Genomic DNA, 72,089 nt, shown 5'->3' on the forward strand with positions numbered 1-72,089 from the left:
AGATACCTCTCCGACAATCGGAGTGACAAATCCTAATCTCGAAATATGCCAACTCAACAAGTACCTTCGGAGACACCTGTAGAGCACCTTTATAATCACCCAGTTACGTTGTGACGTTTGGTAGCACACAAAGTGTTCCTCCGGTAAACGGGAGTTGCATAATCTCCTAGTCATAGGAACATGTATAAGTCATGAAGAAAGCAATAGCAACATTGAGGGAGTCCTGGATTAGGGGGTGTTCGGGTAGCTGGACTATACCTTCAGCCGGACTCCTGGACTATGAAGATACAAGATTGAATACTTTGTCCCGTGTCCGGATGGGACTTTCCTTGGCGTGCAAGGCAAGCTTGGTGATGCGGATATTCAAGATCCCCTACCATTGTAACCGACTTTATGTAACCCTAACCCTATCCGATGTCTATATAAACCGGAGGGTTGTAGTCCATAGGCAATCAACTCCATACACAACAATCATACCATAGGCTAGCTTCTAGGGTTTAGCCTCCTTGATCTCGTGGTAGATCTACTCTTGTACTACCCATATCATCAATATTAATCAAGCAGGAGTAGGGTATTACCTCCATCGAGAGGGCCCGAACCTGGGTAAAACAAAGTGCTCCCCGCCTCCTGTTCCCATCCGGCCTAGACGCACAGTTCGGGACCCCCTACCCGAGATCCGCCGGTTTTGACACCGACATTGGTGCTTTCATTGAGAGTTCCTCTGTGTCGTCGCCTTTAGGCCCGATGGCTCCTTTGATCATCAACAACGATACGGTCCAGGGTGAGACTTTTCTCCCAGGACAGATCTTCGTCTTCGGCGGCTTCGCTCTGCGGGCCAATTCACTCGGCCACCTGGAGCAGATCGAAAGCTACGCCCCTGGCCATCAGGTCAGGTTTGGAAGCCTAAACTACACGGCTGACATCCACGGGGAATTGATCTTCGACGAATTCGAGCCACAGCCAAGCGCGCCGCACTGTCTCGATGGGCATGATATAGCTCTGCCGCCGAACAGCGCCTTGGAGGCCGCATACGCATCGGTTTCGACCATTGATTTGGAACCTACTGCGTCGATCGAGGATCAGTGGTTGGACGCCGCCTCAGGGGCTGCGATCTCAGAGGCGATCGAGCCGAACGCTAGCCCCGCACTCTGCACTACCTGTGACTCCGAGGATCCGGACTCCTCCCCGGACTCCGAACCCCCCGCGCCCCTGCCAATCGAATCCGATTGGGCGCCGATAATGGAGTTCACCGCTGCAGACATCTTCCAGCATTCGCCTTTTGGCGACATCCTAAATTCTCTTGAGTCTCTCTCCTTATCAGGAGAGCCCTGGCCAGACTACGGTCAGCGAGGGTGGAATAACGGACGATGAGGAAATTCAAAGCCCACCCACCACCCACTTTGTAGCCACTATCGACGATCTAACCGACATGCTTGACTTCAGCTCCGAAGACATCGACGGCATGGACGACGATGTAGGAGACGAACAGGAACCAGCACCTGTAGGGCGCTGGAAGGCCACCCCGTCATATTGTTGGAGAACGTAGCAATAATTCAAAATTTTCCTACGTGTCACCAAGATCAATCTATGGAGTCATCTAGCTACGAGGGAGGAGTGGATCTACATACCCTTGTAGATCGCGCGCGGAAGCGTTCAAGAGAACGGGGTTGATGGAGTCGTACTCGTCGTGATCCAAATCACCGATGATCCTAGCGCCGAATGGACGGCACCTCCGCGTTCAACACACGTACGGAGCAACGACGTCTCCTCCTTCTTGATCCAGCAAGGGGGGAGGAGAGGTTGATGGAGATCCAACAGCACGACGGCATGGTGGTGGAAGTAGCGGGATTCCAACAGGGCTTCGCCAAGCGCTGCGGGAGGAGGGAGATGTGTCATGGGAGGGAGAGGGAGGCTCCAGGGCTTAGGTGTTGCTGCCCTCCCTTCCCCCCACTATATATAGGGCCAAGGGAGAGGGGGGGCGCAGCCTTGGCCCTTCCTCCAAGGAAGGGTGCGGCCAGGGAGGAGTCCATCCTCCCCAAGGCACCTAGGAGGTGCCTTCCCCCTTTAGGACTCTTCCTTTCCCTTATCTCTTGGCGCATGGGCCTCTTGGGGCTGGTGCCCTTGGCCCATATAGGCCAAGGCGCACACCCCTACAGCCCATGTGGCCCCCCGGGGCAGGTGGACCCCCTTGGTGGACCCCTAGACCCCTTTCGGTACTCCCGGTACAATACCGATAATGCGCGAAACTTTTCCGGCGACCAAAACAAGACTTCCCATATGTAAATCTTTACCTCCGGACCATTCTGGAACTCCTCGTGATGTCCGGGATCTCATCCGGGACTCCGAACAACTTTCGGGTTACCGCATACTAATATCTCTATAACCCTAGCGTCACCGAACCTTAAGTGTGTAGACCCTACGGGTTCGGGAACCATGCAGACATGACCGAGACGTTCTCCGGTCAATAACAAACAGCGGGATCTGGATACCCATGTTGGTTCCCACATGTTCCTCGTTGATCTCATCGGATGAACCACGATATCGAGGATTCGATCAATCCCGTATTCAATTCCCTTTGTCTAGCGGTATTGTACTTGCCCGAGATTCGATCGTCGGTATCCGATACCTTGTTCAATCTCATTACCGGCAAGTCTCTTTACTCTTTCCGTAACACATCATCCCGTGATCAACTCCTTTATCACATTGTGCACATTATGATGATGTCCTACCGAGTGGGCCCAGAGATACCTCTCCGTTTACACGGAGTGACAAATCCCAGTCTCGATTCGTGCCAACCCAACAGACACTTTCGGAGATACCTGTAGTGTATCTTTATAGCCACCCAGTTACGTTGTGACGTTTGGCACACCCAAACCACTCCTACGGTATCCGGGAGTTGCACAATCTCATGGTCTAAGGAAACGATACTTGACATTAGAAAAGCTTTAGCATACGAACTACATGATCTTGTGCTAGGCTTAGGATTGGGTCTTGTCCATCACATCATTCTCCTAATGATGTGATCCCGTTATCGATGACATCCAATGTCCATGGTCAGGAAACCGTAACCATCTATTGATCAATGAGCTAGTCAACTAGAGGCTTACTAGGGACATGGTGTTGTCTATGTATCCACACATGTATCTGAGTTTCCTATTAATACAATTCTAGCATGGATAATAAACGATTATCATGAACAAGGAAATATAATAATAACTAATTTATTATTGCCTCTAGGGCATATTTCCAACAGTCTCCCACTTGCACTAGAGTCAATAATCCAGTTCACATCGATATGTGATTAACACTCAAGGTCACATCCCCATGTGACTAACACCCAAAGAGTTTACTAGAGTCAATAATCTAGTTCACATTACCATGTGATTAACACTCGATGAGTTCTGGGTTTGATCATGTTATGCTTGTGAGAGATGTTATAGTCAACGGGTCTGAATCTTTCAGATCCGTATGTACTTCGCAAATCTCTATGTCATCTTGTAGATGCAACTACTACGCTACATTTGGAGCTATTCCAAATAACTGTTCTACTATACGAATCGAGTTTACTACTCAAAATAATCTGGATTAGTGTCAAAGTTTGCATCGGCGTAACCCTTTACGACGAACTCTTTTACCACCTCCATAATCGAGAAAATTCCTTAGTCCACTAGTTACTAAGGATAAATTTGACCGCTGTCCTGTGTTCCATTCTTAGATCACTCTTGTACCCCTTGACTGACTCATGGCAAGGCACATTTCAGGTGCGGTACACAGGATAGCATACTGTAGAGCCTATGTCTTAAGCATAGGGGACGACCTTCGTCCTTTCTCTCTATTCTGCCGTGGTCGAGCTTTAAGTCTTAACTTCATACCTTACAACTCAGGCAAGAACTCCTTCTTTGACTGATCCATCTTGAACACCTTCAAGATTATGTCAAGGTATGTGCTCATTTGGAAGTACCATTAAGCGTTTTTATCTATCCTTATAGATCTTGATGCTCAATGTTCAAGTAGCTTAATCCAGGCTTTCCATTGAAAAACACTTTTCAAATAACCCTACATGCTTTCCAGAAATTCTACGTTATTTCCGATCATCAATATGTTAACAACATATACTCATCAAAAATTCTATAGTGCTCCCACTCACTTCTTTGGAAATACAAGTTTCTCATAAACTTTGTATACACCCAAAATCTTTGATCATCTCATCAAACCATACATTCCAACTCTGAGATGCTCACTCCAGTCCTTAGAAGGATTGTTGGAGCTTTGCATACTTATTAGCATCTTTCAGGATTGACAAAACCTTCCGGTTGTATCACATACAACCTTTCCTCAAGAAAAACGTCGAGGAAACAATGTTTTGATATCCTATCTGCAAGATTTCATAAATAATGCAGTAATCGCTAATATAATTCCAACAGACTCCCAGCATCGCTACGAGTGAGAAAGTCTCATCGTAGTCAACTCCTTGAACTTGTCGGAAAACATCTTAACGACAAGTCGAGCTTTCTTAATGGTGATACTTACCATCATTGTCCGTCTTCCTTTTAAAATCCATATGTACCTAACAGCCTTACGACCATCAAGTAGTTCTTCCAAAGTCTACACTTTGTTTTCATACATGGATCCTCTCTCGGATTTTATGGCCTCGAGCCATTTATCAGAATCCGGGCCCACCATTGCTTCTCCATAGCTCGTAGGTTCATTGTTGTCTAGCAACATGACTTCCAAGACAGGATTACGTACCACTCTGAAGTAGTACGCATCCTTGTCATCCCACGAGGTTTGGTAGTGACTTGATCTGAAGTTTCATGATCACTATCATAAGCTTCCACTTCAATTGGTGTAGGTGCCACAGGAACAACTTCCTGTGCCCTGCCACACACTAGTTGAAGAGAAGGTTCAATAACCTCATCAAGTCTCCACCATCCTCCCACTCAATTCTTTCGAGAGAAACTTTTCCTCGAGAAAGGACCCGATTCCAGAAACAATCCCTTATTGCTTTCGGATCTGAGACAGGAGGTATACCCAACTGTTTTCGGGTGTCCTATGAATATGCATTTATCCGCTTTGGGTTCGAGCTTATCAGCCTGAAACTTTTTCACATAAGCGTCGTAGCCCCAAACTTTTAAGAAATGACAGCTTAGGTTTCTCTAAACCATAGTTCATACGGTGTCATCTCATCGGAATTACGTGGTGCCCCTTTTAAAGTGAATGTGGTTGTCTCTAATTCCTAACCCATAAACTACCATGGTAATTTGATAATAGACATCATGGTATGCATCATATCCAATAGGGTGCAGTTATGATGTTCGGACACACCATCACACTATGGTGTTCCAGGTTGTATTAGTTGTGAAACAATTTCCACAATGTCTTAATTCTGTGCCAAATTCGTAATTCAGATATTCATCTCTATGATCATATCATAGATATTTTATCCTCTTGTCACGACGATCTTTCAACTTCACCCTGAAATTACTTGAACCTTTCAATAATTCAGACTCATGACTCATCAAGTAAATATACTCAACATCTACTCAAATCATCTGTGAAGCAAGAACATAACGATATCCACTACATGCCTCAGCACTCATTGGACTGCACACATCAAAATGTATTACTTCCAACAAGTTGCTTTCTAGTTCCATTTTATTGAAAAACGAGGCTTTCAGTCATCTTGCCCATGTGGTATGATTTGCATGTCTCAAGTGATTCAAAATCAAGTGAGTCCAAACGATCCATCTTCATGGAGTTTCTTCATGCATATATGCCAATAGACATGGTTCGCATGTCTCAATCCTTTCAAAAATGAGTGAGTCCAAAGATCCATCAACATGGAGCTTCTTCATGCGTTTTACACCGATATGACTTAAGTGGCAGTGCCACAAGTAGGTGGTACTATCATTACTATCCTATATCTTTTGGCATGAACATGCGTATCACTACGATCGAGATTCAATGAACCATTCATTTTAGGTGCAAGACCATTGAAGGTATTATTCAAATAAACAGAGTAACCATTATTCTCCTTAAATGAATAACCGTATTGCGATAGACATGATTCTATCATGTCTATGCTCAACGCAAACACCAATCTCGATGGTAGAGGGAGCGTGTGATGCTTGATTACATCAAGCTTGGAAAAAACTTCCAACACATATTGCCAGCTCACCTTTAGCTAGTCTCCGTTTACTCCGCAGCCTTTTATTTCGAGTTTACTAACATTTAGCAACCGAACCGGTATCTAATACCATGGTGCTACTAGGAGTACTAGTAAAGTACACATTAACACAATGTATATCCAATATACTTCTATCGACTTTGCCAGCCTTCTCATCTACCAAGTATCTAGGGTAAATCTGCTTCAGTGGCTGTTCCTCTTATTACAGAAGCACTTAGTCTCGGGTTTGGGTTTAACCTTGGGTTTCTTCACTAGAGCAGCAGCTGAATTGCCGTTTCATGAAGTATCCCTTCGTGCCCTTGCCCTTCTTGAAACTAGTGGTTTCACCAACCATCAACAATTGATGCTCCTTCTTGATTTCTACTTTTGTGGTGTCAAACATCGCGAATATCTCAAGGATCATCATATATGTCCCTGATATATTATAGTTCATCACGAAGCTCTAGCAGCTTGGTGGTAATGACTTCGGAGAAACATCACTTTCTCATCTGGAAGATCAACTCCCACTCGATTCAAATGATTGTTGTACTCAGACAATCTGAGCACAAGCTCAACAATTGAGCTTTTCTCCCTTAGTTTGCAGGCTAAGAAAATCGTCGGAGGTCTTATACCTCTTGACGTGGGCACGAGCCTGAAATCCTAATTTCAGCCCTCGAAACATCTCATATGTTTCGCGACATTTCAAAACGTCTTCGGTGCCTCAACTCTAAACCATTTAACTGAACTATCATGTAGTTATCAAAATGTGTATGTCAGATGTTCGCAACATCCACAGACAATGTTTGAGGTTCAGCACACTGAGCGGTGCATTAAGGACATAAGCCTTCTATGAAGCAATGAGGACAAACCTTAGTTTACGGACCTAGTCCGCATAATTGCTACTATCAACTTTCAACTAAATTTTCTCTAGGAACATAACTAAACAATAGAACTGAAGCGCGAGCTACGACATAATTTGCGAAGACCTTTTGACTATGTTCAGGATAAATAAGTTCATCTTATGAACTCCCACTCAGATAGACATCCCTCTAGTCATCTAAGTGATTACATGATCCGAGTCAACTAGGCCGTGTCCGATCATCATGTGAGACGGACTAGTCAACATCAGTGAACATCTTCATGTTGATCGTATCTTCTATACGACTCATGCTCGACCTTTCGGTCTCTTGTGTTCCGAGGCCATGTCTGTACATGCTAGGCTCGTCAAGTTAACCTAAGTGTTTCACATGTGTTCCGAGGCCATGTCTGTACATGCTAGGCTCGTCAACACCCGTTGTATTCGAACGTAAGAATCTATCACACCCGATCATCACGTGGTCCTTTGAAACGACGAACTTTCGCAACGGTGCACAGTTAGGGGGAACACCTTCTTGAAATTTTAGTGAGGGATCATCTTATTTACTACCGTCGTTCTAAGCAAATAAGATGTATAAACATGATAAACATCACATGCAATCAAATAGTGACATGATATGGCCAATATCACTTTGCTCCTTTTGATCTCCATCTTCGGGGCTCCATGATCATCATCGTCACCGGCATGACACCATGATCTCCATCATCATGATCTCCATCATCGTGTCTTCATGAAGTTGTCTCGCCAACTATTACTTCTACTACTACAGCTAACGGTTAGCAATAAAGTAAAGTAATTACATGGCGTTTTTTAATGACACACAGGTCATACAATAAATAAAGACAACTCCTATGGCTCCTGCCGGTTGTCATACTCATCAACATGCAAGTCGTGATTCCTATTACAAGAACATGATCAATCTCATACATCACATATCATTCATCACATTCTTCTTGGCCATATCACATCACATAGCATACCCTGCAAAAACAAGTTAGACGTCCTCTAATTGTTGTTTGCATGTTTTACGTGGCTGCTATGGGTTTCTAGCAAGAACGTTTCTTCCCTACGCAAAAACCACAACGTGATATGCCAATTGCTATTTACCCTTCATAAGGACCCTTTTCATCAAATCCGATCCGACTAAAGTGGGAGAGACAGACACCCGCTAGCCACCTTATGCAACTAGTGCATGTCAGACGGTGGAACCAGTCTCACGTAAGAGTACGTGTAAGGTCGGTCCGGGCCGCTTCATCCCACAATGCCACCGAATCAAGATTGGACTAGTAACGGTAAGCATATTGAACAATATCAACGCCCACAACTACTTTGTGTTCTACTCGTGCATAGAAACTACGCATAGACCTAGCTCATGATGCCACTGTTGGAGAACGTAGCAATAATTCAAAATTTTCCTACGTGTCACCAAGATCAATCTATGGAGTCATCTAGCTACGAGGGAGGAGTGGATCTACATACCCATGTAGATCACGCGCGGAAGCGTTCAAGAGAACGGGGTTGATGGAGTCGTACTCGTCGTGATCCAAATCACCGATGATCCTAGCGCCAAACGGACGGCACCTCCGCGTTCAACACACGTACGGAGCAGCGATGTCTCCTCCTTCTTGATCCAGCAAGGGGGGAGGAGAGGTTGATGGATATCCAACAGCACGACGGCGTGGTGGTGGAAGTAGCGGGATTCCAACAGGGCTTCGCCAAGCGCTGCGGGAGGAGGGAGATGTGTCATGGGAGGGAGAGGGAGGCGCCAGGGCTTAGGTGTTGCTGCCCTCCCTTCCCCCCACTATATATAGGGCCAAGGGAGAGGGGGGGCGCAGCCTTGGCCCTTCCTCCAAGGAAGGGTGCGGCCAGGGAGGAGTCCATCCTCCCCAAGGCACCTAGGAGGTGCCTTCCCCCTTTAGGACTCTTCCTTTCCCTTATCTCTTGGCGCATGGGCCTCTTGGGGCTGGTGCCATTGGCCCATATAGGCCAAGGCGCACACCCCTACAGCCCATGTGGCCCCCCGGGGCAGGTGGACCCCCTTGGTGGACCCCTAGACCCCTTTCGGTACTCCCGGTACAATACCGATAATGCGTGAAACTTTTCCGGCGACCAAAAAAAGACTTCCCATATATAAATCTTTACCTCCGGACCATTCCGGAACTCCTTGTGACGTCCGGGATCTCATCCGGGACTCCGAACAACTTTCGGGTTACCGCATACTAATATCTCTATAACCCTAGCGTCACCGAACCTTAAGTGTGTAGACCCTACGGGTTCGGGAACCATGCAGACATGACCGAGACGTTCTCCGGTCAATAACAAACAGCGGGATCTGGATACCCATGTTGGTTCCCACATGTTCCTCGATGATCTCATCGGATGAACCACGATGTCGAGGATTCGATCAATCCCGTATTCAATTCCCTTTGTCTAGCGGTATTGTACTTGCCCTAGATTCGATCGTCGGTATCCGATACCTTGTTCAATCTCATTACCGGCAAGTCTCTTTACTCGTTCTGTAACACATCATCCCATGATCAACTCCTTGATCACATTGTGCACATTATGATGATGTCCTACCGAGTGGGCCCAGAGATACCTCTCCGTTTACACGGAGTGACAAATCCCAGTCTTGATTCGTGCCAACCCAACAGACACTTTCGGAGATACCTGTAGTGTATCTTTATAGCCACCCAGTTACGTTGTGACGTTTGGCACACCCAAAGCACTCCTACGGTATCCAGGAGTTGCACAATCTCATGGTCTAAGGAAACGATACTTGACATTAGAAAAGCTTTAGCATACGAACTACATGATCTTGTGCTAGGCTTAGGATTGGGTCTTGTCCATCACATCATTCTCCTAATGATGTGATCCCGTTATCAATGACATCCAATGTCCATGGTCAGGAAACCGTAACCATCTATTGATCAACGAGCTAGTCAACTAGAGGCTTACTAGGGACATGGTGTTGTCTATGTATCCACACATGTATCTGAGTTTCCTATCAGTACAATTCTAGCATGGATAATAAACGATTATCATGAACAAGGAAATATAATAATAACTAATTTATTATTGCCTCTAGGGCATATTTCCAACACATATGACATATATATGGTGGATACTCCAAAAGATGGAGATGGTGATGGAACAGTGGGGGATAACGCCCCCAAGAAACAGCCAAAGCGCCGGCGTCAGCGGCGCCGCTCTAAATCCCGCCAAAGTAAAAAACGGTGATTCCGGCACGGGAGACATTACTACCCCGGATAGCGCTGAAGAACACCCACCTCAGCAAGATTCGGTGCAGGAAGATGGAGAAGCTAGCCCTCATGAGAGAGCGGAAAACCGAGAGGTCGAGGATGATAACTATACACCTCCCTCCGAAGACGAGGCAAGCCTCGATGATGACAAATTCGTCATACCATCAGACCCCGCCGAACAAGAGCATTTGAAACGCGGGCTTTTAGCCACGGCAAGCAGCCTCAAGAAAAAGCAGCAACAGCTTAAAGCTGCCCAAGATTTGCTAGCTGATAGATGGACTGAAGTCCTTGCAGCCGAAGAGTATGAACTCGAACGCCCCTCCAAGAGTTACCCGAAGCGCAGGCCGCTATCCCGATCAGAGGAGGAAGCACCTACATCACCAGTGCATGACATGGCAGACCGGCCACCTCGTGGCCGCAACAAAGAGGCCTCTCGGCCCTCCACCCAAGCCATGCCCCGACGCCGCTCAACTAAGGCACGGGAAAGTGCGCCCGACCTGCGAGACATACTGGAGGATAAGGGAAGACAAACAAGATCGATCTACGGATCACGCAGGCGCCCTACAGCATGTGATAATGATCTTCATGCCGGATACAACAAATCCGGCCGGGCCGAACACAACAGACAAAGCTCTTCCGAGCTACGTCGTGATATAGCCCTGTACAGAGGCGCCGCACACCCGCTATGCTTCACGACTGAAGTAATGGATCATAAAATCCCAGAGGGTTTCAAACCCGTAAACATCGAATCATACGATGGCATAACAGACCCGGCGGTATGGATCGAGGATTATCTCCTTCACATCCACATGGCACGCGGCGATGATCTACACGCCATCAAATACCTCCCGCTCAAACTTAAAGGACCGGCCCGGGATTGGCTTAACAGCTTGCCAGCAGACTCAATCGATTCTTGGGAGGACCTGGAAGCCGCATTCCTCGACAACTTCCAGGGCACTTACGTGCGACCGCCGGATGCCGACGACTTAAGCCACATAATTCAGCAGCCAGAAGAATCGGCCAGACAATTCTGGACACGGTTCCTAACAAAGAAAAACCAGATAGTCGACTGTCCGGACGCAGAGGCCCTAGCAGCCTTCAAGCATAACATCCGCGACGAGTGGCTTGCCCGGCACCTGGGACAGGAAAAGCCGAAATCCATGGCAGCCCTCACGACACTCATGACCCGCTTTTGCGCGGGAGAAGACAGCTGGCTAGCTCGCAGTAACAACTTATCAAAGAACCCTGGTAATTCGGATACCAAGGACAAAAGTGGCAGGACACGTCGGAATAAGCAAAAATGCCGCGTTAACAGCGACAACAATGAAGACACGGCAGTCAATGCCGGATTCAAAGGCTATAAATCCAGTCAACGGAAAAAGCCATTCAAAAAGAATACTCAGGGCCCGTCTAGTTTGGACCAAATACTCGATCGCTTGTGCCAGATACATGGCACCCCCGAAAGTCCAGCCAATCACACTAACAGGGATTGTTGGGTGTTCAAGCAGGCAGGCAAGTTAAGGGCCGAAAACAGAGACAAGGGGCTGCACAGCGACGACGAGGAGCCCAAGCCGCCGAACAACAATGGACAGAAGGGCTTTCCCCCACAAGTGCGGACGGTGAACATGATATACGCAACCCACATTCCCAGGCGGGAGCGGAAGCGTGCACTACGGGACGTATACGCGATAGAGCCAGTCGCCCCAAAGTTCAACCCATGGTCCTCCTACCCGATCACTTTTGATCGAAGGGACCATCCCACTAGCATCCGTCATGGCGGCTTTGCCGCATTGGTTCTCGACCCAATCATCGACGGATTTCATCTCACAAGAGTCCTCATGGACGGCGGCAGTAGCCTGAACCTGCTTTATCAGGATACAGTGCGAAAAATGGGCATAGATCCCTCAAGGATTAAGCCCACAAGAACGACCTTTAAAGGCGTTATACCAGGTGTAGAAGCCAACTGTACAGGCTCAGTAACACTTGACATGGTCTTCGGATCCCCGGACAATTTTCGAAGCGAAGAGTTAATCTTCGATATAGTCCCGTTTCGCAGTGGCTATCACGCCCTGCTCGGACGAACCGCATTCGCAAAGTTTAATGCGGGGCCGCACTACGCATATCCCAAGCTCAAGATGTCAGGCCCTCGAGGAGTAATTACGGTCAACGGAAACACCGAATGCTCCCTCTGTACGGAGGAGCATACGGTGGCTCTCGCAGCGGAGGTACATAGTAGCTTTCTCAGGCAATTCTCCAGTCCGGCCATTAAAAAGTCATACACTGCCAAGCACGCCTGGAGTAACCCACAGCAGAACAGCCTGGCACATCCAGAGCAAGCGTAGCAATGCGGCCCCAACCCCAGCTTTCGCGACATAGCGAAACCAGTACCTCGCGTACATAACTATGCCCTTGAAATACCATGGGCACAGGGGAAGGGGCACAATAACGGCACGCCCAAAATACGGCTTAAAACGTACTAGGGGCTGCCGGATTCTTTTTTTTCATTTTTTTTCTTACTTTCAGGACTCCATACTTCGGACGACCTGTTCGGCAATTCGATTGCCGCACAAACGATGCAAGATCCAGGGAGGCAGACAAGCCATGCCGCATTATGGAACTCCCAGGTGGTCTCTGTTACGAGCGGTATACCTGTTTTAAATACAATTCCGCGGCCTGCCCCTGGTCAGGACATACTGAATAGTCCAAATATCTTTTTGCTTATCGCACTCCTTGTATCGTTCGGCTTTGATAAATAGCCTCTCTATAAACAATGCATAGCTTTTGTCTATTTTCTGCATTACTCTCTTTTATATATGTTCATTAATGACATGTTGCACCCATACACTGTGGTACGGCAAATACGCCAGGGGCTTTAGTACCCTTTAATATGGTGTGAGAAGTCCGTACACATTCACAAGTGCGGCACCCCGAACTTATAGCACTATATGCATCGGCTCCGAATCATGATTTGGGTCAATAGTTGGGTTTGCCCGGCTCCTATGTTTTGGTGCCTTACGTTCCGCTCTATCGGCTAAGGTAGCACTAGGAGAACCACTGCGATTGTGCCCCGGTTGAGCTGGGTTAAGCACCTCAGTGGAGAAAGCTAAAACTGACTGTCATGATGAGGCGAGAGACCGGTCGCTGTTCGAGAGGTTTTTCGAGTCCCTAAAGACTTATGCCGCTTCAAGCGAGGAGCCGGATTTGTCCGGCCAAGGCGTGGATAGCGCCCCAAACTCGGTCTTCCGAACTAGGGGCTTCGCCGAAATTTAAAATTATAAAGTTCTATGGCTAAGTGAGAGTGTTCAAGCATTATAGTCGCATTACCTGGTTCGTCACGCTGAGCGCCTCCCTCGAAGGACCCAAACATGGGAAAAAGAGCGCTCAAGTTTATCACCGAACACCCCAGCACTAGTGGCATGGGGGCAGAAGCCGACGACAGGCCATCTCTCAATTTTTGATAAACGACCGCACAGAAAATAATATTTTAAATTCAATAAGCATTGCTTAGCGCATATGAACAAGTTTTCAGCGCACAGGATAAAAATGAGCGAGTTTATTCAAAAATTACATCCTTGGTACATTCATCCGCCACAAGGCGGGCACCTGCAAGAACATCCTGGTAATAGTTCTCGGGCTTGCGATGCTCCTTCCCCGGCGGCGGCCCGTCCCTCACAAGCTTTTCACCATCTAGCTTACCCCAGTGCACCTTTGCATGGGCAAGGGCCCTACGGGCACCTTCGATGCAGATGGAGCGCTTGATGACCTCGAGCCTTGGACAGGCCTCCACCAGCCGCCGCGCCAGCCCGAAGTAGCTCCCAGGCAGGGCCTCTCCGGGCCACAGCCGAACTATGAAGCCTTTCATGGCCTGTTCGGCCGCCTTGTGGAGCTCGACCAGCTGTTTCAGCTGGTCGCTCAAGGGCACAGGGTGTCCGGCCCCAGCATACTGAGACCAGAACACCTTCTTTGTCGAGCTGCCCTCTTCAGCTCGGTAGAATGCAGGGGCGTCGGATACGCTGCGGGGAAGATCTGCGAATGCCCCTGGAGAACTCCGGATTCGGGTAAGTAATAGGTAGTTTACTTTTATATTTCTGCTTTGCATAAAGAATGCCTTACCCGCTGCTATCTTCTTCATATCCTCCAACTCTTGGAGGGCCTTTTGGGCTTCGGCCTTGGCAGACTTGGCAGTCTCAAGGGCCGCGAGCTCAGACGCGTGGGCCTTTGACTCAAGCTCCAAACTCTCATGTTTTTTCATGAGAGCATGAAGCTCTTGCCGCACCTCCCTGACCTGAGCCCCAAGTTTCTCTCGCTCGGTGCGCTCCGCGGCCGTTTTCTTTTCGGCCTCGGACAGCACCTGCTTGAGGGTCGCCACCTCAGTCGTGGCCCCTATAATAAGCAGTGCAATCCTGTTATTTTTTGCAATCGCGCCTCTCTATAGGCACTTTTTCTGTAAGGTATTTTCTTACCTTATTTCTCCTCGAGCTGCCGTTTGGCAAGGCCGAGCTCTTGCTCGGTCTGCTCGAGGCCCTGTTTCAGGGCACCCACCTCCGCAGTCAGTGCAGCGGTGGCTAGTAGCGAAGCCTGCATACGCATATTAACTCTTTTTGTTAGACTCCTGCGAAATTTAATAGATCCTCTATTCGGCTTTTCTTTTCGAGCACCAAACAGAGCATCAGGGGCTACTGTCTATGCGGTTATATTTTTACATTTTTTACTTACCTCGAAGCCTATTAGGAGGCTAGCGCAAGCTTCAGTCAATCCGCTCTTGGCGGACTGAACCTTCTGGATCACCGTACTCATAATAGTACGGTGCTCCTCGTCGATGGAGGCGCCGTCAAGCACCTCCAGCGGATTGTCCAGCACCTCCGGTTGGACGGAGGCCGCCGGCTCAGAAGGCTTGCTCCTCTTAGAAGGAGTTTGCCTACCGCAGTCCGGAACTGTTGACGATTCCGGCGCGGTGTCCGGCATAAAGCCGGACTTGGAGCCCTGGGGGGTCTTGTCCCCTTTACTCCTGGAGTCCGGGAAGTCGCCTTGCGGCTCCTCCAGGACCACCTCCTCCTGCCCCGGAGCTCGTTGCGACGCCACTTCGGCGTCGTCCGTAGTGCGGGGGAGACAGCGGGCGGAACTGAGTTCATGTTCGATGAATCCAGGGAGCCGCTCGACGACTCGTTGAGTTCGGCCTGGGGCGGGCTGCATGATTATATTCAACATTAGGGAAAGTTGTGCAACAAAAGGAATATCATGAGTTACTCTGGTATCCGAACACTTACGATTTCGCCGGATGCCTGGTCCTGTCCGGCCACACCTCTTCGTCCTCGTTGGCATCGGGGGCGTAGTCCGGCGGAGGGGTTTTCCTCTTCTTAGACCCATCGGCCTCCCCCGTTGGGGCGGCCTTCCTCTCCTCTCTTCCCCCTGCTGGGGGGAGAGAGGTTTCTTCTTCCTCCTCCTCGTCTTCACGGGGGGAGTGTGTCTCGGACTCGTCGGACGACGAGTCCGACACCACCATATGCCGGGAACTCTTTCGAGTCCCCGTGGCCTTCTTCTTCTTGGCCTTCTTCTCCGGCACCACATAAGGTGCCGGAACCAGCAGCTCCGCTAGTAGAGCGGGGGCTGGGTCTTTGGGCAAGGGAGCCGGACAGTTAATCAATCCGGACTTCACCCGCCAAGCCTGTCAAAGGTGAGGGAGTTTAGATCCTGCATAGAGTCAAACTATGAAAAAACCTAACATCCTATAAAAGGTGAAAATAGCCTACCTCGCTAGCGTGACGCTGCGAGCTGTATTCACGGTCCTCGGAAGCGGATGTGGGAGCCTCGGCGCCTTTGGTTAGCACCCTCCAGACGTCTTCATACGTCGTGTCGAAGAGACTGTTAAGGGTTCGGTGCTGCGTCGGGTCGAACTCCCATAGATTAAAGTCCCGTTGTTGACAGGGGAGGATCCGGCGGACGAGCATAACCTGGACTACATTGACGAGCTTGATCGGCTTGCTCACCAGGGACTGGATGCACGTCTGCAGTCCAGTCAGCTCTTTTTCGTCGCCCCATGATAGGCCCGTCTCTTTCCAGGACATAAGCCGCGTGGGGGGTCTGGATCGGAACTCAGGGGCTGCGGTCCATTTCGGATCGCGCGGCTCGGTGATGTAAAACCACCACGATTGCCACCCCTTCGGGGTATCCACGAAGGAGCCCTCGAGCCATAGGACGTTGGCCATCTTGCCCGCCATGGCGCCTCCGCACTCCGCCTGGCTGTCGCGCACCACCTTGGGCTTGACGTTGAAGGTCTTGAGCTAGAGGCCGAAATGGGGGCGGATGCGGAGGAAAGCCTCGCACACGACGATAAACGTCGAGATGTTGAGGACGAAGTTCGGGGCCAGATCGTGGAAATCCAGGCCATAGTAAAACATGAGCCCCCGGACAAATGGGCGGAGTGGAAAACCTAGTCCGCGGAGAAAGTGGGGAAGGAATACTACCCTCTCATGGGGCCTTGGGGTGGGGAGAAGTTGCCCCTCCTCGGGAAGCCGGTGCGCGATGTCTTTGGACAAGTATCCGGCCTTCCTTAGCCTTTTGACATGGCCCTCCGTCACGGAGGAGACCATCCACTTGCCTCCCGCTCCGGACATTGCTGGAGAAGGTTGAGGTGGGAAGTGCAGGCTTGGGCGCTGGAGCTCGAGTGCGCAGGAGATGGATAGGCAAAAGAGGAAGAAGGCGTAGGTAAAAGGGTGGATCCTTATCCCCTTATATGGGTGGATGCGGTTGTGCGTCCCCACCAGCCTAGTAAAACTCGCTTGCCTCCCAAGCGTCGTGATAAATGGCGCGGTTGGGTTATCCACGTCCGTATTGATGAGAATCCCGTAAAGGGGGTACACGATCTCTGCTTTGACAAGACGTGCCAAGGAAACCGCCTCGCGAAACATGCTGAGGCGAAAAAGTAAAAACGATTCAAGTAAAGGACTTGGCCGTAGTGTGATGATGCACTGTGGAATACGTCGGCAGATTGGATTTGTGTCAATGTTATTCTCTCTATGGCAATATGTGGAAACTTATTTTACAGAACCAGACACTACTCTTGGTGTTTGCAATCTTCTATGAAGGACTTGGAGGAGGAACCCACCTTGCAATGCCGAAGACAATTTGCGCGCCGGACTCGTCGTCATTGAAGCCTGGTTCAGGGGCTACTGAGGGAGTCCTGGATTAGGGGGTGTTCGGGTAGCCGGACTATACCTTCAGCCGGACTCCTGGACTATGAAGATACAAGATTGAAGACTTCATCCCGTGTCCGGATGGGACTTTCCTTGGCGTGGAAGGCAAGCTTGGCGATGTGGATATTCAAGATCTCCTACCATTGTAACCGACTTTATGTAACCCTAACCCTATCCGATGTCTATATAAACCGGAGGGTTGTAGTCCGTAGGCAATCAACTCCATACACAACAATCATACCATAGGCTAGCTTCTAGGGTTTAGCCTCCTTGATCTCGTGGTATATCTACTCTTGTACTACCCATATCATCAATATTAATCAAGCAGGAGTAGGGTATTACCTCCATCGAGAGGGCCCAAACCTGGGTAAAACAAAGTGATCCCTGCCTCCTGTTACCATCCGGCCTAGACGCACAGTTCGGGACCCCCTACCCGAGATCCGCCGATTTTGACACCGACAAACATACTAAACGATCAAGTGCTAAGCTAACAGAATGGGTCAAGTAAATCACATCATTCTCCTAATGATGTGATCCCGTTAATCAAATGACAACTCATGTCTATGGCTAGGAAACATAACCATCTTTGATCAACGAGCTAGTCAAGTAGAGGCATACTAGTGACACTCTGTTTGTCTATGTATTCACACATGTATCATGTTTCCGGTTAATACAATTCTAGCATGAATAATAAACATTTATCATGATATAAGGAAATAAATAATAACTTTATTATTGCCTCTAGGGCATATTTCCTTCAGTCTCCCACTTGCACTAGAGTCAATAATCTAGTTCACATCGTCATGTGATTTAACACCAATAGTTCACATCTTTATGTGATTAGTTCACATCTCCATGTGACTAACACCCAAAGGGCTTACTAGAGTCAATAATCTAGTTCACATCGCTATGTGATTAACACCCAAAGAGTGATCATGTTTTGCTTGTGAGAGAAATTTAGTCAACGGATCTGCCACATTCAGAGCCGTATGTATTTTGCAAATTTCTATGTCTACAATGCTCTGCACGTAGCTATTCTAGCTAATTGCTCCCACTTTCAATATGTATCCAGATCGAGACTTAGAGTCATCTAGATCGATGTAAAAAGCTTGCATCGACGTAACTCTTTACGACGAACTCTTTTTATCACCTCTGAGGGAGTCCTGGATTAGGGGGTGTCCGAATGGCCGGACTATACCTTCAGGCGGACTCCTGGACTATGAAGATACAAGATTGAAGACTCCGTCCCGTGTCCGGAAGGGACTTTCCTTGGCGTGCAAGGCAAGCTTGGCGATACGGATATGTAGATCTCCTACCATTGTAACCGACTTTGTGTAACCCTAACCCTCTCTGGTGTCTATATAAACCGGAGGGTTTTAGTCCATAGGACAACATACGCAACAACAATCATACCATAGGCTAGCTTCTAGGGTTTAGCCTCTCTGATCTCATGGTAGATCTACTCTTGTACTACCCATATCATCAATATTAATCAAGCAGGACGTAGGGTTTTACCTCCATCGAGAGGGCCCGAACCTGGGTAAAACTTCGTGTCCCTTGCCTCCTGTTACCATCCGGCCTAGACGCACAGTTCGGGACCCCCTACCCGAGATCCGCCGGTTTTGAAACCGACATTTGTGCTTTCATTAAGAGTTCCTCTGTGTCGTCGCCATCAGGAAGGATGCCTCGCCCCGTCTTTAAAGACGGCACCATTGCTAAGGGAGCTTTGGCTGTCGGCCAAACCCTCTGGCTAGGTGGTTTTCTTATGACCGCCTGTTCGGCTTCTGCGTCGACGATGACCTCTCGAGCCATCAGAAACAATCTTCATGTCAGCTCGGAACTCGCCGAGCAGTTAGATCCAATGGAGCTCTCCTCCATAAACGAGCTCTTGGATCGCTTCGCTGCCCCGGGAGTCGCTACGGATTACGACCAGATTGGGCCTAAACCCGATCTGAGAGAGATTAACTCTCCCCAAGTCACCCATCATGTTGCCGTGGTAGAGGGACAGTGCAGCGACCCTTCATCTATCTTAAGGACTCGCTACGTCCGTATTCCCGATCCCTCCAAGCCGGATACCCGCGGAGGGGAGGATATCACTCGAGACCTGAACTTAGAGTAAGGCGACGGGCTGGATTCATTGGACAACATCCAGGAATCCAAATTTTCGAGTTCGGAAATTCCTCGGCCTCTGAGCCTTAGATGGGGTGAGGCTTCGGATTTAATTCCACCCACCCACCCCAACATAAGCGATCTATCCAAAATCAGGCAAGAGCCCGATGAAACAGTACATCATTACTGGGCCAGATTCCTCCTGGTTAAGAACAGGCTAAGGGACTGCCACGAGGAAGACACAATCTCAATCTTCTACAATAATTACACGGACAAGGGAATACTCAACGCCATAAGTCGTCGTGATATTACACACTTCCTGACTTGGCGTCCATTGTACGAAAGTACTGTGTGATGGAAAGCGCCTGGAAAACCGAAATCAAATTTTTGGGACAATCCGGCCCTGAATACAAACCCAGTCCGAAATAAAAGGGTGCATCATCACCAGACACCCGGGTCAAGCACTAAAAAGCAAAAACCCTCTACAAGGCATGGAACCATACTGGAAGGATGGCTCAATGGACCCTGTAAAATTCAAAGTACAGAGGACGCCACACCAACTCACAGCCTCAGAGCATGTTGGATACTCCAGCAGGTGGCCAAAATTGGCGAAAATCTCCTAATTCCGGAGGCCACAGAAAGCCACCCCAGAGACAACAATACGGTATTAACAGTCTTCGAGACTTTCGCATCAAATAATATGCGAAAAAGGACACTCCGCAGCCTTGCCGAAGTCTACCAAGTAGCAACAATAAACCCATGGAGTGACATGGGTATTACCTTTAACGCCAGTGATGAACCTAAATTCCGAACAGCCCGAGCACCAGCCGCATTGGTCCTCAGTCCAATAGTGGATGGCTTTCATCTTACCAAGTTACTCATGGACGGCGGCAGCGGATTGAACCTCATTTATGAGGAAACCCTTCAAAAAATGGAAATAGACTGGAACCGCATTGAGCGAAGCAGCACAACCTTTAGAGGAATAATCCCCAGTCGGGAAGCGCGCTGTACAGGAAAAATCACACTAGATGTGGTGTTCGGCACGCCGGATAATTACAGGTCTGAAGAGGTCACGTTCCATGTGGCTCCATTCAGCAGTGGTTATCACACTCTGCTAGGGCGGGAAACGTTTACAATCTTCCAAGCAATACCCCATTACGGGTACATGAAGCTCAAGATGCCCGGGCCTAACGGGATCATCACTCTCGCTAGTGATCCGGACATAGCACTCCGCGCCGAAAACAAGACAGCCGCACTAGCCCTCGAGGCACTATCCGAAGCCCTAGCGGCTGAGGAACTGACTGCGCTGCGCTCTACGGTGAATAGGGACGATGTGGCACTCGACAAAAGATCCAAGTCCACCTCCTTTAAACCGGCAGACGAAATAGTCAAATTCCAAGTCCACCCAACGGACCCCAATAAAACAGCTTCCATCGGGGCACAGTTAAACCCTGATGTAGACGTCGCACTGCGAGAGTTCCTACGAGAGAACTGGGACATTTTCGCCTGGCACCCTTCAGACATGCCAGGAATCCCACGCAGGCTGGCCGAGCATAGCTTAAATATCCAAACAGGACTCAAACCTATCAAACAGGCTCTTCGGTGTTTTTCCGAACCTAAGAGACAAGCCATGGGAGAGGAGCTAGCAAAGCTATTGGAGGCCGGATTCATCAGAGATATAAAACATCCGGACTGGCTAGCAAACCTGGTGATGGTACCAAAGAAGGAAAAATCCTGGCGCCTGTGTGTTGATTTTAAAGACCTTAATAAGGCTTGCCCAAAGGATCCCTTCCCCCTCCCCCGCATCGATCAAATTATCGACGCTACCGCAGGACACGATTCGTTGTGTTTCCTCGACGCATATTCCGGCTACCATCAAATCAAGATGGTAGAACCAAACCAAGCCGCAATGGCATTTATCACACCATACGGCCCATTCTGCTTCAACACGATGCCCTTCGGGCTAAAAAACACCGGCGCAACATATTAGCGCATGATTCAGACATGTCTGGCAAGACAGATCGGCAAAATAGTGGAGGCATATGTAGATGATGTGGTCGTCAAAACAAGACATGTTGAATCTCTAGTAGACGACTTGAGGCTCACATTTGATAACCTCCGAACATACGACATCAAGCTCAACCCGGAAAATGCGTTTTCGGCATTCCAGCCAGAAAGCTCTTGGGCTTCATTGTATCCGATAGAGGAATTGAAGCAAATCCAGCCAAGATCCGAGCTCTGTTGCAACTGGATATCCCAAAGGACCTCAAACAAATACAAAAGTTAACCGGATGCATGGCGGCTCTAAGCCGCTTTATCTCCCGCTTGGGAGAAAAGGCCCTACCCCTTTACCGCCTCCTTCGGCGCACCGAACACTTCAAATGGACGGATGCAACCACGGCCGGACTCGACGAAATAAAATCCATACTGGCAACAAACCCAGTCCTGGCCGCGCCAAACATTGGCGAACCAATGCTATTATACATTGCAGCAACACATCAGGTTGTAAGCGCAGTGCTCGTCGTCGAACGACAAGCGGACGGACACAAATTCCCCCTTCAAAAGCCGGTCTATTATGTGTCCACTATCCTCACTCCCTGCAAATCACGGTACCCGCATTATCAAAAGATTGCGTACGCGGTATTCATGGCATCCCGGAAGCTACGACACTACTTTCAAGAGTGTTCAATAACAGTAGCCTCGGAAGTACCACTTAACGATATTATAAACAACCGTGACGCAACAGGTCGGATTGCAAAATGGGCCATTGAGCTCCTCCCGTTCGACATAACTTATAAGACACGGTGAGCCATCAAGTCGCAAGTCTTGGCCGACTTCGTTGCAGAATGGACGGAGGCCGAACTCCCTAAAGAGTACAGCACATATTCAAATTGGATCATGCATTTCGACGGCTCCAAGATGTTGGCTGGACTAGGGGCCAGCGTCGTTTTGACATCCCCCATAGGAGACACAGTTCAATACGTACTCCAGATTATGTACACGGACTCCAACAATGCAGTCGAATATGAGGCCCTTTTACATGGTCTCCGAATGGCAGTATCCATGGGCATTCAACGCCTAGAGGTGCGCGGGGACTCGAACCTCGCAATATCCCAAATAAATGGAGACTTCGATGCCAAGGATCCAAAAATGGCAGCTTACCGCAACGCCGTCCTAAAAATGTCAGCTCGGTTTGAGGGGCTTGAATTTCACCATATAGCCCGGGAAAATAATCAGGCGGCAGATGTCCTGGCACGCATCGGCGCAAAACGCGATGTAGTCCCCCCCCCAACATCTTCTTGGAAAGGTTGTTCAAGCCATCCGTAGTATGGGAAGGGGATCCGAACAATAACAGCCCGGACCCAATCGCACTGCCCGACACCAAACATCCTGACACAATCGGAGGCTCTGCCAATGAAATAACACCTTCAGCCCACGTAATAATGGTCGTCATCGCCCCGTGGACAGAACCATTCCTCGCCTACCTTACTAGGCAGGAACTCCCCGAGGACCAAAATGAGGCACGCTGCATAGTGCGCCGATCCAAAGCCTACAGAGTCCACGAGGGAGAGCTTTATAAGAAAAGCACTACCGGAGTCCTTCAAAGGTGCATCTCCGAAGAGGAGGGGCGGAACCTCCTGGCTGAAATTCATGCCGGACTCGGCGGTCATCATGCTGCAGCTCGGTCCCTTGTAAGCAAGGCCTTCCGTATAGGCTTTTATTGGCCGACGGCCCGGGCAGACGCTCAGGACTTAGTCCAACGATGCACCGGTTGCCAGCTCTTTGCAAATCAAAGCCATATGCCACCCATCGCCCTCCAAACTATCCCCATTACTTGGCCCTTTGCGGTCTGGGGGCTTGACATGGTTGGACCCCTTAAAGGCGGAACCCACAAGCAAAAATACTTACTGGTCATGGTGGATAAGTTCACCAAATGGATAGAAGCCAAGCCTGTTAAGACGGCCGAATCCAGACCGGTGATAGACTTTATATCCGGGGTTGTACACCATTATGGTGTCCCCCACAGCATCATCACTCATAATGGCACGAACTTCACGGCCGACAAGGTAAAACTCTGGTGCAAAAACATGGGCATCAAGCTCGATTATGCTTCCGTCTATCACCCACAAACTAACGGCCAGGTCGAACGTGCAAATGGTCTTATCATGAGCGGCATCAAACCTAGATTAGTGCGGTCCCTCAAGGAATCTAACACGCACTGGGTAGAGGAGCTCGACTCCGTACTCTGGGGGCTGTGGACCATGCCGAATCGCACCACCGGATACACACCATTCTTTATGGTGTACGGCGCAGAGGCAGTTTTTCCTTGCGACATAATTCATGACTCACCTCGAGTGCGCATGTACGAAGAAAGAGAAGCCGAGCTCAATCGGCAGGACAGCTTGGACGCATTGGAGGAGGAGCGTGACGTGGCAAAAGCCCGTTCCGCATTCTATCAACAGCAGGCTCGAAGATACCAAAGCAGAGAAGTACGGGCCAAAAATTACAACGTTGGCGAATTAGTTCTACGACTACCGGACAAGAAAAAGGACAAACTCAAGCCCAAGTGGGAAGGTCCCTTCATAATTGACCAAGTCCTGACTGGTGGAGCGTACCGCCTGCGGGATGCCTCGGATAACCGACTCGAGCCGAACTCATGGAATGCAGCCCGTCTCCGAAGATTCTATGCCTAGCGCCGGACTCTGTGTTCGTCTCCTTCCTCTGTCCATTTTTTATATATTTTTTGTCTTACATTTATCTTCTTCTCTCCCTCTCTCTCTTATAGCCTTTAAAGGCTCATAAAGTGACGCGCTATCCGCGCTCATTAAACCTGGGGGCTTCTTTAAACAGAAGTTTATTCATACGGGCTTCATGCCCAACACATGTGTCACACTTCCGCATGTACCTTTTATTCACCATTATATGCATCGATACGAGTTAAGTTTTGGCCAAGCTGGGTTGCCTGGCTCCTGTGCTTACCCCTACGTTCCCGATTGTTCGGCTAGGTGGTAAAGCGAGCACCTCTACGATTGTTACTGCCGGGTTAGCCGGACGTGTACCCCAGACTGGGTGAAGCCGAAAGCTAGCGTTCTTAAGGGAATATTCGGTCGGTGAACTAAAGATGATCTTTTTTATTTTTATCTATACGCCCCCAGATGTTTTTCCTGCGTTTCTTTTCGCAGCATGGACATGCACCTTAGGGCATGCCTCCCAGGGAAAGGAACCCCTAACGGAACTATTCTCCCTGGAAGATGTTTCTTACTAACCATGTAATATAACATAACTAGTCGGTCACTTGTCTGTTCACGCACTAATGACCCCTACGCCTGGTCTCCATGCATTCCCCGATTCCTATATAACCGCATGGGAATTCGGACACACTCCGGACCGTCAGGTCCCGAGGCTGAAGCAAAAAGGTCGGCCATGACAAATGATCTACAATCTGGCTAGAAGGCATTATAAATGTCAATTAAATTACATAGTCATTTTGACTGATTGTATTCCTCTTCAATACCATCTAACAGGCTGTCTAATTTACAGTCCTGCTGGGAATACTTTGCAGCCAACTCTACTTGGTCGTATACTAAGCTTACAGGGATCTCCTTCCCATCGGGCCCTACAGGACCGACCTCGGCCATGTGGTTGGGGTCAGCCTTTGTGTACCGCGTCTTCACCATGGCCCAGGCCTCCCTAGCGCCTTGACGGCAGGCCGATATCTTCCACAATCGGAAGCGCCGCTGTGCTCCCTTTAGCTTCTCCGCAAGCTCTCCAAGACCTTCGGGCATGGAGATGGATGGCCACAGGGCCTGGGCGACGCCTTGCATCGCCTGCCGAACTCGATCGAGCAATTGCGAGAGCTCGGGAAGAAGGTCACCCGTAGAACCGGGCATCTCCTCTGCAGGACGACCTGTTAGCACACCTACAGACATTGCTCTGTTAGTCGACTTCCCCACCAAACTTTCTTTCAAAGGTTCATTCAAGCACTTACTAAATATGCCGCGCCGAAGCCGCTGATTCTCCTTCACGGAGTCTGACAGCTGGGCACGAACATCTTTCATCTCGACGCCTAGCTTGGTGTTGGCATCCTGGAGATCGTTCTTCTCCCGCCTCACCTTTGTCAGCACCTTCTCATCAGCCTTTAGCTGGCGTAGGAGGTGTTGCCTTTCCAGATTCAATCTGGCGCCATCTGCAATTTCATTTGTCAGATTCGCACCCATGCCGTGCTTCGCAAAATACTTATCTTTCGAAGTGTATATTACCAGAGGGGGTCTCCTTGGGCTCCCCTGCCGCGGCTAGTGCGGCCTCAAGTTGGGCTTTGCACTCTTCCAGCTCCTTGGACAGTATGGAATTCTTTTCTGTAAGAACCTGCATAACAAATGTTCCTTAAATCAGTTATTCTAACTGTTTCAAGTCTCGGGGGCTACTGGTATATATATATAATTACCAAAATTTTCTTACCCGTATGTCTTTTACATATTGCTCCGTGGCTCTGGCTAGACCATTTTGAGCGGCACGAAGGTACGCATCTCCCGAGTTGAAGGCATCTAACGCCCCTTGGGAGAAACAAGCGTCGCGAAGAATTGTCCGGCGACGCCTATGGTTCATGGCACTCTCCACCTCAGAGTTGGTGGCAGACAACCCGTCCACATCCTCCATCGGAGGAGCGTCTGGCGCGCGCCTTGCGTTCGCCTCCGCCTCCGGACCAGGCTTTGGAGCCTGGCTGGTGGAGGCGCAATTGGCAGCCTCTCCGGATATAGTCCGGCGAGGTATCTTTGTCCTGAAGAGAGCACGAGTGTCAATGTGCCTCGAAGGTATAACACCTAGGATAAGGGGGCGCGCCATACCTTTGCGCTGACGCCTCGGTCCGGATTGCACTTCTTTTCTGCCCACGGGGCCCTGCGGCCCCTCCTTGGCTTGTTGCCGCATGTTCGGCCTTCCGCCTTAAAAACCTCCCCTGCAAAGTTCGGTTGTAATCAGGAAACTGAAAACACGAGAGGGCGGACACCTATTCAGGGTACTGGGACTTCGATCTCAGTTACCTGGGAGGTGGGATTAGCCCTGGGTAATTGGCCGTAATGGCCACCAAGGCGTTGTCCTTGCTCAATTGATGGAACACTCCATCAATCAGCTCCACAGATATGTCCGGATCCTCTTGAGAGGCCGGGTCGAGGGACCGTCCTGGGTCCTCGGGTTGTGGAGGAGGGCTGCTTATTTCCTTAATAGCCCGGCGCAGTTCCTGCGTTGAAGTTGTCAGACTGAATATTTAACAATGGGAATACAAAACGGATGGGCAAGAATACGATCACTTACCCAGCTTGGGGGATTGTGCATAGAGAATCCACCATGTGGGTTGACGCGGAGAAATTCCTCCTCTTCTCCCTTATACAAAGTGGACAAGATCTTTAGTAGAGCGGCAGCTGAATCCGGCCCCTTACGGCCGTAGCGGGTGGCGTCGTCCTCCCCGTTGAAGTCCCACATGGGGTGGCTTCTATACTGAAGCGGTTGCACCCCCCGCATAATGCATTCGGCCATAACCCCGATCATGGTTAGTCCGGAATGGGCTAACAATCTTATTCGGCCCGTCAGGTAAATGATGTCCCTGTCACTTTCCCTCTGAGGGCTCCATGGACGCCAGCTTAGGCTCTTCTTTAAGGGAGCACTGTCGAATTCAGGGAGGCCGATCCGGATAGGATCCAGCAGCGGGACGTCTTCTATATAAAACCATTCCGAGGGCCAGTCTTCGGACGCCTTCTTTGGGGTTCCGGACAGATATCCGGTCCCGGCGATGCGCCACACTTTGGCTCCGCCCACTTGATACATTGACCCCTCCTTAGAGCGGGGCACAAGGCATAATAACCTTTTCCATACCCGAAATGAGCCTCGATACCCAAAAACTGCTCGCAGAGGGCTACGAAGCCCGCGATATGCAATACGGAGGCAGGCGTGAGATTGTGTAGCTGGAGGCCATAGAACTCCAGGAGCCCCCGGAGAAATGGATGGATTGGAAATCCGAGCCCCCTTATTAAATAAGGGACGAGGCACACCCGCTCTCCTTTGGAGGGATTAGGGGCACTCTCCACTTGCTCTCCTCCATTATAGATGGCAAGGCCGGCTCGAACCGGGACCATATAGGCCGGGGGGAGAAATCCCTTGGTCTGGAGCATCACTAGCTCGCTATGCGGGATGGAGCATCTCTCCCAATATCCAGGCTGAGGGATGGAAGGGCGAGAGGAGGAGTCGCGACGGCTGGCCATGGTGGAATGGACCTTTGTCGGATGCGCTCTGATGAACACTCGCGAAGGGGGGAAGATGTGGTTTGGATCTAAATCCTCGTCCCCTTAAATAGGTCAGATCATTTACATGGCTAGGGGTGTGAATGTAAAAACACTCAGACTTTTCATATTCGTTTGACACATGGGAAGCGGCCATTATTGGGCGTAGAAGCCAAGGAGCGCAACATCTACAAGAAACCGGACTTTATTCAACAGGTACACGGAATTTGGAGGAGAACCCGCCTTACAATGCTGAAGACAATCTGCGCGCCGGACTCATCGTCATTGAAGCCTGGTTCGGGGGCTACTGAGAGAGTGCTGGATTAGGGGGTGTCCGGATGGCCCGACTATACCTTCAGCCGGACTCCTGGACTATGAAGATACAAGATTGAAGACTCCGTCCCGTGTCCGGAAGGGACTTTCCTTGGCGTGGAAGGCAAGCTTGGCGATACGTATATGTAGATCTCCTACCATTGTAACCAACTTTGTGTAACCCTAACCCTCTCCGGTGTCTATATAAACCGGAGGGTTTTAGTCCGTAGGACAACATACTCAACAACAATCATACCATAGGCTAGCTTCTAGGGTTTAGCCTCTCTGATCTCGTGGTACATCTACTCTTGTACTACCCATATCATCAATATTAATCAAGCAGGACGTAGGGTTTTACCTCCATCGAGAGGGCCTGAACCTGGGTAAAACTTCATGTCCCTTGCCTCCTGTTACCATCCGGCCTAGACGCACAGTTCGGGACCCCCTACCCGAGATCCGCCGGTTTTGACACCGACAACCTCCATAACCGAGAAATATTTCCTTAGTCCTCTAAGGATAATTTTGACCGTTGTCCAGTGATCTACTCCTAGATCACTATTGTACTCCCTTGCCAAAATCATGCTAAGGTATACAATAGGACTAGTAAACAACATAGCATACTTTATAGAACCTATGACTGAGGCATAGGGAATGACTTTTCATTCTCTTTCTATTTTCTGTTGTGTTGGGTTTTTGAGTCTTTACTCAACTTCACACCTTGCAACACAGGAAAGAACTACTTATTTGACTGTTCCATTTTGAATTACTTCAAAATCTTGTCAAGGTATGTACTCACTGAAAAAACTTACCAAGCGTCTTGATCTATCTCTATAGATCTTGATGCTCAATGTATAAGCAGCTTCATCGAGGTCTTTCTTTGAAAAAAACTCTTTTCAAACACTCCTTTATGCTTTCAGAAAATTCTACATTATTTTCGATCAACAATATGTCATTCACATATACTTATCAGAAATGTTGTAGTGCTCCCACTCACTTTCTTGTAAATACAAGCTTCACCGCAAGTCTGTATAAAACCATATGATTTGATCACTTTATCAAATTATATACTCCAACTCCGAGATAATTGCACCAGTCCATAGATGGATCGCTGGAGCTTGCATACTTTGTTGGCACCTTTAGGATTGCCAAAACCTTCTGGTTGCATCATATACAAGTCTTCTTTTAAGAAATCCATGAAGGAATATAGTTTTGACATCCATTTGCCAGATTTCATAAAATGCGGCAACTGCTAACATGATTCGGGCAGACTTTTAAGCATCGACACGAGTGAGAAAATCTCATCGTAGTCAACACCTTGAACTTGTCGAAAACATTTTTGTGACAATTCGAGCTTTGTAGATAGTAACACTACTATCATCGTCCGTCTTCCTCTTGAAGATCCATTTATTCTTACTGACCCACCGATCATCAGGCAAGTCAATCAAAGTCCATACTTTGTTCTTATACATGGATCCCATCTCAGATTTCATGGTCTCAAACCATTTCGCGGAATCTGGGCTCATCATCGCTTCCTCATAGTTCGTACGTTCGTCATGGTCAAGTAACATGTCATCCAGAACAGGATTACCGTACCACTCTGGTGCGGATCTCACTCTGGTTTACCTACGAGGTTCGATAGTAACTTGATCTGAAGTTACATGATCATCATCATCAGCTTCCTCACTAATTGGTGTAGGAGTCACAGGAACAGATTTCTGTGATGAACTACTTTCCAATAAGGGAGCAGGTACAGTTACCTCATCAAGTTCTACTTTCCTCCCACTCACTTCTTTCGAGAGAAACTCCTTCTCTAGAAAGGATCCATTCTTAGCAACAAATGTCTTGCCTTCGGATATGTGATAGAAGGTGTACCCAACTGTCTCCTTTGGGTATCCTATGAAGACACTTTTCTCCGATCTGGGTTTGAGCTCAGGATGAAGCTTTTTCACATAAGCATCGCAACCCCAAACTTTAAGAAACGACAACTTTGGTTTCTTGCCAAACGACAGTTCATATGGCGTCGTCTCAACGGATTTAGATGGTGCCCTATTTAACGTGAATGCACTGTCTCTAATGCATAACCCCAAAACGATAGTGGTAAATCGGTAAGAGACATCATAGATTGCACCATATCTAATATAGTACGGTTATGACGTTCGGACACACCATTACGCTGTGGTGTTCCAGGTGGCGTGAGTTGCGAAACTATTTCGCACTGTTTCAAATGAAGACCAAACTCATAACTCAAATATTCTCCTCCACGATCAGATCGCGGAAACTTTATTTTCTTGTTACGATGATTTTCCACTTCGCTCTGAAATTCTTTGAACTTTTCAAATGTTTTAGACTTATGTTTCATCAAGTAGATATACCCATATCTGCTCAAATCATCTGTGAAGGTCAGAAAATAACGATACTCACCGCGAGCCTTAACACTCATTGGACCGCATACATCAGTATGTATTATTTCCAATAAGTCATTTGCTCGCTCCATTGTTCTGGAGAATGGAGTCTTAGTCATCTTGCCCATGAGGCATGGTTTGCAAGCATCAACTGATTCATAATCAAGTGATTCCAAAAACCCATCAGCATGGATTTTCTTCATGTGCTTTACACCAGTATGACCTAAACGACAGTGCCATAAATAAGTTGCACTATCATTATTAACTTTGCATATTTTGGCTTCAATATTATGAATATGTGTATCACTGCAATCGAGATTCAATAAACCATTCACCTTGGGTGTATGACCATTGAAGGTTGTATTCATGCAGACAGAACAACAATTATTCTCTGACTTTAAATGAATAACTGTATTGCAATAAACATGATCAAATCATATTCATGCTTAACGCAAACACCAAATAACATTTATTTAGGTTCAACACTAATCCCAAAAGTATAGGGGGTGTGCGATGATGATCATATCAATTTTGGAACCACTTCCAACACACATCATCACTTCACCCTTAACTAGTCTATGTTCATTCTGCAACTCCCATTTCGAGTTACTAATCTTAGCAACTGAACTAGTATCAAATACTGAGGGGTTGCTATAAACACTAGTAAAGTACACATCAATAACATGTATATCAAATATACATTTGTTCACTTTGCCATCCTTCTTATCCGCCAAATACTTGGGGCAGTTCTGCTTCTAGTGACCAGTCCCTTTGTAGTAGAAGCACTTAGTCTTAGGCTTAGGTCTAGACTTGGGCTTCTTCACTTGAGCAGCAACATGCTTGTCGTTCTTCTTGAAGTTCCCCTTCTTCCCTTTGCCCTTTTCTTGAAACTAGTGGTCTTGTCAACCATCAACACTTGATGCTTTTCTTGATTTCTACCTTCGTCGATTTCAGCATCACGAAGAGCTTGGGAATCGTTTCCGTTACCCCTTGCATATTATAGTTCATCACGAAGTTCTAGTAACTTGGTGATAGTGACTAGAGAATTCTGTCAATCACTATCTAATCTGGAATATTAACTCCCACTTGATTCAAGTGATTGTAGTACTCAGACATTCTGAGCACATGCTCACTAGCTGAGCTATTCTCCTCCATTTTGTAGCCAAAGTACTGTTAGAGGTCTCCTACCTCTCGACACGGGCATGAGTATGAAATACTAATTTCAACTCTTCGAACATCTGATATGCTCCGTGGTGTTCAAAACATTTTTGGAGTCCCGGTTCTAAGCCGTAAAGCATGGTGCACTAAACTATCAAGTAGTCATCATACCGAGCTTTGCCAAACGTTCATAACATCTGCATATGCTCCTGCAATAGGTCCGTCACCTAGCGGTGCATCAAGGACATAATTCTTCTGTGCAGCAATAAGGATAATCCTCAGATCACGGATCCAATCCGCATCATTGCTACTAACATCTGTCAATTTATTTTTCTCTAGGAACATATCAAAAATAAATGGGGAAGCTATGTGTGAGTTATTGATCTACAACATAGATATGCAAATACTATCAGGACTAAGTTCATGATAAATTAAAGTTCAATTAATCATATTACTTAAGAACTCCCACTTAGATAGACATCCCTCTAATCATCTAAGTGATCATGTGATCCATATCAACTAAACCATGTCCGATCATCACGTGAGAAGGAGTAGTTTTCAATGGTGAACATCACTATGTTGATCATATCTACTATATGATTCACGCTCGACCTTTCGGTCTCAGTGTTCCGAGGCCATATCTGTATATGCTAGGCTCGTCAAGTTTAACCCGAGTATTCTGTGTGTGCCAAACTGTCTTACACCCATTGTAGATGAACGTTGAGCTTATCACACCCAATCATCACGTGGTGTCTCGGCACGACGAACTTTGGCAACGGTGCATACTGAGGGAGAACACTTTTACCTTGAAATTTAGTGAGAGATCATCTTATAAAGCTACTGTCGAACTAAGAAAAATAAGATGAATAAAATATAAACATCACATGCAATCAAAATATGTGACATGATATGGCCATCATCATCTTGTGCTTCTGATCTCCATCTCCAAAGTATTGTCATGATCTCCATTGTTACCGGCATGACACCATGATCTCCATCATCTTGATCTTTTATCAACGTGTCATCACATGGTCGTCTCGCCAACTATTGCTCTTGCAACTATTGCTATCGCATAGCGATAAAGTAAAGCAATTGTTTGGCACTTGCATCTTATGCAATAAAGAGACAACCATAAGGCTTCTGCCAGTTGCCGCTAATTTCAACAAAACATGATCATCTCATACAAGAACTTATATCTCATCACGTCTTGACCATATCACATCACAACATGCCCTGCAAAAACAAGTTAGACGTCCTCTACTTTGTTGTTGCAAGTTTTACGTGGCTGCTACGGGCTGAGCAAGAACCGTTCTTACCTACGCATCAAAACCACAACGATAGTTTGTCAAGTTAGTGATGTTTTAACCTTCTCAAGGACCGGGCGTAGCCACACTTAGTTCAACTAAAGTTGGAGAAACTGACACCCGCCAGCTGTTGGAAATATGCCCTAGAGGCAATAATAAAATTATTATTATATTTCCTTGTTCATGATAATTGTCTATTATTCATGCTGTAATTGTATTATCCGGAAATCGTAATACATGTGTGTATACATAGACCACAATGTGTCCCTAGTGAGCCTCTCGTTGACTAGCTCGTTGATCAACAGATAGTCATGGTTTCCTGGCTATGGACATGGGGATGTCATTGATAACAGGATCACATCATTAGGAGAATGATGTGATGGACAAGACCCAATCCTAAGCTTAGCTCAAAGATCGTGTAGTTCGTTTGCTGTAGCTTTTCTGAATGTCAAGTATCATTTCCTTAGACCATGAGATTGTGCAACTCCCGGATACCATAGGAGTGCTTTGGGTGTGCCAAACGTCACAACGTAACTGGGTGACTATAAAGGTACATTACAGGTGTCTCCGAAAGTGTCTGTTGGGTTGGCACGAATCGAGACTGGGATTTGTCACTCTGTATGATGGAGAGGTATCTCTGGGCCCACTCAGTAACGCATCATCATAATGAGCTCAATGTGATCAAGTGGTTGATCACGGGATCATGCATTACGGTACGAGTAAAGTGACTTTCCGGTAACGAGACTGAACAAGGTATTGGGATACCGACGATCGAGTCTCGGGCAAGTAACGTACCGATTGACAAAGGGAATTGAATACGGGATTGATTAAGTCCTCGACATCGTGGTTCATCCGATGAGATCATCGAGGAGCATGTGGGAGCCAACATGGGTATCCAGATCCCACTGTTGGTTATTGGCCGGAGAGCCATCTCGGTCATGTCTACGTGCCTCCCGAACCCGTAGGGTCTACACACTTAAGGTTCGGTGACGCTAGGGTTGTAGAGATATGAGTATGCAGTAATCCGAAAGTTGTTCGGAGTCCCGGATGATATCCTGGACGTCACGAGGAGTTCCGGAATGGTCCGGAGGTGAAGAATTATATATAGGAAGTGTAGTTTCGGCCATCAGGAAAGATTCGGGGTCACCGGTATTGTACCGGGACCACCGGATGGGTCCCTGGGGTCCACCTGGTGGGGCCACCCATCCCGGAGGGCCCCATGGGCTGAAGTGGGGAGGGGAACCAGCCCATAGTGGGCTGGTGCGCCCCCCCCCCCCTTGGGCCCTCTTGTGCCTAGGGTTGGAAACCCTAGGGTGGGGGCGCCTCCACTTGCCTTGGGGGGCACTCCACCCCCCTTGGCCACCGCCCCCCTTGGGAGATCCCATCTCCAGGGCCGGCGCCCCCCCCCCCAGGGGGCCTATATAAAGGGGGGAGGGAGGGCAGCCGGAACTCAAGTCTTGGCGCCTCCCTCTCCCCTGCTACACCTCTCCCTCTCGCAGAAGCTCGGCGAAGCCCTGCTGCGATCACTGCTGCATCCACCACCATGCCATCATGCTGATGGATCTTCATCAACCTCTCCTTCCCCCTTGCTGGATCAAGAAGGAGGAGACGTCATCCGCTCCGTACGTGTGTTTAATGTGGAGGTGTCGTCCGCTCGGCATTTGGTCATCGGTGATTTGGATCACGGCGAGTACGACTCCATCATCCACGTTCTCTTGAACGCTTCCGCTCGTGATCTACAAGGGTATGTAGATGCACTCTCCTCTCGTTGCTAGTTGACTCCATAGATTGATCTTGGTGAAACGTAGGAAAAAAATTTGTTTTCTGCAACGTTCCCCAACAGTGGCATCAGAGCTAGGTCTATGCGTAGTTACTATGCACGAGTAGAACACAAAGTAGTTGTGGGCATCGATATTGTCAATTTGCTTGCCGTTACTAGTCTTATCTTGATTCGGCGGCATCGTGGGATGAAGCGGCCCGGACCAACCTTACACGTACGCTTACGTGAGACCGGTTCCACCGACTGACATGCACTAGTTGCATAAGGTGGCTGGCGGTTGTCTGTCTCTCCCACTTTAGTCGGATCAGATTCGATGAACAGGGTCCTTATGAAGGGTAAATAGAAATTGGCAATTCACGTTGTGGTTTTGGCGTAGGTAAGAAACGTTCTTGCTAGAAACCTATAGCAGCCACGTAAAAACTTGCAACAACAATTAGAGGACGTCTAACTTGTTTTTGCAGCAAGTGTTTTGTGATGTGATATGGCCAAAGGTTGTGATGAATGATGAATGATATATGTGATGTATGAGATTGATCATGTTCTTGTAATAGGAATCACGACTTGCATGTCGATGAGTATGACAACCGGCAGGAGCCATAGGAGTTGTCTTTATTTTTTTTATGACCTGCGTGTCATTGAGAAACGCCATGTAAATTACTTTACTTTATTGCTAAACGTGTTAGCCATAGTAGTAGAAGTAATAGCTGGCGAGCAACTTCATGGAGACACGATGATGGAGATCATGGTGTCATGCCGGTGACAAGATGATCATGGAGCCCCAAGATGGAGATCAAAGGAGCTATATGATATTGGCCATATCATGTCACTATTATTTGATTACATGTGATGTTTATCATGTTTTTGCATCTTGTTTACTTAGAACGACGGTAGTAAATAAGATGACCCCTCATAATAATTTCAAGAAAGTGTTCCCCCTAACTGTGCGCCGTTGCGACAGTTCATTGTTTCGAAGCACCACGTGATGATCGGGTGTGATAGATTCCAACGTTCACATACAACGGGTGTAAGACAGATTTACACACGCAATACACTTAGGTTGACTTGACGAGCCTAGCATGTACAGACATGGCCTCGGAACACAGAAGACCGAAAGGTCGAGCATGAGTTGTATAGAAGATACGATCAACATGAAGATGTTCACCGATGTTGACTAGTCCGTCTCACGTGATGATCGGACACGGCCTAGTCAACTCGGATCATGTTATACTTAGATGACTGGAGGGATGTCTATCTAAGTGGGAGTTCATTGAATAATTTGATTAGATGAACTTAATTATCATGATCTTAGTCTAAAATCTTTACAATATGTCTTATAGATCAAATGGCCAACGTTGTCCTCAACTTCAACGCGTTCCTAGAGAAAACCAAGCTGAAAGACGATGGCAGCAACTATACAGACTGGGTCCGGAACCTGAGGATCATCCTCATAGCTGCCAAGAAAGATTATGTCCTAGAAGCACCGCTAGGTGACGCACCCGTCCCACAGAACCAAGACGTTATGAACGCTTGGTAGACACGTGCTGATGATTACTCCCTCGTTCAGTGCGGCATGCTTTACATCTTAGAACCGGGGCTCCAAAAGCGTTTTGAGCGACACGGAGCATATGAGATGTTCGAAGAGCTGAAAATGGTTTTCCAAGCTCATGCCTGGGTCGAGAGATATGAAGTCTCTGACAAGTTCTTCAGCTGTAAGATGGAGGAAAATAGTTCTGTCAGTGAGCACATACTCAAAATGTCTGGGTTGCATAACCGCTTGACTCAGCTGGGAGTTAATCTCCCGGATGATGCGGTCATTGACAGAATCCTTCAGTCGCTTCCATCGAGCTACAAGAGTTTTGTGATGAACTTCAATATGCGGGGGATGGAAAAGACCATTCCTGAAGTATTTGCAATGCTGAAATCAGCAGAGGTAGAAGTCAAAAAGGAACATCAAGTGTTGATGGTGAATAAAACCACTAAGTTCAAGAAAGGCAAGGGTAATAAGAACTTCAAGAAGGATGGCAAGGGAGTTGCCGCGCCCGGTAAGCAAGCTGCTGGGAAGAAGCCAAAGAATGGACCCAAGCCTGAGACTGAGTGTTTTTATTGCAAGGGAAGTGGTCACTGGAAGCGGAACTGCCCCAAATACTTAGCGGACAAGAAGGCCGGCATCACGAAAGGTATATGTGATATACATGTAATTGATGTGTACCTTACCAGTACTCGTAGTAGCAACTGGGTATTTGATACCGGTGCGGTTGCTCACATTTGTAACTAAAAGCAGGAGCTGCAGAATAAACGGAGACTAGCGAAGGACGAGGTGATGATGCGCGTCGGGAATGCTTCCAAGGTCGATGTGATCGCCGTCGGCACGCTACCTCTACATTTACCTACGGGATTAGTTTTAAACCTCAATAATTGTTATTTAGTGCCAGCTTTGAGCATGAACATTGTATCAGGATCTCATTTAATACGAGATGGCTACTCATTTAAATCCGAGAATAATGGTTGTTCTATTTATATGAGAGATATGTTTTATGGTCATGCTCCGATGGTGAATGGTTTATTCTTAATGAATCTCGAGCGTAATGCTACACATATTCATAGTGTGAATACCAAAAGATGTAAGGTTGATAATGATAGTCCCACATACTTGTGGCACTGCCGCCTTGGTCACATAGGTGTCAAACACATGAAGAAGCTCCATGCAGATGGACTTTTAGAGTCTCTTGATTACGAATCATTTGACACGTGCGAACCATGCCTCATGGGTAAGATGACCAAGACTCTGTTCTCAGGAACAATGGAGCGAGCAACCAACTTATTGGAAATCATACATACTGATGTGTGTGGTCCAATGAGTGTTGAGGCTCGCGGTGGCTATCGTTATGTTCTCACCCTCACTGATGACTTGAGTAGATATGGGTATGTCTACTTAATGAAACACAAATCTGAGACCTTTGAAAAGTTCAAGGAATTTCAGAGTGAGGTTGAGAATCAACGTGACAGGAAAATCAAGTTCTTGCGATCAGATCGTGGGGGAGAATACTTGAGTCACGAATTTGGCACACACTTAAGAAAATGTGGAATAGTTTCACAACTCACGCCGCCTGGAACACCTCAGCGTAATGGTGTGTCCGAACGTCGTAATCGCACTCTATTAGATATGGTGCGATCTATGATGTCTCTTACCGATTTACCGCTATCATTTTGGGGCTATGCTTTAGAGACTGCCGCATTCACTTTAAATAGGGCTCCGTCGAAATCCGTTGAGACGATACCGTATGAATTATGGTTTGGGAAGAAACCTAAGCTGTCGTTTCTAAAAGTTTGGGGATGCGATGCTTATGTCAAGAAACTTCAACCTGAAAAGCTCAAACCCAAGTCGGAAAAATGCGTCTTCATAGGATACCCTAAAGAAACTGTTGGGTATACCTTCTACCTCAGATCCGAAGGCAAGATCTTTGTTGCCAAGAATGGGTCATTTCTAGAGAAAGAGTTTCTCTCGAAATAAATAAGTGGGAGGAAGGTAGAACTTGATGAAGTATTACCTCTTGAACCGGTAAGTGGCGCAGCTCAAGAAAATGTTCCTGAGGTGCCTGCACCGACTAGAGAGGAAGTTGATGATGATGATCATGAAACTTCAGATCAAGTTGCTACTGAACTTTGTAGGTCCACAAGGACACGTTCCGCACCAGAGTGGTACGGCAACCCTATCTTGGAAATCATGTTGTTAGACAACGGTGAACCTTCGAACTATGAAGAAGCGATGGCGGGCCCGGATTCCGACAAATGGCTGGAAGCCATGAAATTCGAGATAGGATCCATGTATGAAAACAAAGTATGGACTTTGACTGACTTGCCCGTTGATCGGCGAGCCATAGAAAATAAATGGATCTTTAAGAAGAAGACAGACGCGGATGGTAATGTGACCATCTATAAAGCTCGGCTTGTCGCTAAGGGTTATCGACAAGTTCAAGGGGTTGACTACGATGAGACTTTCTCACCCGTAGCGAAGCTGAAGTCCGTCCGAATCATGTTAGCAATTGCCGCATTCTATGATTATGAGATATGGCAAATGGACGTCAAAACGGCATTCCTTAATGGTTTCCTTAAGGAAGAATTGTATATGATGCAGCCGGAAGGTTTTGTCGATCCTAAGAATGCTGACAAGGTGTGCAAGCTTCAACGCTCGATTTATGGGCTGGTGCAAGCATCTCGGAGTTGGAACATTAGCTTTGATGAGATGATCAAAGCGTTTGGGTTTATGCAGACTTATGGAGAAGCCTGCATTTACAAGAAAGTGAGTGGGAGCTCTATAGCATTTCTCATATTGTATGTTGATGACATACTATTGATGGGAAATGATATAGAATTCTTGGAAAGCATAAAGGCCTATTTGAACAAGTGTTTTTCAATGAAGGACCTTGGAGAAGCTGCTTATATATTAGGCATCAAGATCTATAGAGATAGATCGAGACGCCTCATTGGTCTTTCACAGAGTACGTACCTTGACAAGATATTGAAGAAGTTCAAAATGGATCAGTCAAAGAAAGGGTTCTTGCCTGTATTGCAAGGTACGAGATTGAGGATGGCTCAATGCCCGACCACGGCAGAAGATGGAGAAAAGATGAGTGTCGTCCCCTATGCCTCGGCCATAGGGTCTATCATGTATGCTATGCTGTGTACCAGACCTGATGTAAACCTTGCCGTGAGTTTGGTAGGAAGGTACCAAAGTAATCCCGGCATGGAACACTGGACAGCGGTCAAGAATATCCTGAAGTACCTGAAAAGGACCAAGGAAATGTTTCTCATTTATGGAGGTGACGAAGAGCTCGTCGTAAAGGGTTACGTCGATGCTAGCTTTGACACAAATCTGGATGACTCTAAGTCACAAAACGGATACGTGTATATTTTGAATGGTGGGGCAGTAAGCTGGTGCAGTTGCAAGCAAAGCATTATGGCGGGATCTACATGTGAAGCGGAGTACATGGCAGCCTCGGAGGCAGCACACGAAGCAGTCTGGGTGAAGGAGTTCATTACCGACCTAGGAGTCATACCCAATGCGTCGGGGCCGATGACTCTCTTCTGTGACAACACTGGAGCTATTGCCCTTGCCAAGGAGCCCAGGTTTCACAGGAAGACCAGGCATATCAAGCGTCGCTTCAACTCCATTCGTGAAAGTGTTCAAAATGGAGACATAGAAATTTGTAAAGTACATACGGACCTGAATGTAGCAGATCCGTTGACTAAACCTCTCCCTAGAGCAAAACATGATCAACACCAGAATTCCATGGGTGTTCGATTCATCACAATGTAACTAGATGATTGACTCTAGTGCAAGTGGGAGACTGTTGGAAATATGCCCTAGAGGCAATAATAAAATGATTATTATATTTCCTTGTTCATGATAATTGTCTATTATTCATGTTGTAATTGTATTATCCGGAAATCGTAATACATGTGTGAATACATAGACCACAATGTGTCCCTAGTGAGCCTCTAGTTGACTAGCTCGTTGATCAACAGATAGTCATGGTTTCCTGGCTATGGACATGGGGATGTCATTGATAACGGGATCACATCATTAGGAGAATGATGTGATGGACAAGACCCAATCCTAAGCTTAGCTCAAAGATCGTGTAGTTCGTTTGCTGTAGCTTTTCTGAATGTCAAGTATCATTTCCTTAGACCATGAGATTGTGCAACTCCCGGATACCGTAGGAGTCCTTTGGGTGTGCCAAACGTCACAACGTAACTGGGTGACTATAAAGGTACATTACAGGTGTCTCCGAAAGTGTCTGTTGGGTTGGCATGAATCGAGACTGGGATTTGTCACTCCGTATGACGGAGAGGTATCTCTGGGCCCACTCGGTAATGCATCATCATAATGAGCTCAATGTGATCAAGTGGTTGATCACGGGATCATGCATTACGGTACGAGTAAAGTGACTTGCCGGTAACGAGACTGAACAAGGTATTGGGATACCGACGATCGAGTCTCGGGCAAGTAACGTACCGATTGACAAAGGGAATTGAATACGGGATTGATTAAGTCCTCGACATCGTGGTTCATCCAATGAGATCATCGAGGAGCATGTGGAAGCCAACATGGGTATCCAGATCCCGCTGTTGGTTATTGGCCGGAGAGCCGTCTCGGTCATGTCTACGTGTCTCCTGAACCCATAGGGTCTACACACTTAAGGTTCGGTGACACTAGGGTTGTAGAGATATGAGTATGCAGTAATCCAAAAGTTGTTCGGAGTCCCGGATGAGATCCTAGACGTCACGAGGAGTTCCGGAATGGTCCGGAGGTGAAGAATTATATATAGGAAGTGTAGTTTCGGCCATCGGGAAAGATTCGGGGTCACCGGTATTGTACCGGGACCACCGGATGGGTCCCGGGGGTCCACCGGGTGGGGCCACCCATCCCGGAGGGCCCCATGGGCTGAAGTGGGGAGGGGAACCAGCCCATAGTGGGCTGGTGCGCCCCCCCCCCCTTGGGCCCCCCTGCACCTAGGGTTGGAAACCCTAGGGTGGGGGCGCCTCCACTTGCCTTGGGGGGCACTCCACCACCCTTGTCCGCCGCCCCCCTTGGGAGATCCCATCTCCAGGGCCGGCGCCCCCCCCCCCCAGGGGGCCTATATAAAGGGGGGAGGGAGGGCAGCCGGACCTCAAGTCTTGGCGCCTCCCTCTCCCCTGCTACACCTCTCCCTCTCGCAGAAGCTCGACGAAGCCCTGCTGCGATCACTGCTGCATCCACCACCACGCCGTCGTGCTGCTGGATCTTCATCAACCTCTCCTTCCCCTTTGCTGGATCAAGAAGGAGGAGACGTCATCCGCTCCGTACGTGTGTTGAACGCGGAGGTGCCGTCCGTTCGGCACTTGGTCATCGGTGATTTGGATCACGGCGAGTACGACTCCATCATCCACGTTCTCTTGAACGCTTCCGCTCGTGATCTACAAGGGTATGTAGATGCACTCTCCTCTCGTTGCTAGTTGACTCCATAGATTGATCTTGGTGAAACGTAGGAAAAAAATTTGTTTTCTGCAACGTTCCCCAACACCAGCCACCTGTGTGTAGAGCACGTCGGTAGAACCACTCTCGCGTAAGCGTACGCGTAATGTCGGTCCGGGCCGCTTCATCCCACAATACCGCTGAGGGAGTCCTGGATTAGGGGGTATCCGGACAGCCGAATTATATCCTTTGGTCGGACTGTTGGGCTATGAAGATACAATATTGAAGACTTCGTCCCATGTCCGGATGGGACTCTACTTGGCGTGGAAGGCAAGCTAGGCAATACGGATATGTATATCTCCTCCTTTGTAGCCGACCTTGTGTAACCCTAGCCCCCTCCGTTGTCTATATAAACCAGAGGGTTTTAGTCCGTACGACAACATACATTCATACCATAGGCTAGCTTCTAGGGTTTAACCTCTCTGATCTTGTGGTAGATCAACTCTTGTACTACTCATATTATCAAGAATAATCAAGCAGGACGTAGGGTTTTACCTCCATCAAGAGGGCCCGAACCTGGGTAAAACATCGTGTCCCCTGCATCCTGTTACCATCCGCCTTAGACGCACAGTTCGGGACCCCCTACCCGAGATCCGCCGGTTTTAACACCGACATTGGTCCTTTCATTGAGAGTTCCTCTGTGTCGTCACCGTTAGGCATGATGGCTCCTTCGATCATCGATAGTGATGCGGTCCAGGGTGAGACTTTTCTCCCCGGACAGATCTTTGTATTCGGCGGCTTCGCACTACGGGCCAACTCGCTTGGCCATCTGGAGCAGATCGAGAGTTACGCCCCTGGCCACCAGGTCAGGTTTGGAATCTTAAACTACACGGCCGACATCCGCGGCGACTTGATCTTCGACGGATTCGAGCCCCTGCCGAGTGCGCCGCACGGTCACGATGAGCATGATTTAGCTCTACCATCGGATAGTGTTCAGGAGACCGCACCGGCGACCGCTCCGACCCTCAATTCGGAGCCAATTGCACCATCCATGGACGGGTGGATAGACCCCGCCATGGAGGCCGTATTCTCAGCGGCGATCGAGCCGAATATTGACCTTACCCTTACGGGAGCCGTGACGCCGAACTACCGGATTCTTCTACGGCCATGGACTCCGAACCGCCTGCGCCCGTGCCTATCGAATCTGACTGGGCGCCGACCATGGAGTTCACCTCCGCGGATATCTTTCAGCACTCGCCCTTCGGAGACATACTAAACTCATTAAGGTCTCTCTCCCTATCAGGAGAGTCCTGGCTGAACTATGTTCGGCAGGATTGGGATGCGGATGACGAAGAAATTCGCCGCCCACCCACCACCCACTTAGTAGCCACTGTCGACAATTTGACCGACATGCTCGACTTCGACTCCGAAGACATCGACGGTATGGACGACGATGCGGGAGACGAAGAGGAACCACTGCCCACAGGGCACTAGACAGCCACCTCATCATATGATATATACATGGTGGACACACCCAAAGAAGGCAATGGCGACGAGGCAGCGGAGGATGACCCCTCCAAGAAACAACCCAAGCGCCGACGTCAGCAGCGCCGCTCTAAGTCTCGTCAAAGCAAAAGCGGTGACACCGGCACAGGAGATAATAGCACTCCAGACAGTGCAGAAGACGACAACAATTCCCTCCAGCAAGATTTAGAGCATGAGGATGGAGAAGCCAACCCTCCCGAGAGAGTGGCAGATGGAGAGGCGGAGGATGATAATTACATGCCTCCCTCCAAAGACGAGGCAAGCCTCGACGATGACGAATTTGTCGTGCCTGAGGATCCCATCGAGCAAGAGCGCTTCAAGCGCCGGCTTATAGCCACGGCAAATAGCCTTAAGAAAAAGCAGCAGCAGCTTCAAGCTGATCAAGATTTGCTAGCTGATAGATGGACTGATGTCCTTGCGGCCGAGGAATATGAACTCGAACGCCCCTCCAAGAGTTACCCAAAGCGCAGGTTGCTACCCCGACTGGAGGAGGAAGCATTAAAACCTACATCTCCAGCGTATGACGCGGCTGATCGGCCACCTCGTGGCCGCGACAGAGAGGCATTTCAGCCAAAAGCTCAGCCCGCACCCCGACGCCACTCAAATAAAAATGTCAAGGCATGGGGAAACACGCTAGACCTGCGAGACGTATTGGAGGACAAAGCAAAACACACAAGATCGATCTACGGATCACGAGGGCGCGCCACCACGCGGGACGATAACCGTCACACCGGATACAGTAAAAGTAAATCCGGCCGGGCCGAACACAGCGGACAAGACTCATTTGAGCTGCGTCGCGACATAGCCCAGTACAGAGGCGCCGCACACCCCCTATGCTTCACAGACGAAGTAATGGATCACCAAATCCCAGAGGGTTTCAAACCCGTAAATATAGAATCATACGATGGCACAACAGATCCTGCGGTATGGATCGAGGACTTCCTCCTGCACATCCACATGGCCCGCGGTGATGATCTACATGCCATCAAATACCTCCCACTTAAACTCAAAGGACCAGCTCGGTATTGGCTCAATAGCCTGCCAGCAGAATCAATTGGCTGTTGGGAAGATCTGGAAGCCGCATTCCTCAACAACTTCCAGGGCACTTATGTGCGACCACCAGATGCCGATGACTTGAGCCACATAATTCAGCAGTCAGAGGAATCGGCCAGGCAATTCTGGACACAGTTCCTGACAAAGAAAAATCAAATCGTTGACTGTCCGGATGCAGAGGCCCTAGCAGCTTTTAAGCACAACATTCGCGATGAGTGGCTCGCCCGGCACTTTGGCCAGGAAAAGCCGAAATCCATGGCAGCCCTCACAACACTCATGGCCCGCTTTTGCGCGGGAGAAGACAGCTGGCTGGCTCGTAGCAATAACATATCAAAGAACCGCGGTACTTCAGATACCAAGGATAGCAATGGCAGGTCACGTCACAACAAACATAAGTGCCGCGTCAATAGCGACAATACCGAGGATACGGCAGTCAATGCCGGATTCAGAGGCTATAAACCCGGTCAGCGGAAAAAGCCATTCAAAAGAAGCACTCCGGGCCCGTCCAGTTTGGACCGTATACTCGATCGCTCGTGCCAAATACATGGCACCCCCGACAAGCCAGCCAACCACACCAACAGGGAATGTTGGGTGTTCAAGCAGGCCGGCAAGTTAAGCGCCGAAGACAAAGATAAGGGGCTACATAGAGATGACGAGGAGGAGCCCCGGCAGCCGAACACCGGAGGGCAGAAGAGGTTCCCCCCACAAGTGCGGATGGTGAACATGATATACACAACCCACATCCCCAAGAGGGAGCGGAAGCGTGCGTTAAGGGATGTATACGCGTTGGAGCCAGTCGCCCCAAAGTTCAACCCATGGTCCTCTTGTCCGATCACCTTCGATCGCAGGGACCATCCCACTAGTATCCGTCATGGCGGATTTGCCGCACTGGTCCTAGACCCAATCATCGATGGATTTCACCTCACTCGAGTCCTCATGGACAGCGGCAACAGCCTGAACCTGCTTTATCAGGACACAGTGCGCAAAATGGGTATAGACCCCTCAAGGATCAAACCCACAAAAACGACCTTCAAAGGCGTCATACCAGGTGTAGAGGCCCATTGCACAGGCTTAGTCACACTGGAAGTGGTCTTCGGATCCCCGGATAACTTCCGAAGGGAGGAGTTAATCTTAGATATAGTCCCGCTCCGCAGCGGCTATCATGCACTGCTCGGGCGAACCGCATTTGCGAGATTCAACGCGGTACCGCACTATGCATATCTCAAGCTCAAGATGCCAGGATCTCGGGGGGTCATCATAGTCAATGGAAACACAGAGCGCTCTATCTGCACGGAGGAGCACACTGCGGCCCTCGCAGCAGAAGCGCAAAGCAGCCTCTCAAGGCAATCCACCAGTTCGGCGATTAAAGACCCGGACACCTTCAAGCGCGCTCGGAGTAATCGGCAACAAGACCGCCTGGCACGTTCCAAGCTCGCATAGCAATGCGGCCCCCACCCCAGTCCTAGCCAAACGGTGAAATCCGTGCCACGCGTACATAATTACGCATTGGAAATACCATGGGCATAGGTGGGGAGGGGGCACGACTACGGCACGCCCCAAGACGCGGCTCAACCGCACTAGGGGCTTCCCGCTTTATTACTTTTCTCTCTTTCAGGACTTTAATCTCTGGAAACCCTGTCCGACAGTACGATTGCCGGACACATGATGCAACAACCAAGGAGGCAAAAAGCCACGTCGCACCACGGAACTCCCAGGTGGTCTCCGATAACGAGTGAAATACTTACTTTAAATACCATTCCTCAGCTTGCCCTTGGAGGGGACATGTCAAATAGTCCTATTTTTTTCTTATCGCACTACTTGTATCATTCTGCTTCGACGCACCTTTTTGAATAAACAATGCATAGCACTAGACTATTACCGCATTCTCTATTCTTTCTTTATATATATATATATATATATATGTTCATTCATGACATTCAGCACCCATACACTCTGGTACGGCCAATACGCCAGGGGCTTAAGCATACCCCATAATACGGCGTGAGAAGTACGAACACTTTCGACAGTGCGGCACCCCGAACTTATAGCATTATATGCATCAGCTCCGAATCATGTCTTGGGTCAATAGTTGGGTTTGCCCGGCTCCCATGTTTTGGTACCTTACGTTCCACTATATCGGCTAAGGTAGCATTGGGAGAACTACTGCGATTGTGCCCCGGTTCATCTGGGCTAAGCACCTCCGTAGAGAAAGCTAAAACTGACTGTCATGATAAGGCAAGACCTCGTCGCTGTTTGAGAGGTCTCGAGTCCCTAAAGACTTATGCCGCTTAGAGCGAGGAGTCGGCTTAGTCCGGCTTAAGGCGTGTATAGCGCCCCGAATTCGGCCTTCCGAATACTAGGGGCTTCGCCAAAATTTAAAATTGTAGACTTCTATGGCTAAGTGAGAGTGATAAAGCATTATAGTCCGATTGCCTTGTTCGTTGTGCTGAGCACCTCCCTCGACGGACCCAACAATGGGAAAAAGAGTGCTCAGATTTATCCCGAACACCCCGGCACTCGTGGCATGGGGGCAGAAGCCGACGACTCGCCATCTCTCAGATTTAACAAACAGCCGCACAGAAGGTAATATTTTAAATTCAAACAAGTGTTGCATAGCGCATATGAACAAGTTTTCATAATACAGGATCACACGAGCAAGTTCATTCAAAAATTACATCCTTCGCACACTCGTCCGCCACAAGACGGGCACCCTTCAGGACACCCTCATAATACATTTCGGGGTGGCGATGCTCCTTGCCCTGCGGCAGCCCCTCCTTCACCAGCTTCTTGGTGTCCATCTTGGCCCAGTGCACCTTCACACGGGCAAAAGCCCGGCGTGCACCTTCGATGCAGACGGACCGCTTAATGACTTCCAGCCGTGGGTAGGCATCCACAAGCCGCCTCACCAGGCCGAAGTAGTTGTTGGGAAGGGAATCGCCAGGCCATATCCGGACTATAAGACCCCTCATGGCCTGTTCAGCCGCCTTGTGCAGCTCGACCAGTTGCTTCAGCTGGTCGCTCACAGGCACCAGGTGTTCGGTCCTAGTATACTGAGACCAGAACAACTTCTCCGTCGAGCTTCCCTCCTCGGCCTGGTAATACTTCACGGCATCCGACACACAGTGGGGCAAATCTGTGAATGCTCCTGGAGAGCTCCGGACTCGGGTAAGTAACAAGTAATTTACTTTCACATGCTTGCTTTGCATATTGAAGGCCTTACCCGCCGCTATCTTCCTCATCGCCTCAAGTTCCTGAAGGGACTTTTGGGCTTCAGCCTTGGCATGCTTTGTGCTCTCGAAGGTCGCGGCAAGCTCGGACTCTCGCGTCTTCGAGTCAAGCTCCAAAGCCTCATGCTTCTTCACGAGAGCCTGGAGCTCTTGCTGCACCTCGCCCACCCGTGCCTCTTGTTTCTCCCGCTCGGTGCGCTCCTTGGCCGCTTTGTTTTCGGCCTCGGACAACAATTGCTTCAGGGTCGCCACTTCGGTCGTGGCCCCTGGCACATTCATGATGATCCTGTTAGTTCGCAACCAAATTTTCTTTTTTTCTTATATAGACAAGGTATTACTTACCTTTGTTCTCCTCGAGCTGCCTCTTGGCAAGGTCGAGCTATTTATCGGACCGCTCGAGGTCCTGCTTCAGTGCGGCGACCTCCGCAGTCAGTGCGGCAGAGGTCAGCAGCGAAGCCTGCATACGCATACAGACATACTTATATTAGTCTCCTGCAGATATTATTGATCCTCTATTCGGCTTTTCTTTGTGAACACCAAACAGAGCATCAGGGGCTACTGTCTATGCGGTAATATTTTTCCTATATTTTAAATACTTACCTCAAAGCCTGTTAGAAGGCTGGCATAGGCTTCAGTCAGTCCGCTCTTGGCGGACTGAACCTTCTTGATCACCGCACTCATAATAGTGCAGTGCTCCTCATCGATGGAAGCGCCGCGAAGCGCTCCCAGCAGGTCGTCTGGTGCCTCTGGTTGGACAGAGGTCACCAGCACGGACGGCTTGCCCCTCTTGAAAGGGGGCCGCCTGCCCGAGTCCGGAACCACTGGAGGTTCCGGCGCGGTGTTCGGCTGAGGGCCGAACTTGGAGTCCTGGGGAGCCTTGCTCCCTTTGCTCCTGGAGTCCGGAAGGTCGCCTTGAGGCGCCTCCGGGACTACCTCCCCTCGGGTCGGTACCCCTTGAGACAATACTTCGGCATTGTCCGTAGGGCAAGGGGAGGAGGCGGATGGAAGCGGATCGCTATCCATATCCGACGAGTCCAAGGAACCGTCCGACGAAGATACGTCAATACGGGCTCGGGGCGGACTGCATAATCATATTCGACATTAGGAGAGGCAGTGCAACAAAAGTATGCTATGAGTTACTCTGGTATCCGAATACTTACGACTTCGCCAGGGGCTTGGCCCTGAGCAGCCACTCGTCTTCGCCGTCGGCGGCAGTAGTGGAGCAGTCTGGAAGGAGAATCCTTCCCTTCTTGGACCCTTCGGCCTCCCCGGTTGGGGCGGCCTTCCTTTTCTTGTCTCCCCCGGCTAGAGGGGGAGAATCTTCATCTTCCTTCTCCTTGTTTTCACGGGAGGAGTGCATCTCGGAGTTATCGGACATTGAGTCCGATACCACCTGGCGCCGGGAACTCTTTCGGGTTCCCTTGGCCTTCTTCTTGGTCTTCTCCGGCACCTCATAAGGAGCCGGATTCCGCATCTCCGTCAGGAGAGCGTCCGCAGGGTCTTCGGGAAGAGGGGCCGGACAGTTAATCTGCTCCGATGTCTCCACCCAGTCCTGTCAAAGGCATGGGAGCTCAGACCCCGCACATGGTTAAGCTATGGGAAATAAATACCCTACCAGATGTATAGTACTTACTGGATTTGCAGGGCGCTTCGCGCTTAGCCCGCGGTCCTCGGTAAGAGAAGGAGGGACCTCGGCGCCCTTTAACAGCACCTTCCAGACGTCCTTATGCGTCGTGTCGAAGAGCTCGCGTAGAGTCTGGTGCTGGGCCGGGTCGAACTCCCATAAGTTGAAAGCCCGTTGTTGACACGAGAGGATCCGGCGGAAGAGCATGACCTGGACTATGTTGACAAGCTTAAGTTTCTTGCTTGTCATGTTCCGGATACACTTCTGGAGTCCGTCCAGCTCCACCGAAGAGCCCCAAGACAGGCCCTTCTCCTTCCAGGAAGTGAGCCGCGTGGGGATTCCGGATCGAAACTCGGGGGCCGCCACCCAGTTGGTGTCGCGCGGCTTGGTGATGTAGAACCACCCTGATTGCCACCCCTTTACGGTCTCCACGAAGGAGCCCTCAAGCCATGTAACGTTGGGCATTTTGCCCACCATGGCTCCGCCGCATTCCGCTTGTTGGCCGCCTACTACCTTCGGCTTGATGTTGAAGGTCTTCAGCCATAGGCCAAAGTGGGGCCGGATGCGGAGGAAAGCCTCGCACACGACGATGAACGCCGAGATGTTGAGGATGAAATTCGGGGCCAGATCATGAAAGTCCAGCCCGTAATAGAACATGAGGCCGCGGACGAATGGATGGAGGGGAAACCCCAATCTATGGATGAAATGGGGGAGGAAAACCACCCTTTCATGAGGTTCCGGGGTAGGGACGACCTGCCCCGCGGCTGGCAGCCGGTGCGCGATATCCGCGGCTAAGTATCCGGCTCCACGTATGTCGTGGTTTTGTCACGGTAGATGTCCTAGAGAAAGGACTTAGTCGTGGAGCCATCGCGACGGGTTAGCTTGAAGGGGTTAAAGCGGACACAAGGACGCAAGAGAGTTTATACTAGTTTGGCCCCTTCAAGGAAGGTAAAAGCCTACGTCTAGTTGTGATGGAATTGATGGGGTTTCAATGACTAGGGAGCAAACAAGCTTCGCCTATGTCTCGAGTTGTTGTCTGTCGTGCCCGAACCGCCGCCAGGTCGCCCCCTTATATACACGGGTGACGCTCGCCGGTTCAGAGAGTCCCAACACCGGTTCATACTCGTATCCGGGTTGGTCCCTCCTTGTTCCTAACTTATAGTACAAGTATATGCACAAACGTCGATGTATGGCTACAGGTTGTAAACCGACTACGGGCCCTGGGCCTTTATCTGCTTCTTTAGGCTTTAACACATTTGATCTACTGATGAAGTTAATCCGGCCCAGGTAGGCCGGTTTATGCCCAGTAGTAATATCCCCAACATTAGGCCCTAGATTGATTTGAATAGGTTCATGTCAATCCTTAGCAAAAATCTCCGTTTTCAACATCTTCTTGTAGTTGTTGAACCGCCGTGACGTCATCTGTCATAAAGAAAACATCCATGATATCCTCTTGTTTAATAGATTTGCAATGACCGAGGTGACCGCCCCACTTCCAAAATCTGCGGTCCCTTGATTCCCGCGCCTAACACATGTCCCTTGCCTTATAAATAGGCCCGAAGGGTCATTTCTTTTCTTCCCTTCGTGCCCTTCTTCTTCGTCTTCCTCGCGTCGCCAGTCTCAGAGCTCCGCCGCCACCGTTGTCTTCTGCATCACCCTTGGCCGCTGCATCAACTTGAACGCACCAGAAAGCCACGGTGACCTTTCGCGTCTTCCTCAGCTCTGGTAGGTCTTCTATTCTTCTCAACATAGATCTGATCTAGGGCTTCGTGTTCTTGCGGTGTTCATCATTTGTTCATACTCATGTACTAGCTCCTGGATGCACATGTGAACCCTTGCTTTGTGTAGCGGTAACTTTTAGTATCCGCCGCTAGTTTCCTGCCCAAAACCATAGATCTCACATATACTTCTGCTCATTGATTCAATACTGTTCTGCTTTGATCTTCGACTATTTTTCTTATTTTCTGAACTTGCTTCAGATCCAACACCGTAATAAGATCTTGTGAAACCTGTTTCTGCATACTTAATCATCCGCAATCTCAATTGCTTCAATGTTTAGGTCAGGCGGTTTAACCTTATAGAAAATTTTCCAAACCGGTATATGCCATTAGTCCCCTTGTTGAACCGCCAGATGTAGGTTGCTTCATGAAACTCCGGTTTAGATAGGGCTGTTTCCGGTTTAACACTGTACATACCAGTGCATTTTAATCAATGCATTTTTGAACCGGGATCTTTTACCTTGTAGATTCCATCATGGCCAAGCAAGTGTATGAGTGCAATTGGGTTCCTTCTCGCGTCACAGAGGCTGAACTGGATGATTTAGTCCTGATTGGTGCTTTAGGCAGTAAGGATACAATCCATTGGAGGGTTCCTGGCAAAGAATGCCCTCCCACACCTCGAGAAGGAGAGGTTGTTGTTTTTGTAGATCACTTAGCCCGGGGCTTTAAGCCGCCCGGTTCTAAATTTTACCGGGATGTCTTAGCCAATTTCCAGCTCCATCCACAAGATACTGGCCCCAACTCTGTTACAAATATGTGTCACTTCCAAGTGCTCTGTGAAGTGTTCTTTCAAGAGGAGCCCACAGTGGAACTGTTCAGAGACCTATTCCATCTAAACCATCGTACTGAATTTACTGACGGCTCCAATACGGAGTTGGGTGGCATGGTGATTCAGAAAAGGAAAGAGGTCACATACCCTCACGCAAAACTGCATAGCCACCCCAAAGAATGGAATCAGACATGGTTCTACTGCAAAGACACCTCCCCTGCTGGTGAAAATCCCTTGCCTGGCTTTCGACCGGGGCGGCTCAGCAACACACACCCTTCTCCACAAAGATTCACTGCACAGGAGAGAAGTAAATATGCTCCTCAGCTATCAAAGCTCTGAGCTTTTATGGCCAACGGTTTAACAGGGGTTGACCTTGCTCGCTGTTGGATATCATGGAGCATACTGCCTCTTAGTCTGCGCTCTGGTTTGATGTGCCAGTATACTGACCGTGTTGATGACCCACTGCGACACTCAAGACTCCAGCTCTCTGGTGAAGAAATCACAGAGGTTGTGCGTAAGATACTGAATGAACCGAAACACATCTGCGCGAGAACCGGCTTGCTTCCCTTCTGTGCCACCAACAAACCGCCAGCTGTAAGACTTTGACTTTTCCCTTTACTGAATTTGTTATTGATATGTCTGGTCATTGTTTTTAATATCAGTGTCTGCATAATCAGGGCGATGATCCGTTTTGGAGCAAAAAACTGCCGCGGGAGAAGCTAGAAAAACCAGACAAACCGGAAAGAGCAACCCGGCAAAAGACTAAAGCTGTGAAGAAGACTGCCCATAGGAAAAGAACCACTGCCTCTTCTAATCCGGCTCCTGACGATGAGGTTGATAACCCGGACTTTGAGGTAGAGCTTGACTCACTTGGTTTATTTTTCATGCGTCTTATTGATGATGATATTTGTCAGGATGATGTCGAAGCCAGCCACGCGGATGTTGCCGAGGTAATTATTCTCTCTTCCGATTCAGAAACTTTGCCTTCACAAAAAATCCGTCAGGCAAACCGGAAAGTTAAATTTTCTCATCCTCTTGCTTATTTGGATCCTAAACTTCTTATGAAGACCCAACAACACGAAGCTCGCCGCATCACCCGGCACAGCGGTCAGGTAGTTACCTCCGCCGGTTTACCGAAAAGTTTGGTTCGGAAATGCCATTCCAAGGTCTCTAATTTGCTTGTCAGTGCTTGTCCTAAAGCGGGCTGCTTTCGTCAACCTCTTACTCCGTCTGACTCCAATTATTAGGTTACTTCCCACTCATCTTCTGGCGAGTCATCGGCTACTCAGCTCCCACCGCTCAAAACGGTGTTTGGGTAAGCTATACTTATTGTGATGTTTGCAGTACATTGCCTTAGAACATATTCTGTATTTGATTTTGTTATCCTTCTCAAGGCCAAACCTAGGCCAAGCAAGAAGGCCCGCCTGGACAAAGCGGCCGAAGAGGATGTCGTTCTTGAAGCGGACAAGACACCCAATGCTGAAACGGCTATTCCTGAGGATATTCCCAACGATCCACCGCAGCAATATGATGATCTTATTGCAGAAGAGAGACCTACTGACACCTTAGGTCCTACCCATCAGCCTACAGGTTCCATCCGGATTGAAAGCTCCACCGGTCCAGCAAAGCCTACTGATAAGCCAACAGCTCCAATGCAAACCGGCGGTACCAAAGATGATGAGGTTGTCATTACTGGTACTGGCCATACTGAGCCAAACAATCATGTCGCTTTATCCAAACATTCTGCCAAGGAAAAACTTGCTGCCTTTGGTAAAGGCAAGTGGAATGCTGATCTGATGACTTACGCTGCTCTGAACGCCCAAGATATCCATTCCGGCTATCTGAACCGGCTGTATACCAGCCGTGACTATGAAGCCGGTCTAGTCAACATGATGAAAGACAAATATGAGGTAATTTCCATATGCTCCTTCCTGCTTGTATGCTTCCATTCCTGACTCTTCTAGCCCCCAAGGGCCAGTTTGGAATATTATTTCAAACCGGGACTTAAATAATATAAATCTTGTTGCTTTGAAATTTGCTGATGTATCCCCCAAGGGCTGGTTCAACTTTAGCGTAGTTAAACCGGTACTTTAAGTAATTGAAACTATCGTTTCAGAATATATATGATCAGGTAGCTATTAGCCCCCAAGTGCCAAGTTGAATACTTGTATTGATCTTGGGACTTTGTAAACAATCGAAAGATGAAAGGGGTAAACCGGAGGCCGCTTTAGATCAAATATGCATTAGCCCCCAAGTACTAGGCGCATAACTTGTTATGTGGTTGGTACTTGAATCCTTCTACCAATTTGTTGAAGCATATATCTGTATGCATGCAGGCGGAGCTGAAGACGAAAGAGAACCAAGTCATCGATCTTCAAGAAGCCCTGAAAACCCAACAAGCTGAAACCTCCAAAGCAAAAGAGGAATTGGCCAGTGCTTTAAGCGCCATGGAACAACTTAAGGAGAACTTCAAGAATAAACGGGCGGACTGGGCCACTGAGAAATCCGCTTTGATCAAACGAGCAGAGGATGCTGAGGCTGCACTAAAACCAGTGGCAGATGAACTGACCAGCATAAAGCGGCACGTGCATGCCATGACTGCTGCTATCTTTGGTAAGCCAGTTTTCCTACTGAATTGGCTCTGCCTTCTGACAAAGTCGCCGGTTTATTAACCCTTTATGGTATTTCAGGGACACAAATTGGTCACTTGGGGTCAGATGTACGGAAGAAGCTAAAAGCCGCCTATACATTGGTTGAACAATTGTATACTGGTGCCCAGCGGATCATCTGTACCGCCTCTCATAACAAACCGGCGCCTACTTTGATTCAAGATACTCTGATGAAACCGTCGGTGCTTCCTGCCTGGATTGAAGAGCTAAAGAAATCTGCTGCTCGAACCGGCGCAATCAATGCTTTAATCCGGGCAAAAGCCTGGGTGCCGGATTTTGATCCTGTTGAAGCGGCTCAGGGCTATCCCAGCTTAAAGGAAGACGGATCAGAATTTGGTGAAGCGGATCTGCGAGCAATAAACCGGGAGGTGCGTCCACTAGCTTGTCAGTTGGCTGAGGAAGCAGACTTGTCTCGTTATCAAGCGCAATATGACAGTCAGAACAAGCGAATAGATGCGCCAATCCATGAATCGGAAAATCTGATTCCTCCAATCCGTAAGCATACTTACGCCCCCGATATTGACCCGTCCTTGCTGATCCACGATGAAGCTGTTTTTCAAGCATTAATGGGAATCGACTGGACAACTGTGGATTTCCAGCCACTGGGTAGGGATACGGAGGCTGAAGCGGCGCAGGACGACCCACAACCATCAGGCCAGGCTGATGACCAAGCTTGAATCGGACGCCAGTTTAAAACTGCCTCTTCTTCGCGAAAAACAATTATATTATTATGGGCACCATGTTGCCTTGTAATAGGCTAGCTGATACCTTTGATGTTGATATGCCTTCATGCATAATTTGTTCTTCCTGTGGCAATGAACTTTCCAAAACACTTTCTGAAATGAAAAATTCGTCAAGTGCCACCGCGGTTGTACCGTCAGGCGGAATATGATGTCTGCATATATGAAAACAAAATTTTAAGTATGACCAAATTTTGAGATACATGATACCTGCCGTCATTGAGCGTGAAGTTGGCTTGGCCAATCTTGAAGCGGAGTTTTGCAAACCCATACTGTTGGAGGAGATAACAGCTCCTGTATATATATATGACGCTGGTTTACCATGTAAACCGTGCCGGGTTATAATAAACACCGTGTTACTCCATAAGAGGATGTTAACAACACGGATCAAACCGGTCAAATAGCCTCCGGATTAACGTGAACTGTGTTCCGTCAATTGAAAAAAAATTGTCGGTTTAAGAAACACAATGAAAAGCAAAAAAACCCCTTCAAAGAAAAGTGTGAAGCAAAAGAAAAGTTTTATTTAAGCTGATCAAATGGTGTTACCATGGCTAAACACGACCAAGTTCCCGTTAGGTGTAACTATGGTTCTAATCAGCCAGGTCCCCAGATGAAACCGTGGCATTTATGCCGACCAAATGGCGTGGTCATGGTTCGGGTTCGACCAAGCCCCCAAGTGATTCTGTGGCCTTAGGCCGACCAAGAGGCATGACTGGTTTAGACATGACCAAGTCCCCAAGTGATCTGGTGGCTTTCGCCTATCAAGAGGCATGGTATTGGTTCGGACACGACCAATCCTCCAAGTGATATAACACGATGCTTTTAGCAAAGCGAACTCAAGGGGTAAACCGGAGGCTGCTTTAGAGCAACTCCGTGTAACCTCACATGATGTAAAAGAACAGATACCCCGCTTTATCTGAGGTTCCGGTTTATTATATTTAATCATAATATATACATTGTCGTAATATGTACATAAGTATAGCCAATGGCTCAGGTGTAGTAAGGCCGAAGATGAGCTATATTCCACAGTCTGTTAGTCTCCTCCTCTGATGTACGTGAGTCCTTATGCTCTCGAATATCGATCAGATAGTACGACCCGTTGTGCAGATTCTTGCTGACCACGAAAGGCCCCTCCCAAGGTGGGGATAGCTTATGCATGTTAGTCTGATCTTGGATGAGCCGAAGCACCAAATCTCCTTCCTGAAAGGTTCTGGTTCTGATCCGGCGACTATGATAACGACGAAGATCCTGCTGGTAAATCGCCGATCGGGCGGCTGGATGTCACGCTCTTCATCCAACCGGTCCAAAGCACCTTGCCGTGCTGTCTCGTTGTCCGCTTCAATATAAGCTGTGACACGAGGTGAATCATGCCGGATATCACTGGGGAGAACCGCCTCCGCTCCATAAACCATGAAGAACGGTGTGTATCCTGTTGATCTGTTGGGTGTTGTATTGATACTCCATAGCACAGATGGTAATTCTTCTACCCAACAACCCGGCGTTCTCTGCAAAGGAACCATGAGCCGGGGCTTGATGCCTCTCAAGATCTCTTGATTAGCTCTTTCTGCTTGACCATTGGACTGTGGATGTGCCACTACTGAAACGTCGAGCCGGATGTGCTCTCGTTCGCAGAACTCCTTCATAGCACCTTTGGATAAATTGGTACCATTATCTGTGATAATACGTGCGGAAAGCCAAACCGGAAAATCACCTTTTTGATGAACTGAACCGCCGTGGCCGCATCACACTTGCTAACAGGTTCTGCCTCCACCCACTTTGTAAACTTGTCAACCGCCACCAGGAGGTGGGTCTTCTTATCTTTGGACCTTTTGAAAGGACCAACCATATCCAGCCCCCAAGTCGCAAACGACCAAGTAATCGGAATCATTCTCAATTCTTGAGCCGGTACATGAGCGCGCCTTGAAAACCTTTGGCAACCATCACACCGTCTGACCAGATCCTCCGCATCAGCATGAGCAGTTAACCAATAAAAACCATGGCGAAACGCTTTAGCCACCAGAGACTTTGAACCGGCGTGGTGACCACAATCTCCTTCGTGGATCTCACGCAAGATTTCACGGCCTTCTTCAGGAGACACACAGCGTTGGAAAGCCCCTGATATACTGCAATGATGCAACTCGCCGTTGATGATAGCCATGGACTTGGATCGCCGGATTATCTGCCTTGCTAGAATTTCATCCTCTGGCAACTCACCCCGGTTCTTGTACGCCAGGTAAGGAAGCGTCCAATCCGGAATAACATGAAGAGCCGCCACCAATCTAGCCTCCGGATCAGGAATAGCCAAATCCTCTTCACCAGGGATCTTGACTGACGGGTTGTGCAGCACATCTAGAAAAACATTGGGTGGGACCGGTTTGCGCTGAGAGCCCAGCCGGCTTAAAGCGTCTGCCGCTTCATTTTTCCGCCGGTCCACGTGATCCACCTGATAGCCCTTGAAATAACCTGCGACAGTATCCACCTCACGACGATATGCTGCCATGAGTGGGTCCTTGGAGTCCCAAGTGCCAGACACTTGCTGGGCCACAAGGTCCGAGTCACCGAAGCACTTAACTCGACTTAGATTCATCTCCTTAGCCATCCGGAGACCATGGAGCAAGGCTTCATACTCAGCTGCATTATTAGTACAAGGGAACATTAAACGGAGAACATAACAAAACTTATCACCTCGTGGGGAAGTTAATACGACTCCGGCCCCCGAGCCTTCCAACTGCCTGGATCCGTCAAAATGGATGGTCCAATACGTATGATCTGGCTTTTCTTTAGGTGCTTGCATTTCCGTCCAATCATTGATGAAATCAACAAGTGCTTGAGACTCAACCGCTGTCCGAGGCACATACTTCAAACCGTGCGGCCCCAGCTCTATGGCCCACTTTGTAATCCGGCCAGTTGCTTCCCAGTTCTGGATGATATCTCCCAAAGGAGCAGAACTGACCACCGTAATTGAGTGCCCTTGGAAATATTGTTTAAGCTTCCGGCTTGCCACAAAGACTCCATACACCAGCTTCTGCCAATGCGGATACCTTTGCTTGGACTCAATGAGCACCTCGCTGATGTAATAAACCGGACATTGAACTGGATGCTCCTTACCTGCCTCCTTTCGCTCTACCACAATAGCTACACTGACCGCCCGAACATTAGCAGCAACATATAGCAGTAACGGCTCCTTATCAACGGGAGCGGCGAGCACAGGCGGATTGGCCAATTGTCGCTTTAAGTCCTCAAACGCTTCATCAGCAGCAGAACTCCAGACAAACTGATCCGTCTTTTTCAACATCTGGTACAAAGGGATTGCCTTCTCACCCAGGCGACTGATAAACCGGCTTAGCGCAGCAATCGTGCCTGTCAGGCGTTGAACATCGTTGATACACTTCGGTTTAGCCACGGAGGTGATAGCTGTGATCTTCTCCGGATTAGCCTCAATTCCCCTGTTGGACACTAGAAAACCCAATAGCTTGTCTGCCGGTACACCAAAAACACACTTGTCCGGATTAAGCATCATCTTGTATGTTCTCAGATTATCAAAGGTTTCTTTCAAATCATCAATCAGAGTCTCCTTCTCCCTGGATTTAACCACGATATCATCCATGTAAGCATGTACATTACGGCCAATCTGCTTGTGAAGACAATTTTGTACACACCGTTGGTAAGTTGCCTGGGCACTCTTGAGCCCGAAGGGCATAGACACATAGCAGAAGGCTCCAAAGGGAGTTATAAATGTTGTCTTCTCCTGGTCCTTAACTGCCATTTTGATCTGATGATAGCAAGAATACGCATCCAAAAAACTTAGACGCTCACAACCCACCGTAGCATCAATAATTTGATCAATACGGGGGAGGGCAAAAGGATCTGCTGGACAAGCCTTATTAAGATCTGTGTAATCCACACACATGCGCCAGGTGCCGTTTTTCTTGAGGACCAGCACCGGATTGGCAAGCCACTCAGGGTGAAAAACTTCAATAATAAAGCCAGCTGCTAAGAGCCTGGCTACCTCTTCTCCAATCGCCTTGCGCCTTTCTTCATTAAACCGGTGGAGGAACTATTTCACCGGTTTGTATTTAGGATCCACATTAAGTGTGTGCTCAGCGAGTTGCCTCGGTACACCTGGCATGTCAGAGGGTTTCCATGCGAAAATGTCCCGATTCTCACGGATGAACTCGATGAGCGTGCCTTCCTATTTCGGATCCAAGTTGGCACTGATGCTGAACTGCTTGGATGAATCGCTAGGTACGAAATCAACAAGCTTAGTCTCTGCTGTCGATTTGAACTTCAGGGCCAGATCATGCTCCGTAGTTGGCTTCTTCAACGGAGTCATGTCCGCCGGATCAACATTGTCTTTATAGTACTTCAACTCCTCGGTGGCACAAACCGACTCTGCATTAGCCGCATCTCCTTCCTCGCATTCCAAAGTGATTTTGCGGCTTCCATGAACCGTTATTGTCCCCTTGTGACCCGGCATCTTGAGCTGCAAATATATATAACAGGGCCGAGCCATAAACTTGGCGTATGCCGGTCGCCCAAACAGGGCATGATATGGACTTTGGATTTTCACCACCTCAAACGTCAATGTCTCCGACCTGGAATCATGATCATCCCCAAAGGCCACTTCCAGAGCTATCTTACCAACGGGATATGCTGATATGCCAGGCACTACACCGTGGAATACTGTATTAGACGGTTTGAGATTCTTATCTGTTAGCCCCATACGTCGGAAGGTCTCATAGTACAGGATGTTAATACTGCTCCCTCCATCCATGAGCACCTTGGTAAACTTATAACCTCCCACCTGAGGCGCCACCACCAGAGCCAACTGACCCGGATTATCGACCTAGGGTGGGTGATCTTCTCTGCTCCATATGATCGGCTGTTCAGACCAACATAGATAACGGGGTATGGCCGGCTCAACAGAGTTGACTGCCCGCCTCTGAACCTTCCGGTCTCGCTTGTCCAAGCTAGTGGTAAAGACATGGTACTGTCCACCACTCAACTGCTTTGGGTTGTTCTGGTAACCCGACTGCTGCTGCTGCTGCTGTTGGTTGTAACCACCCTGGTTGTTCCGATTATTTTGACCATTATTTTCGCCTGGATTACCATTAAACCCTGAATCGGAACTTCCTCCACCGTAGCCCGGCCCGGACCCTGAGCCATCGCCAGATTCGCGATCATACCGAAAATTATTAGAATTCTTGAACTCCTGCATAATAAAGCAATCCTTCCAAAGGTGGTTTGCTGGTTCCTCCTTCGTCCCATGTTTTGGACAGGGCTGGCTTAGCAGATAGTTTAGGCGGTTTGGGTTAGGGTTGGGCGCCCCACTACGATTTCTTGGCCTACCCTTGCGTCGCTGGCCATTGTTCTGTGCGTTGGTATTAGCCACAAAGTCCATGTTACCGTCCGCTTTACGCTTGCCTCCTCCGCCATTGCCTACCCAATGATGCTGCTGACCTTTGGAGCTGTTGTTCTTCTTTCCCTTCCCTGTCTTGTCATCATCAGATTCGGGATCCTTGGTACTATCAAAATCAGCATATTTCACCAAAGCGGCCATGAGAGTCCCCATGTCGGTGCAATGACGCTTCATCCGTCCCAACTTCAGCTTCAGGGGTCCAAACCGGCAGTTGCCCTCTAGGGTTAATACTGCGGTGTCAGCGTTGATGCGGTCTAAGGAGTGCAACACTTGTGAAACCCGGCGCACCCAATGAGTCGTTGATTCTCCTTCCTCCTAGACGCATGCAGCTAAGTCCACTATCGACATAGGCTGTTTACAGGTATCTTTGAAATTGTTGATAAACCGGGCCCGTAATTGGGCCCATGAACTGATAGAATTAGCCGGTAAGCTTTTTAACCAAGTACGGGACATTCCTTCGAGCATCATGGTGAAGTATTTTGCACACGCCGCGTCATCCACATCGAGCATCTCCATGGCCATCTCATAGCTCTCCACCCATGTCTCTGGAGGTTGATCCGCCGTGTAATTTGGTACCTTGCACGGGCCTTTGAAATCCTTGGGCAGGCGCACGTTACGTAAAGCGGGGATAAGGCATGGCACCCCCAAAGAACTGGAAGTAACACCAGGTTCAGTCAAGGTGGTTGGATGAACCGGCGTGAGCTGCCGAGCCTGATGCTGTGCAGCTAACCCGGCCTCCCTGCGCGCGCGGGCCCAGTCCACTACTCCCTGAGCGTCATCAGCACCACCTGCTGGGTTGTTGTCCCGGGGTGCCCCACGTCGTTCATTACTCGACACTGCCGGTTCATCCATATGTCTGTTATAGCTCCGGCTTGGACGAGGGGTCGAGTGGATCCAGTCGCGGCTGTACGAGTATGCTTCCTGTTGGGCCAAAGCGGTCCTCAGAAGTTCCTTGACCCGCCGTGTCTCTATTGCCTGCGGCGAGTCACCTTCAATTGGAATGGCCTCCAGCCGTGCAGCAGCGGCAACAAGATTGTCCATTGGGTTGGAGTAGTGACCCGGGGGTGTTAAAGCAGCCTGAGGTACAACGGTGTTTTGACGAGGCGGGTCGATCTGACGAGGCTGAACCGGTGCTCCGGTCCCAGGGGCTTCTGCCCTGTTCCCCTCCAGCGGATTGCCGACTCTTGGCCCTGGAGTGTTGAAAAGGTCTCTGGCCTCAAAAACCGGAGGTAAGCGGGATCGGTGCTTCCTCCCCATGACTTCATGTGATGCGCTCTGGTCTAACATAAGCCTGTAGGCCTGTGCGTCTAAAGCAGCCCGCTCTGCGGCCATCCTGGTGTCCTCAGCCGCCAGATCCGCTTTGGCCTGGGTGATCTGTTCCTTTACCCTTGCAATCTCCGTATTGTGAACGTCCTGATCTGGCGGATTAACTTCCACCATAAGCACAACCAACGCATCAAATAGCTCTGATAGAACCTGAGCCGGCGGGCGCACAGGGCCTCCTGCCCCGGTGGCCGTCGCTGCTGCTGAACCGGAAATCATTGCCGCAGCTGTCGAAGAATGAAGCGCTGCTTGTGTTCCGGCCATGAATATTCCAACCCGATTGGGCACATCAGAGGGGTCCGGAATACTGTCGCCATCGGAACAGCTCCCAATCCGGCCATCTTGTAGCTGATAAAGAGATTCGGTTTCTCCGGTCGAAGATTTGTCACCGGAACAAATGACAGTCGCCCCGTGAAATCCCGATCCGTCCTCATGACTTCCTCCATGGATGACTCCCACGAAGGCACGCTTCATGGCCGGTTTAACCCGGGCGGATTGCGCACGCTGAGCCGTCTCGACGAGGTCGGTGCAGATGTCCGGCTCAGGGCCCGGTTCACCGATCTTACCAATGAAAATGTGAATGCTACCAAAGGGGACCCGGTACCCGTACTCAACTGAGCCAGCCTCGGGGCCCCAGCCTTTGTCGTCGATGTAGATCCTGCCGCGACGACTCTTAGTCATCCGGCCTACAGCATAGCCCTAGAGTCCTTCAAAGCGGCCCTCCAAGAACCGGAAACCATCATGCGATAGCCCCACGGTGGGCGCCAACTGTCGTGGTTTTGTCACGGCAGATGTCCTAGAGAAAGGACTTAGTCGTGGAGCCATCGCGACGGGTTAGCTTGAAGGGGTTAAAGCGGACACAAGGACGCAAGAGAGTTTATACTAGTTCGGCCCCTTCAAGGAAGGTAAAAGCCTACGTCTAGTTGTGATGGAATTGATGGGGTATCGATGACTAGGGAGCAAACAAGCTTCGCCTATGTCTCGAGTTGTTGTCTGTCGTGCCCGAACCGCCGCCAGGTCGCCCCCTTATATACACGGGTGACGCCCGCCGGTTCAGAGAGTCCCAACACCGGTTCATACTCGTATCCGGGTTGGTCCCTCCTTGTTCCTAACTTACAGTACAAGTATATGCACAAACATCGATGTACGGCTACAGGTTGTAAACCGACTATGGGCCCTGGGCCTTTATCTGCTTCTTTAGGCTTTAACACCTTTGATCTACTGATGAAGTTAATCCGGCCCAGGTAGGCCGGTTTATGCCCAGTAGTAATATCCCCAACAACGTAGCTTTTTGATGTGTCCCTCCGTGACGAAGGAGGCCATCCACTTGCCTCCCGCTCCGGACATGTTTGGAGAGAGTTGGGGAGAAGGATGCGGACTTGGGCGCTGGAGCTCGAGTGCGCGAGAATGGATGAGCAAGGAGGAAGAAGGCGTGGGTAGAAAAAGGTGATATCTTATCCCTTTATAAGGGCGGACTAAACTATGCGCCCCCACTAGCCTGGCAAAACTCGCTTATCCCCCAAGCGCCGTTATTGATGGCGCGGTTGGGTTACCCACGTCCATATTGATGAGAATCCCGTAATAAGGGGAACACGATCTCTGCTTTGACAAGACGTGTCAAGAAACCGCCTCGCATTATGTGCGGGGCTGGTTAAAGAAAAACGGTTCAAATAATTACCGGGCCATGGCGCGATGTCATGCTGCCAAAACGTGTCAGCAGATTAGATTTGTGGTAATATTATTCTCTCTACGGTGGTATGTGGAACTTATTTTGCAGGGTCGGACACTATCCTTGTATTCAAACTCTTCCGTGGTGTATTCGGAGGAGGAACCCGCCTTGCAATGCCGAAGATAACACTGCGCTCCGGACTCATCGTCATTGAAGCCTGGTTCAGGGGCTACTGAGGGAGTCCTGGATTAGGGGGTATCCGGATAGCCAGATTATATCCTTTGGCCGGACTGTTGGACTATGAAGATACAAGATTGAAGACTCCGTCCCGTGTCCGGATGGGACTCTACTTGGCGTGGAAGGCAAGCTAGGCAATACGGATATGTATATCTTCTCCTTTGTAACCGACCTTGTGTAACCCTAGCCTCCTCCGGTGTCTATATAAACCGGAGGGTTTTAGTCCGTAGGACAACATACAATCATACCATATGCTAGCTTCTAGGGTTTAGCCTCTCTGATCTCGTGGTAGATCAACTCTTGTACTACTCATATAATCAAGAATAATCAAGCAGGACGTAGGGTTTTACCTCCATCAAGAGGGCCCGAACCTGGGTAAAACATCGTGTCCCCTGCATCCTGTTACCATCCGCCTTAGACGCACAGTTTGGGACCCCCTACCCGAGATCCGCCGGTTTTGACACCGACAACCGCCGAACCAAAGTATGACATGCTGGTAAGCAATATGACTTGTATCGCCCACAACTCACTTGTGTTCTACTCGTGCATATAACATCTACGCATAAAACCAGGCTCGGATGCCACTTTTGGGGAACATAGTAATTTCAAAAAAATTCCTATGCACACGCAAGATCATGGTGATGCATAGCAACGAGAGGGGAGAGTGTTGTCCACGTACCCTCGTAGACCGAAAGTGGAAGCGTTAGCACAACGCGGTTGATGTAGTCGTACTTCTTCACGATCCGACCGATCCAAGTACCGAACGTACGACATCTCCGAGTTCAGCACACGTTCAGCTCGATGACGTCCCGCGACCTCCGATACAGCAGAGCTTCACGGGAGAGTTCCGTCAACACGACGGTGTGATGACGGTGATGATGTTGCTACCGATGCAGGGCTTCGCCTAAGCACCGCTACGATATGACCGAGGTGGAATATGGTGGAGGGGGGCACCGCACACGGCTGGGAGAGATCAATAGATCAACTTGTGTGTCTATGGGGTGCCCCCCTGCCCCCGTATATAAAGGAGCAAGGGGAAGGAGGCGGCCGTCCAGGGAGAGGCGCGCCAAGGGGGAGTCCTACTCCCACTAGGAGTAGGACTCCTCCTATTCCTAGTAGGAGTAGGAGAGGGGGAAGGAAAGGGAGAGGAGGAGAAGCAAAGAGGGGGCCGGCCCCCCTTGCCCTAAACCAATTCGGTTTGGGCCTTGGGGGGGTGCGCCCCACACTCCCCTTGCTTCCCTCTATTTCCACTAAGGCCCATGTAGGCCCATTAAGCCCCCGGGGGGGTTCCGGTAACCCCCGGTACTCCGATATATGTCTGAAACCTTCCGGAACCTTTCTGGTGTCCGGACATAGTCGTCCAATATATCAATCTTTATGTCTCGACCATTTCGAGACTCCTCGTCATGTCCCCGAGCTAATCCGGGACTCCGAACTACCTTCGGTACATCAAATCACATAAACTCATAATACCGATCGTCACTGAACTTTAAGCGTGCGGACCCTGCGCGTTCAAGAACTATGTAAATATGACCGAGACACGTCTCTGGTCATAACCAATAGCGGAACCTGGATGCTCATATTGGCTCCCACATATTCTACGAAGATCTTTATCGGTCAAACCGCATAACAACATACGTTGTTCCCTTTGGCATCGGTATGTTACTTGCCCGAGATTCGATCGTCGGTATCTCAATACCTAGTTCAATCTCATTACCGGCAAGTCTCTTTACTCGCTCTGTAATACATCATCCCGCAACTAACTCATTAGTTACATTGCTTGCAAGGCTTATGGTGATGTGCATTACCGAGTGGGCCCAGAGATACCTCTCCGACAATCTGAGTGACAAATCCTAATCTCGAAATATGCCAACTCAACAAGTACCTTCGGAGACACCTATAGAGCACCTTTATAATCACCCGGTTACATTGTGACGTTTGGTAGCACACAAAGTGTTCCTCCGGTAAACGGGAGTTGCATAATCTCATAGTCATAGGAACATGTATAAGTCATGAAGAAAGCAATAACAATAAATTAATCATGGTGAGCGTCCTAGACATAAAGATTGATATATTGGACCATGTTGTTCGGACACCGGAAGTGTTCCGGAGAGTTTCGGATGGTTACCGGAACCCCCCCCCCCCCGAAGTTATGGGCCTTAGGGGAGAGAGAGGGCAGCAGCCAGGAGGTGGCGCCCCGCCCAAGGGGAGTCCGAATAGGACTAGAGGAGGAGGGGGCGGCCCCTCTTTCCCTCTCCCTCTCCCTCTCCTTCCTTCTCCTAGTTGGACTAGGAAAGGGGGAAACCTACTCCTACTAGGAGTAGGAATCCTCCCCTTGGGTGTGCCCCTTGTGGCCGGCCGGCCTCCTCCTCCCCTCCTTTGTATACGGGGGAGGGGGCACCCCATAGACACACAAGTTGATCTTTTAGCCGTGTGCGGTGCCCCCCTCCACAGTTTCACACCTCGGTCATATCGTCGTAGTGCTTAGGCGAAGCCCTGCGTCGGTAACTTCATCATCACCGTCACCACGTCGTCGTGCTGACGGAACTCTCCCTCGGCCTCAGCTGGATCAAGAGTTCGAGGGACGTCATCAAGCTGAACGTGTGCAGATCGCAGAGGTGTCGTGCGTTCGGTACTTGATCGGTTGGATCGCGAAGACGTTCGACTACATCAACCGCGTTACTAAACGCTTCCGCTTTCGGTCTATGAGGGTACATGGACACACTCTCCCCGCTCGTTGCTATGCTTCACCTAGATAGATCTTGCGTGATCATAGGCAAATTTTTTGAAATACTACGTTCCCCAACAGTATGTTATCATAACGGTTCGGCCGATAAAGATCTTCGTAGAATATGTAGGAACCAATATGGGCATCCAGGTTCCGCTATTGGTTATTGACCGGAGAGGTGTCTCGGTCATGTCTATAAATTTCTCGAACCCGTAGGGTCCGCACGCTTAACGTTCGTTGACGATATAGTATTATATGAGTTTTGTGATTTGGTGACCGAATGTTGCTCGGAGTCTCGGTTGAGTTCACGGACATGACGAGAAGTCTCGAAATGGTCAAGAGGTAAAGATTTATATATAGGACGATAGTATTCGGACATCAAAAGTGTTTCGGGGGGGTATCGGGTACTTATCGGGTCACGGGAAGGGGTTCCGGGCACCCCCGGGAAAAGATATGGGCCTTATGGGCCAAGAGGGGAAACGCACCAGCCACAAGGGGCTGGTGCGCCCCCCATATGGGCCGGCCTAGGAGGAGAAGGAAAGAGGGGAAGGGAAAGGAAAGAGTGGAATAGGATTCCCCCTTCCTTCCCCTCCCCCCCCCCCCCCCCCCCGCGTTTTCCTTCCCCCTCCGACAAACATGGCAGGGGGCGCGGCCAAGGGGAAGACCCCAAGTAGGATTCGGCCTACTTGGGGCGCCTCCTGGCAGCCTCCCCTCTCCCTCCCACCTATATATATATATATATATATATATATATATATATATATATATATATATATATATATGTGGGGGGGGGCGCCCTAGCACACCCCACACAATTGCCTAGCCGTGTGCGGCGCCCCCTCCATCGTTTACACCCCGGTCATATTTTTGTAGTGCTTAGGCGAAGCCCTGCGGAGATCACTTCACCATCACCATCACCACGCCGTCGTGCTGACGGAACTCATCTACTACCTTGACGTCTTGCTGGATCAAGAAGGCGAGGGACGTCACCGAGCTGAACGTATGCTGAATGCGGAGGTGCCGTACGTTCGGTACTAGATCGGTTGGATCGCGAAGAAAGTTCAACTACATCAACCGCGTTATGAAACGCTTCTACTTACGGTCTACGAGGGTACGTAGACACACTCTCCTCCTCTCGTTGATATGCATCTTCTTGATAGATCTTGCGTGTGCGTAGATTTTTTTTTGTTTTCCATGCAATGTTTTCCAACAGCATAAAGGCAGTCTATATTGGACGCACGATCGTATGAGCGATACAGTCAATCTATTAGTACCCACCTTGACGTTCAACAAGCAAATGGGCCTAAATTGCTCAGTCCGCACAACATCAACTTTCTTGGGTAAAAATGTAATAATACCAAAGTTGAGACAAAACAACAAAAGATTATCATTGTGTAAGTCCAAGAATATTTGAAGAAGATTACCCCTTAATGATCCCCCAACATTTCTGATATAACTCAGCAGGGAATCCATCTGATCTCGACACTTTACTACGCTCTATGTGAGATATGGCCTCAAACCCTTCTTTTTCGGGGAGTTAATTGTACATAAGTACCACAATTGGGGCTAGGTCAATGAATTGGTACCACTCTTCATTTTTTTGCAAATCAGTACCTGATCTGGGACATAGTGTTGCAAATAGCACTGATGACCTCCTGATAGGGTTTTGATAGCCTTTCTAACCAGTGGCAACCATATGACAGGCCTGACTTGGCCCAAAAATAGCCTCTCTCTCTCTCTTGATTGGGAGGAAAGAGGGTTGTACTTGTTCACGAGCTGCATGCAAGCATTTTTTCTAGTAACCTGTGCTAGCGCCCAGCGACTAATGTAGCGTGTTGCTCTCTTTTCACCTTTCTATCCCTTTTAGCTAGGATTTTATGACATGGCATATGTGTTATTGCCAACTGACTAAGACTTATTATACTTGCTCTGAGGCCAACATCTTCCACGAGGACGACTGGTAGCTAGGCAGGAGCGGGGAGCACCGACGCAGGAGCACGGGCGTGTGTAGTGAGCACACGATTGGCGGCAGGGTATGGCTCGGCAACTCACGGCCTCGTCGTCGTGCAGCATGATGGTGAGATAGCGGAGCTCCCAGCTGAGGCTATGGGTGAATTTACTGGAGACAACAACCAGCTGGGAGGATGAAGAGTTCATTCAGACAGTGTTTCCAAGTAATCAAACTCAACGGCGAGTGTCATCTTAGGGGGTGGGGGAATTGTCATGAACGGAAGATAAATAGCCTAACAAAATCGACAGCGGGATTATTTTGGTTATTATTGAGCAACTCAGATCTTTCAGTACCATTTCCTTCATGAGCATCCAAGGGCGCACGTCAAAGGGAGTGGTTTGCCGTTACTTTTGGCACGTCAAAGGGAGTGTTTCCAGTTGGCTCGGCCTCTCTCGCATCCCTTTCTTTGTTCCTCCCTATTTCTCTGAATTTTCTTAACTAAGCTTCAGTTTATTGATCGATTGGAGAATTTTCTAGTATAAGTTGTGACAACTGTGGACTAGAGAAGAAAATAGGCTGTACCGTCACTTTCAAATGCCACTACGACAGCATCACACAGCCACCGCTAAAAATCCCAAGGTCAAGGAAGTGCTACAAAGCGCCAAGAACGGCACGCCGCCTTATTTTTTACAAGGTGTACTACAACGTCACAACGAGCATCTTGAACGTCTGCGATGCCTTTCTCAAGTACTACCGCGGCGATAACGTCAGTGACAACGACGAGCCACCGCCATTTGAGTTGCCCGGATGTGTGAAGAAGGCACCAGACCTTGGTTTTAGGCAGTAAATAATTTCCAGGGAGTTTAAATGTTCGATGTCAAGGTTTTCTATATGCAACTCGTTAAACAACTGTACCATTTGCGTGTCCTTAGTAGATGATATTCTTAATGGAAGCTTAAAAGTCCTCTAAGAATGAAGATATTCCTCTGGTTTCTAAATAGAGGGGTCATCTTAACTAGAGATAATCTGGCACAACACAATTAGCAAGGTACCAAGACATGTGTCTTTTGCCAACATGACGAGTCTATTAAATACTTATTTTTTGAATGTAAGTTCGCTCGGGCAGTTTGGGTCATAGTTCAAGTAGCTTCAAATTTATACCCCGCATGTAGTGCATATAACATGTTCAGCAACTGGTTGCGGGGTATTGATAAACATATTCTGCATATATTTTTATGAGGGCGGCTGCCTTATGTTGGGCATTGTGGCTTACAAAAATGATGTGGTTTTTAATAATAGATGTGTCTCATCTTCTATGCAGGTTATTCATGTATGTACGTGATGGCTCCGTACTTGGTCTATCCTGCAGAGGTCGGAGGATAGGGACCTTTTTATAATGGCGTCTACACGGCTGGAGCGTACGGCAGGGAGGTTTTCTCCCCCCATGGATGGCGGTGTGATCTTCGGATAGGATCTGCCACACCATAGGCTGGACTGTTTTATTATTTTAGCTGTAAAACGATATTTATTTTTGGGTCGGTTGGACTTATTGGCTGTGTGCATCAAGCTATGCAGTGGCCGAACTTTCTTTCGATGCGATTATATCACCTTGATATATCAATTCTATGAAATGTCATTTATCAAAAAAGATGATATCCTTAGTAGCACATAGAAAACCTTGACATGGCTATGTCAAGGTTTTCTATGTGCAACTCGTTAAACAACTATACTATTGGCGTGTCCTTGGTAGATGATATCTTTGATTGTGCTTGTTCCCTTCAATCAAAAGTAATTTACTATTGATGTATCCTTAGTAGATGATACCCTGCATGTATCAGAGGCAGAAAATGAGTTTTAACATCTCCTTCTCCGAAGAAGAAATTAAGGATGCGGTTTTTTAGACGGAACATAACAAGGCTCTCGGGCTAGATGCCTTCTCGACCAAATTTTACCACTTTCTAGGATGTGATTAATGGGGAGATTGGAGGTCCAAAAAGATATGTGTAATAACTAGTGATGTAGTATTTGAGACGTCGATCTCCCGTAATTCGTCCCTTATCTTGGTTCGGCGTGAAAAATCATTTCTTCCAATGTCAGCCATTGGCTAGCATGTGGAAGTATTTCAAATTATTAATAGAGGTTAGACATATTAATAGAAGGATATCCAAAATAGGCACTAGCGTATCTGTGAGTAAAGTGCATATTAAATAATTTCGGTATCCATCATCAATATGTGGGGCATTAATGAATATCTGAACAGCGAGGTGGCAAATTTATGCAAGTTAGGACCGATTAATAACATGGTATCCAAAATGAGCATCAACACATACATATATGTGCATAGAGTGGACAGTACGCTTTGATGATGTGTGCCAAAAAGATCTTTGTAATATTAGCGAAGTGTTTGAGACGTCGATCTCCCGCAATCCGTCCCTCATATTGGTTCGGCATGAAAATTATTTTCATCCTATGTCTGTCATTGGACAGCATATGAAAGTATTTCATATTATCATTAGAAGCTTGACATATCAATAGGAGGATGTCCAAAATAGGCACTAGCGTATATGCGAGTAAAGTGCAAACAAAAATAATTTGGCTATCCATCATCACTATGTGTTGCATTAGTGAATATCTGAACAACAAAGTGGCAGATTTATGTATGTTGGGAGCCATTAACAACATGAGATCCAAAATGATCATCAGCATATACATATATGTGCGTAGAGTGGACAATAATGATTGCATATCCGTGGCCAAGCTTTGATAATGCATACCAAAAAGTCTTTGTAATAATTAGTAATATAGCGTTTGAGATGTCGGTCTCTCGCAATTTGTCCCTCGGCATGGTTCGGCGTGAAAATTCATTTCTTCCTATGTCTGTCATTGGCCAGCATACGAATATATTTAGTATTATTATTAGAAGTTAAGACATATTAGCAGGAGGATATCCAAAATAGGCACTAGGATATTTGTGAGTAAAGCGCACACTAAATAATTTGGGTATCCATCGTCAATGTGTGTTGCATTAATGAATATATGAACATCGAGGTGACGAATTTATGCAAGTTAGGACTGACTAATAACATGAGATCCAAAATGAGCATGAACACATACATATATGTGCACAGAGTGGTCAATAATGATTGCATAACCGTGGCCAAGTTGTATATATTGCATTTATGAAACCCCATTGTATCCACTATATATAAATCTCAACAAACGTACATCGCCTTCATCCATCTCTGTCCAGTACAACCTTCTACATCATTTATCTCTGTCTCTCTCATTATTCATACAACTTTGCCTTTCTAGATAGCCTCATAGTTATGGCAACTATATCTACGACATCCATGGTCGTCTCCGCCATTGTTACCATGCTCCTTTCCATGGCTATCGCTGCTCAAGCTAGCAATGTCGGTGCTGGAAAGCCTGCGACCAATTTATTGGTGCAAGCATGCAAGAATGCTTCAATCAACTCTGAAAAAGTCCAAGAAATCACAGAGGAATTCTGCATCTCAACACTACAGTCAAACAACCGGACGGTTGAGGCTAAGGACCTTCGTGA

The sequence above is a fragment of the Triticum urartu genome, chromosome 2A (assembly GCF_056163025.1).
Source record: "Triticum urartu cultivar PI428250 chromosome 2A, HENAU_Tu73, whole genome shotgun sequence".
In the NCBI taxonomy this organism is placed as follows: domain Eukaryota; kingdom Viridiplantae; phylum Streptophyta; class Magnoliopsida; order Poales; family Poaceae; genus Triticum; species Triticum urartu.